The sequence below is a fragment of the Anomaloglossus baeobatrachus genome, chromosome 4 (assembly GCF_048569485.1).
Source record: "Anomaloglossus baeobatrachus isolate aAnoBae1 chromosome 4, aAnoBae1.hap1, whole genome shotgun sequence".
NCBI classification, from domain to species: domain Eukaryota; kingdom Metazoa; phylum Chordata; class Amphibia; order Anura; family Aromobatidae; genus Anomaloglossus; species Anomaloglossus baeobatrachus.
The window spans coordinates 681,817,887-681,882,667 of record NC_134356.1 but is presented as its reverse complement, the minus strand read 5'-3'; the positions used below and the strand labels follow the sequence as shown (position 1 = coordinate 681,882,667).

General features: G+C 47.8%; 1 protein-coding gene across 1 annotated transcript; it reads right to left on the bottom strand.

Moving 5' to 3' along the window:
• Positions 1–17,343: 17,343 nt before the first annotated feature.
• LOC142302818 (extracellular calcium-sensing receptor-like) lies at positions 17,344–49,205 on the bottom strand. The gene is made up of 6 exons (XM_075343929.1): positions 48,835–49,205; positions 48,244–48,529; positions 18,904–19,800; positions 18,595–18,822; positions 18,392–18,515; positions 17,344–18,302 (listed from the first exon to the last, which is right to left on the bottom strand). Exons 1-6 carry the CDS (start codon positions 49,203–49,205, stop codon positions 17,344–17,346), a joined length of 2,865 nt encoding a protein of 954 aa, XP_075200044.1.
• Between the last annotated feature and the right edge of the window lie 15,576 nt (positions 49,206–64,781).

Sequence of the window (64,781 nt, the reverse complement as noted above, 5' to 3'; positions counted from 1 at the left end):
CTTATGGTCAGCAGGGTTCTCTCTCTCTCTCCAGTAGAGTGTAAGCTCTTATAGTCAGCAGGGTCCTCTCTCTCTCTCTGTCCTGTAGAGTGTAAGCTCTTATGGTCAGCAGGGTTCTCTCTCTCTCTCTCCAGTAGAGTGTAAGCTCTTATAGTCAGCAGAGTCCTCTCTCTCTCTCCTGTAGAGTGTAAGCTCTTATGGTCAGCAGGGTCCTCTCTCTCTCTCTCTCCAGTAGAGTGTAAGCTCTTATAGTCAGCAGGGTACTCTCTCTCTCTCTCTCCTGTAGAGTTTAAGCTCCTATGGTCAGCAGGGTTCTCTCTCTCTCTCCAGTAGAGTGTAAGCTCTTAAAGTCAGCAGGGTCCTCTCTCTCTCTCTCTCCAGTAGAGTGTAAGCTCTTTTGGTCAGCAGGGTCCTCTCTCTCTCTCCAGTAGAGTGTAAGCTCTTATAGTCAGCAGGGTCCTCTCTCTCTCTCTCTCTCCTGTAGAGTGTAAGCTATTATGGTCAGCAGGGTCCTCTCTCTCTCTCTCCAGTAGAGTGTAAGCTCTTATGGTCAGCAGGGTCCTCTCTCTCTCCAGTAGAGTGTAAGCTCCTATGGTCAGCAGGGTCTTCTCTCTCTCTCTCCAGTAGAGTGTAAGCTGTTATGGTCAGCAGGGTCCTCTTTCTCTCTCTCTCTCTCCAGTAGAGTGTAAGCTCTTATAGTAAGAAGGGTCCTCTCTCTCTCTCCTGTAGAGTGTAAGCTCTTATGGTCAGCAGGGTTCTCTCTCTCTCTCTCTAGTAGAGTGTAAGCTCTTATAGTCAGCAGGGTCCTTTCTCTCTCTCTCTGTCCTGTAGAGTGTAAGCTCTTATGGTCAGCAGGGTTCTCTCTCTCTCTCTCCAGTAGAGTGTAAGCTCTTATAGTCAGCAGGGTCCTCTCTCTCCTGTAGAGTGTAAGCTCTTATAGTCAGCAGGGTCCTCTCTCTCTCTCTCTCTCTCTCCTGTAGAGTGTAAGCTCTTATGGTCAGCAGGGTCCTCTCTCTCTCTCCTGTAGTATGTAAGCTCTTATAGTCAGCAGGGTCCTCTCTCTCTCTCTCTCTCCTGTCGAGTGTAAGCTGTTATAGTCAGATGGGTCCTCTCTCTGTGTCCTGCAGAGTGTAAGCTCTTATAGTCATCAGGGTCCTCTCTCTCTCTCTTTCTCCAGTAGAGTGTAAGCTCTTATGGTCAGCAGGGTCCTCTCTCTCTCTCCAGTAGAGTGTAAGCTCTTATGGTCAGAAGGGTCCTCTCTCTCTCTCTTTCTCTCTCTCTCTCTCCTGTAGCGTGTAAGCTCTTATGGTCAGCAGTGTTCTGTCTCTCTCTCTTCAGTAGAGTGTAAGCTCTTATAGTCAGCAGGGTCCTCTCTTTCTCTCTCTCTCTCCTGTAGAGCGTAAGCTTTTATGGTCAGCAGGGTTCTCTCTCTCTCCAGTAGAGTGTAAGCTCTTATAGTCAGCAGGGTCCTCTCTCTCTCTCTCTCCTGTAGAGTGCAAGCTCTTATGGTCAGCAGGGTTCTCTCTCTCTCTCTCCAGTAGAGTGTAAGCTCTTATAGTCAGCAGGGTCCTCTCTCTCTCTCTCTCTCTCCTGTAGAGTGTAATCTCTTATGGTCAGCAGGGTCCTCTCTCTCTCTCTCTCTCCTGTAGAGTGTAAGCTCTTATGGTCAGCAGGGTTCTCTCTCTCTCTCCAGTAGAGTTTAAGCTCTTATAGTCAGCAGGGTCCTCTCTCTCTCTCTCTCCTGTAGAGTGTAAGCTATTATGGTCAGCAGGGTTCTCTCTCTCTCTCCAGTAGAGTGTAAGCTCTTATAGTCAGCAGGGTCCTCTCTCTCTCTCTCTCTCTCTCTCTCTCTCCTGTAGAGTGTAAGCTCTTATGGTCAGCAGGGTTCTCTCTCTCTCCAGTAAAGTGTAAGCTGCAGGGTCCTCTCTCTCTCTCTCTCCTGTTGAGTGTAAGCTCTTATGGTCAGCAGGGTTCTCTCTCTCTCCAGTAGAGTGTAAGCTCTTATAGTCAGCAGGGTCCCCTCTCTCTCTCCAGAAGAGTGTAAGCTCTTATGGTCAGCAGGGTCCTCTCTCTCTCTCTCCAGTAGAGTGTAAGCTCTTATAGTCAGCAGGGTCCTCTCTCTCTCTCTCTCTCCTGTAGAGTGTAAGCTCTTATGGTCAGCAGGGTTCTCTCTCTCTCCAGTAGAGTGTAAGCTCTTATAGTCAGCAGGGTCCTCTCTCTCTCTCTCTCTCTGTGCTGTAGAGTGTAAGCTCTTATGGTCAGCAGGGTTCTCTCTCTCTCAAGTAGAGTGTAAGCTCTTATAGTCAGCAGGGTCCTCTCTCTCCTCTCTCCTGTAGAGTGTAAGCTCTTATGGTCAGCAGGGTTCTCTCTCTCTTCAGTAGAGTGTAAGCTGAAGGGTCCTCTCTCTCTCCTGTAGAGTGTAAGCTCTTATGGTCAGCAGGGTTCTCTCTCTCTCTCTCCAGTAGAGTGTAAGCTCTTATAGTCAGCAGGGTCCTCTCTCTCTCTCTCCAGTAGAGTGTAAGCTCTTTTGGTCAGCAGGGTCCTCTCTCTCTCTCTCCAGTAGAGTGTAAGCTCTTATGGTCAGCAGGGTTCTCTCTCTCTCTCTCCAGTAGAGTGTAAGCTCTTATGGTCAGCAGGGTCCTCTCTCTCTCTCTCTCTCTCCAGTAGAGTGCAAGCTCTTATGGTCAGCAGGGTTCTCTCTCTCTCTCTCTCTCTCTCCAGTAGAGTGTAAGCTCTTATAGTCAGCAGGGTCCTCTCTCTCTCTCTCTCTCTATCTCTCTCTCTCTCCAGTAGAGTATAAGCTCTTATGGTCAGCAGGGTCCTCTCTCTCTCTCTCCAGTAGAGTGTAAGCTCTTATAGTCAGCAGGGTACTCTCTCTCTCCAGTAGAGTGTAAGCTCTTATAGTCAGCAGGGTCCTCTCTCTCTCTCTCCAGTAGAGTGTAAGCTCTTATGGTCAGCAGGGTTCTCTCTCTCTCTCCAGTAGAGTGTAAGCTCTTATAGTCAGCAGGGTCCTCTGTCTCTCTCTCTCTCTCTCTCCTGTAGAGTGTAAGCTCTTATGGTCAGCAGGGTCCTCTCTCTCTCTCTCTCCTGTAGAGTGTAAGCTCTTATGGTCAGCATGGTTCTCTCTCTCTCTTCAGTAGAGTGTAATCTGCAGTGTCCTCTCTCTCTCTCTCTCCTGTTGATTGTAAGCTCTCTTGGTCAGCAGGGTTCTCTCTCTCTCTCCAGTAGAGTGTACGCTCTTATAGTCAGCAGGGTCCTCTCTCCCTCTCTCTCTCTCTCCAGTAGAGTGTAAGCTCTTATGGTCAGCAGGGTCCTCTCTCTCTCTCCAGTAGAGTGTAAGCTCTTATAGTCAGCAGGGTCCTCCCTCTCTCTCTCTCTCCTGTAGAGTGTAAGCTCTTTTGGTCAGCAGGGTTCTCTCTCTCTTCAGTAGAGTGTAAGCTCTTATGGTCAGCAGGGTTCTCTCTCTCTCTCTCCAGTAGAGTGTAAGCTCTTATAGTCAGCAGGGTCCTCTCTCTCTCTCCAGTAGAGTGTAAGCTCTTTTGGTCAGCAGGGTCCTCTCTCTCTCTCTCCAGTAGATTGTAAGCTCTTATGGTCAGCAGGGTTCTCTCTCTTTCTCTCTCTCTCTCTCCAGTAGAGTGTAAGCTCTTATAGTCAGCAGGGTCCTCTCTCTCTCTCTCTCTCTCCAGTAGAGTGTAAGCTCTTATGGTCAGCAGGGTCCTCTCTCTCTCTCTCTCCAGTAGAGTGTAAGCTCTTATAGTCAGCAGGGTACTCTCTCTCTCTCTCTCCTGTAGAGTGTAAGCTCGTATGGTCAGCAGGGTTCTCTCTCTCTCTCTCTCTCTCCAGTAGAGTGTAAGCTCTTATAGTCAGCAGGGTCCTCTCTCTCTCCAGTAGAGTGTAAGCTCTTATAGTCAGCAGGGTCCTCTCTCTCGCTCCAGTAGAGTGTAAGCTGAAGGGTCCTCTCTCTCTCTCCTGTAGAGTGTAAGCTCTTATGGTCAGCAGGGTTCTCTCTCTCTCTCCAGTAGCGTTTAAGCTCTTATAGTCAGCAGGGTCCTTTCTCTCTCCAGTAGAGTGTAAGCTCTTATGGTCAGCAGGGTCCTCTCTCTCTCTCTTTCTCCAGTAGAGTGTAAGCTCTTATGGTCAGCAGGGTTCTCTCTCTCTCCAGTAGAGTGTTAGCTCTTATAGTCAGCAGGGTCCTCTCTCTCTCTCTGTCCTGTAGAGTGTTAGCTCTTATGGTCAGCAGGGTTCTCTCTCTCTCTCTCTCTCCAGTAGAGTGTAAGCTCTTATAGTCAGCAGGGTCCTCTCTCTCTCTCTCTCCAGTAGAGTGTAAGCTGAAGGGTCCTCTCTTTCTCTGTCCTGTAGAGTGTAAGCTCTTATGGTCAGCAGGGTTCTCTCTCTCTCTCTCTCTCCAGTAGAGTGTAAGCTCTTATAGTCAGCAGGGTCCTCTCTCTCTCTCCTGTAGAGTGTAAGCTCTTATGGTCAGCAGGGTTCTCTCTCTCTCCAGTAGAGTGTAATTTGAAGGGTCCTCTCTCTCTCCAGTAGAGTGTAAGCTCTTATAGTCATCAGGGTCCTCTCTCTCTCTCCTGTAGAGTGTAAGCTCTTATGGTCAGCAGGGTTCTCTCTCTCTCCAGTAGAGTGTAATTTGAAGAGTCCTCTCTCTCTCCTGTAGAGTGTAAGCTATTATGGTCAGCAGGGTTCTCTCTCTCTCTCTCTCTCTCTCTCTCTCCAGTAGAGTGTAAGCTCTTTTGGTCAGCAGGATCCTCTCTCTCTCTCCAGTAGAGTGTAAGCTCTTATGTTCAGCAGGGTTCTCTCTCTCTCTCTCTCTCTCCAGTAGAGTGTAAGCTCTTATAGTCAGCAGGGTCCTCTCTCTCTCTCTCTCTCTCTCTCTCCAGTAGAGTGTAAGCTCTTTTGGTCAGCAGGGTCCTCTCTCTCTCTCCAGTAGAGTGTAAGCTCTTATGTTCAGCAGGGTTCTCTCTCTCTCTCTCTCTCTGTAGTAGAGTGTAAGCTCTTATAGTCAGCAGGGTCCTCTCTCTCTCTCGCTCTCTCCAGTAGAGTGTAAGCTCTTATAGTCAGCAGGCATGAATTTTAATAGGAGCGCACCAACATTCTAGAATAAGTAAGGGGTAATGGCAGGAAGGGTGCTACCTGGTGCGGTAGAATGGGTAGACACAACAAAAATAGGGGAAAGCAACCGCACATGTATCAGATGCACACCAGAATATAGAATAAAAATATGCCTTTATTGTATACCAATCTTAAAAACATTTAAAAATGTCCACTACACATGGACTGGGACTCCAGAGAGGCCTCTTGGCAGGCCCGCTCAGCCAGCATTTTTTCTCATGGGGTCATCCCTCCGGTCTCTGATGAATTCTCCTTGTTGTCCTCTGATCTCACATCGGCCCACAAGACGGGCATACGCCTGTGGTGGAACATTTGCAGCCTTGAGGAATACCTCAGGGCTGGGATTGTTCCACGGGGTCTTCGAGTTAATATTTTTCCAGCCTGGGAACCCTCTCTGGCCTTTAAGGACACTTGGGAGCAGGGGCTCCTCAAGTGCTCCAATATAATCATAAATATGCTTTTGGAGCATGATAGGACTTTGCTCTCCACCACAAAAACAAACATCAAAGACCTAGAGACAAAACTTGATAGGCTGGAGGACCAGACACAGGTTGGCACATTTCAAACAAAACTGAAAGAACAGTTGGATCGATACGAAAAGGATATAATTGAGAAAAAGTGCGGCAAATTTCACAGAGATAAGACCGACTTTGATAGTCGATCAGCCTTTAAATGGCGCCATAGGGGCAATCAGAGAGGGGTTAGATCCAACAGGGCCCCAAACATCTCTCAAGCTGGCTCCATTATGACACCTGGAAATAGTTCCAGTGATTTTTTATCCAGCAGCGACCCAGACGGAGAACCAGACGAGGGGGGTCACAAGAATAAATCCGGCCAGAAAGGCTAAGCATGGGAGTCGCAAACCTCCGTTCAGGGACGCCAAGTACCGCTTCTGACCGATGATAATGTTGCCATGGCTACACCTGACGCCACCCAGGTAGGTGATTCTCTACAGATCATCAACCTCTCCCAATATGAGCTTTCACCTCAAGAAATATCCGTTCTGGAGAGGGGCCTCACCTTCTCTCCGACCCGACAACTTGACCATTTCTCTCTGGTTAAGGATTTATATCTTTTTTGTCGTAACATCACTTTCCAGGTGATCTACAATAAACCTCAGATCATCGACAGACTTGAACCAGATGACCGTCAAGTATTTCAGGATCTGTTGGACCTTTTGGATGAGAATACAGAGGCACAAGGTAAGAAGCGATTTCCATATCGCAACAAATCGATTGCTACACCTTCCTTCTCCTTGGTCCCAGCCATAAAAATTTTCTTTGAACTGGTCAAATCTGATATCACCAAGCTTCCATCTAAGACGTCTGAGGCCCTTAACATCACTGTGGCGGAGGGTCGAGCTATACACAAATTGAAAAACAATAACAACTTCCTTATTAAGGAAGCCGATAAAGGAGGGAATGTTGTACTATGGCCTACATCCATGTATTTGGATGAGGCCTTCAGGCAACTACACAACTCCTCCTTTTATGTTAAACTACCATCAGATCCCACCACTACTTTTTTGTCCAAACTACACCATTTGTTGCACTCGGCTTGTCATCTGGGCATCATCTCTGAAAAGGAAAAGGAATTCATGTGGGTCTCTGATCCAGTAGTTCCTACTTTTTATATGCTACCCAAAGTGCACAAATCCATTGAGAAACCTCCTGGCCGCCCCATTGTGGCGAGCATTGGTAGTTTGTGTGAGAAGGTTTGTATATATGTAGATTTTTTCCTCCAGCCTTTGGTATCCAGTCTACCCTCGTTTATACAGGACACATCCCACTGTGTGCGTGCATGCAGGGATGTTATCTTGAAACCCCATGCCCTCCTAGTTACTTGTGACGTAGAATCCCTCTACAAAAACATCCGGCATAGTGAGGGTATGAGGGCTGTCCTGTATTTCTTGGACCAACAATGTGGCTCTGATTGGATGCACGACTCCTTCTTGGCCGATCTTTTAGATTTCATCCTCAAACATAATTATTTTTTGTTTGACCGGACTTTCTACAAACAGGTATCTGGAGTCGCCATGGGTGCGCGGTGCGCACCTTCTTTCGCTAACTTGTTCTTAGGGTGGTGGGAGGCGACTGTTGTATTTCCATCTCAAGTCTTCCAAGAGCGGGTATCACATTGGTACCGCTACATTGATGATGTTCTTTTTGTGTGGGAGGGTACGGAGGAAGAATGTTTATCATTCATCACGGATCTGAATAATAACAATTTGAACATCTTTCTCTCCCACACCATTTCGTCGGTAGCAGTTACCTTTCTGGACCTGATTATATCCATTAAAGATCAAGGTTTGTCAACAAGCTTATACAGGAAGACGACAGCAACCAACAGTCTCCTCCATTACTCGAGCTTCCACCCACATCACATCAAGACAGGTATTCCTACGGGACAATTTTTACGTGTCAGACGCAACTGTAGTGAGATAGAAGATTTTAATCAGTAAGCTTATGGGCTTACTCGCAGGTTCATGGACCGCGGCTATCCACGCAAGACCATCGCACGGGCACATCAAAGAGCGAAAATGGAGACCCAGACCTCCCTGATCCGGCCCAAAACCAAGACGCAGGAGAAGTTTACCAGATTCATCACTACTTATAACAGTAGTTGGCACAAGGTGAGAGGAATCTTACAGAAACATTGGCCCATTCTCACCTCTGACATACAGACGTCGATGGTGGTGGCTCCACACCCTCTTCTGACAGCTCGCCGAGCACCTAATTTGAGAGATGTCTTGACTCGTAGTCATTTTACCAGACCCTCCACTAGGTTGCAGCGGGGCATCACCTTAAGGGGCTCCTTTCCCTGTGGGGAATGTAGCATATGTGAGTTCATGCACGCAACACGCGATACATTCCAAAATCCACAGGATGCTACCAGTCACCATCTTAGGGCCTATATTAATTGCAAAACCAGGAATGTAATTTATTGTATCATTTGTCCCTGCGAGAAGATTTATGTAGGACAAACTTCACAGGAGCTCCGAAAACGTATTCAGAAGCATTTTTCAACAATCAATTTGGCGGCATCTGATGTACGAAAAGGTAAATCTCTTACCTCCGTGGCTTCACACTTTCTGGCCAATCATCACGGCAATCCACGTGGGGCCAGAGTCATTGGTCTACAGAAATATTTTGGTAATGCTAGAGGTGGCTCTTGCTCCAGATGGCTTCTTCAAAATGAGTCCCGTTGGATTTATAATTTACACTCGGTGACACCCACAGGGCTCAATGAGGAACTGTTATTCACAGGGTTTCTGGGCTAACCTTATGTTCATTTATTCCTGTTTTGCAGCTTTTGTGCGACCCTGGCATTACATGACGGCATCATCTTATCTGTTTCACACTTTTGGCTTTGGAGGACATATTCACGAATATTGAGAACCATGTTGGCTGATCGGCTCCTTTATCTTGCGCTCATCTTGACGGATCCTCTTTATTTGGACTTTTTCTACTTATGCGCTTCAACAATAGAGGCTTATTGGGCAGCCTTATCATCGTTCTCTGAATATCTGTTCTCTGCTCCAGTGTAACCCCGTGCCACTATATAATGTGTATACATTGGGCTCTGCTTCAGTGTAACTCCGTGCCACTATATAATGTGTACACATTGGGCTCTGCTTCAGTGTCACCCCGTGCCACTATATAATGTGTACACATTGGGCTCTGCTTCAGTGTCACCCCGTGCCACTATATAATGTGTATACATTGGGCTCTGCTTCAGTGTCACCCCGTGCCACTATATAATGTGTACACATTGGGCTCTGCTTCAGTGTCACCCCGTGCCACTATATAATGTGTATACATTGGGCTCTGCTTCAGTGTAACTCCGTGCCACTATATAATGTGTACACATTGGGCTCTGCTTCAGTGTCACCCCGTGCCACTATATAATGTGTATACATTGGGCTCTGCTTCAGTGTAACTCCGTGCCACTATATAATGTGTATACATTGGGCTCTGCTTCAGTGTCACCCCGTGCCACTATATAATGCGTATACATTGGGCTCTGCTTCAGTGTCACCCCGTGCCACTATATAATGTGTACACATTGGGCTCTGCTTCAGTGTCACCCCGTGCCACTATATAATGTGTACACATTGGGCTCTGCTTCAGTGTCACCCCGTGCCACTATATAATGTGTATACATTGGGCTCTGCTTCAGTGTAACTCCGTGCCACTATATAATGTGTACACATTGGGCTCTGCTTCAGTGTCACCCCGTGCCACTATATAATGTGTATACATTGGGCTCTGCTTCAGTGTAACTCCGTGCCACTATATAATGTGTATACATTGGGCTCTGCTTCAGTGTCACCCCGTGCCACTATATAATGTGTATACATTGGGCTCTGCTTCAGTGTAACTCCGTGCCACTATATAATGTGTACACATTGGGCTCTACTTCAGTGTCACCCCGTGCCACTATATAATGTGTACACATTGGGCTCTGCTTCAGTGTCACCCCGTGCCACTATATAATGTGTACACATTGGGCTCTGCTTCAGTGTCACCCCGTGCCACTATATAATGTGTACACATTGGGCTCTGCTTCAGTGTCACCCCGTGCCACTATATAATGTGTACACATTGGGCTCTGCTTCAGTGTAACTCCGTGCCACTATATAATGTGTACACATTGGGCTCTGCTTCAGTGTCACCCCGTGCCACTATATAATGTGTATACATTGGGCTCTGCTTCAGTGTCACCCCGTGCCACTATATAATGTGTACACATTGGGCTCTGCTTCAGTGTCACCCCGTGCCACTATATAATGTGTATACATTGGGCTCTGCTTCAGTGTCACCCCGTGCCACTATATAATGTGTACACATTGGGCTCTGCTTCAGTGTCACCCCGTGCCACTATATAATGTGTATACATTGGGCTCTGCTTCAGTGTAACTCCGTGCCACTATATAATGTGTACACATTGGGCTCTGCTTCAGTGTCACCCCGTGCCACTATATAATGTGTATACATTGGGCTCTGCTTCAGTGTAACTCCGTGCCACTATATAATGTGTACACATTGGGCTCTGCTTCAGTGTCACCCCGTGCCACTATATAATGTGTATACATTGGGCTCTGCTTCAGTGTAACTCCGTGCCACTATATAATGTGTATACATTGGGCTCTGCTTCAGTGTCACCCCGTGCCACTATATAATGTGTATACATTGGGCTCTGCTTCAGTGTCACCCCGTGCCACTATATAATGTGTACACATTGGGCTCTGCTTCAGTGTCACCCCGTGCCACTATATAATGTGTACACATTGGGCTCTGCTTCAGTGTAACTCCGTGCCACTATATAATGTGTACACATTGGGCTCTGCTTCAGTGTCACCCCGTGCCACTATATAATGTGTATACATTGGGCTCTGCTTCAGTGTCACCCCGTGCCACTATATAATGTGTACACATTGGGCTCTGCTTCAGTGTCACCCCGTGCCACTATATAATGTGTATACATTGGGCTCTGCTTCAGTGTCACCCCGTGCCACTATATAATGTGTACACATTGGGCTCTGCTTCAGTGTCACCCCGTGCCACTATATAATGTGTATACATTGGGCTCTGCTTCAGTGTAACTCCGTGCCACTATATAATGTGTACACATTGGGCTCTGCTCTAGTGCAACCCTGTACTACTACATAATGTGTATACATTGGGCTCTGCTTCAGTGTAACTCCGTGCCACTATATAATGTGTACACATTGGGCTCTGCTTCAGTGTAACTCCGTGCCACTATATAATGTGTACACATTGGGCTCTGCTTCAGTGTCACCCCGTGCCACTATATAATGTGTACACATTGGGCTCTGCTTCAGTGTCACCCCGTGCCACTATATAATGTGTATACATTGGGCTCTGCTTCAGTGTAACTCCGTGCCACTATATAATGTGTACACATTGGGCTCTGCTCTAGTGCAACCCTGTACTACTACATAATGGGAACACATTGGGCTCTGTTCCAGTGTAACCCCGTGCCACTATATAATGCTTAATGACTGTATACATTGGGCTTTGCTCCAATGTAACCCCGTGCCATTATATATTATGGCACGGTGCGTGACGAGTTAACACACATCTTTTTGCAGGTTTATCTGTTGTCAGGGTTCCATGTGTCAGGTTCATCATAGCCCTTATTTACTACATATATTTGTTTGTTGGCCGCTCAGAGTGCATTTGGTCTTAATGATCAGACCATACATGCATTTGCGTGCACGGGTGCACACGTGCATGCGGATGCATGATCTTTGCCCTATATATATATATTATTATATATACATTTTGTGCTACTATTGAGATTTATACATAACACCAGTTTTTTGTTTATTTTGCCATAAGATCCAGATGTATCTATAATACACCATTTAAAACGCATATATTTATGGTTGTTTATCTATTTTATACTGGTGTCCGTTATATCTTACTATTTCCTCTATATATACCATCTTCTCCCATATATGATCGCGATGTATTGCTTGGTTTCTTCTCCTGTGTTGGTTCTATTATGTTTGGCTACCGTTGCTATGGATGCCAGCCTCCTGCTATAGCGTCCTGCTGCTCCAACATCATTGACCCCTCTGTCCCACCGTAGTGCTTCACTGCGCATGCGCCAACATGGCGCCGTTCAGTCACACACCTTCCGAGCCTCGGACCTCACAGGTTTGTGCACTCCCCCTAAATGATCATGTCTATTTAATATGCCGGCCTTCTGTATACCGCTGCACTTGCCCTGAGGAAGCCGCTTAGGCGGCGACACACGTCGGCCTGCCTGCCCTGGGCATTTTCTTGTGCCATCTCAGTGCTCATCCTGTATAACCATTATCTATCAATGAGGATATTGTATTTTCCAACCACAATTCTGTGCAGATTTTTGTCAGTACTAACCCCATGGTAATTACATGGGTTACATGTACTGCACTCTCTCATACAGGTTTAGGGAGTGAAATTAGGTCACTTGGTATAGTATTTCTATTTTTGAGATCTTCCATTCTGTTTTACCCTTGTTGCGTTTTCATGATCTATACTATGGATTATTGTATCCTTTCATCATTTGCGTAACTCATGCATTTGTGACCCTGCCTCTGAACTATTATATTTATTGCTCTCACAGAATATTGCACACAATTGTCTGATTCATGTTACTTCCATTACCCCTGGTTGTCTAGATCTAACACTGTTGGGCATTCAGCATTATATATTGGCACTTTCCTTCACAGCATTTTTGTGATTGTTTTACTTATGCATGTGATTATCATTGTTATGCTGTTGTGACTTCTTTTGCCCAGGGCATTCTTGCCCCCACCTCTGGTGGCTTGTATGTTTGCACCTCTTTTTTTAAATGTTTTTAAGATTGGTATACAATAAAGGCATTTTTTTATTCTATATTCTGGTGTGCATCTGATACATGTGCGGTTGCTTTCCCCTCTTTTTGTTGTGCTTATAGTCAGCAGGGTCCTCTCTCTCTCTCTCCAGTAGAGTGTAAGCTCTTATAGTCAGCAGGGTCCTCTCTCTCTCCAGTAGAGTGTAAGCTCTTATAGTCTGCAGGGTCCTCTCTCTCTCTCTCCAGTAGAGTGTAAGCTCTTATAGTCAGCAGGGTCCTCTCTCTCTCCAGTAGAGTGTAAGCTCTTATAGTCAGCAGGGTCCTCTCTCTCTCCAGTAGAGTGTAAGCTCTTATAGTCAGCAGGGTCCTCTCTCTCTCTCCAGTAGAGTGTAAGCTCTTATGGTCAGCAGGGTCCTCTCTCTCTCCAGTAGAGTGTAAGCTCTTATAGTCTGCAGGGTCCTCTCTCTCTCTCCAGTAGAGTGTAAGCTCTTATGGTCAGCAGGGTCCTCTCTCTCTCCAGTAGAGTGTAAGCTCTTATGGTCAGCAGGGTCCTCTCTCTCTCTCCAGTAGAGTGTAAGCTCTTATAGTCTGCAGGGTCCTCTCTCTCTCTCTATCTCTCTCTCTCTCCAGTAGAGTGTAAGCTCTTATAGTCAGCAGGGTCCTCTCTCTCTCTCTCTCTCTCCAGTAGAGTGTAAGCTCTTATAGTCAGCAGGGTCCTCTCTCTCTCCGGTAGAGTGTAAGCTCTTATGGTCAGCAGGGTCCTCTCTCTCTCCAGTAGAGTGTAAGCTCTTATAGTCTGCAGGGTCCTCTCTCTCTCTCTCCAGTAGAGTGTAAGCTCTTATAGTCAGCAGGGTCCTCTCTCTCTCTCTCTCCAGTAGAGTGTAAGCTCTTATGGTCAGCAGGGTCCTCTCTCTCTCCAGTAGAGTGTAAGCTCTTATAGTCTGCAGGGTCCTCTCTCTCTCTCTCTCTCCAGTAGAGTGTAAGCTCTTATAGTCAGCAGGGTCCTCTCTCTCTCCAGTAGAGTGTAAGCTCTTATAGTCTGCAGGGTCCTCTCTCTCTCTCCAGTAGAGTGTAAGCTCTTATAGTCAGCAGGGTCCTCTCTCTCTCTCTCTCTCCAGTAGAGTGTAAGCTCTTATAGTCAGCAGGGTCCTCTCTCTCTCTCCAGTAGAGTGTAAGCTCTTATAGTCTGCAGGGTCCTCTCTCTCTCTCTCTCTCCAGTAGAGTGTAAGCTCTTATAGTCAGCAGGGTCCTCTCTCTCTTTCCAGTAGAGTGTAAGCTCTTATAGTCAGCAGGGTCCTCTCTCTCTCTCTCCAGTAGAGTGTAAGCTCTTATAGTCAGCAGGGTCCTCTCTCTCTCTCTCCAGTAGAGTGTAAGCTCTTATGGTCAGCAGGGTCCTCTCTCTCTCCAGTAGAGTGTAAGCTCTTATAGTCTGCAGGGTCCTCTCTCTCTCTCTCCAGTAGAGTGTAAGCTCTTATAGTCAGCAGGGTCCTCTCTCTCTCTCTCTCTCCAGTAGAGTGTAAGCTCTTATGGTCAGCAGGGTCCTCTCTCTCTCCAGTAGAGTGTAAGCTCTTATAGTCTGCAGGGTCCTCTCTCTCTCTCTCCAGTAGAGTGTAAGCTCTTATAGTCAGCAGGGTCCTCTCTCTCTCCAGTAGAGTGTAAGCTCTTATAGTCTGCAGGGTCCTCTCTCTCTCTCCAGTAGAGTGTAAGCTCTTATAGTCATCAGGGTCCTCTCTCTCTCTCTCTCTCCAGTAGAGTGTAAGCTCTTATAGTCAGCAGGGTCCTCTCTCTCTCTCCAGTAGAGTGTAAGCTCTTATAGTCTGCAGGGTCCTCTCTCTCTCTCTCTCCAGTAGAGTGTAAGCTCTTATAGTCAGCAGGGTCCTCTCTCTCTCTCCAGTAGAGTGTAAGCTCTTATAGTCAGCAGGGTCCTCTCTCTCTCTCTCCAGTAGAGTGTAAGCTCTTATAGTCAGCAGGGTCCTCTCTCTCTCTCTCCAGTAGAGTGTAAGCTCTTATGGTCAGCAGGGTCCTCTCTCTCTCCAGTAGAGTGTAAGCTCTTATAGTCTGCAGGGTCCTCTCTTTCTCTCCATCTATTTTATCCCTCAGATCTATTTTTCTAGCAATTACTAGCTTTCCAGATTTATGCAAATGTATTCTTCGTGAATCAAATTTGATTTTAAATTGGCAAAGTCGTGAAATTTGAATATCTACCCAGCAATCATTAACACAGAGGAAGATAATGTAATGTTACACAGGGATTTATATAAGCTGGAGGCTTCGGCTGAGAGATGTAAGGTCATGAGTGTAGATGCTCATGAGAAGTTCCTCTCTGCAAGTCACTATTGCGGCCATACTTACATACTGGGCACAACTTTGGTCTCCGGTGTGTAAGAAGGACAGATCTGAACTAGAGAAGGTGCAGAGAAGAGCGGTCAAGGCTATTAAGAAATGGATTGCAGAAGACAGGTTATTCAGATTGGAAAAACAAAGGCTTAGAGACGATTTTATTACAATGTACGTGACAGTACTGGGATTTGTATAACGAGCTTTTTACAGTATACCAAGGCCTACAATAATGACAAGGGTGCATCCTCTTCGTCTAGAGGAAAGGTTTACTCATCATCACAAATAATGATTCTTTACTGTAAGAGCAGGAAGACTTTGGATTCTTTACTGTAAGAGCAGTGAGTCTAGAACACTCTAAGGGGCACTTTGCACACTACGACATCGTAGGTGCAATGTCGGAGGGGTCATGTCGAAAGTGACGCACATCCGGCGTCGCACTCGACATCGTAGTGTGTAAATCCTAGATGATACGATGAACGAGCGCAAAATCGTCGTAATCGTATCATCGATGCAGCGTCTGGGAATTCCATAATTATGCGAATGCGACTGGTCCGATGTTGTACCTCGTTCCTGCGGCAGCATACATCGCTGTGTATGAAGCCGCAGGAGCGAGGAACATCTACTACCTGCGTCCTGCGGCTCACACCGGCTATGCGGAAGGACAGAGGTGGGCGGGATCTTTATGTCCCGCTCATCTCCGCACCTCCGCTTCTATTGGTCGCCTGCCGTGTGACGTCGCTATGACGCCGCACGACCCGCCCCCTTATTAAGGAGGCAGGTCGCCGGCCAGATCGACGTCGCAGGGCAGGTGAGTCCATGTGAAGCTGCCGTAGCGATAATGTTCGCTACGGCTGCTATCACAAGATTTCGCTGCTGCGACGGGGGCGGGGACTATCGCGCTCGGCATCGCAAGCATCGGCTTGCGATGTCGTTGTGTGCAAAGTGCCCCTAACACTTGATGTTTTCATGGTTGATTCACTAAACAAATGCAAGGACGCCTGGAAGCATTACTTGACAATATAATATTCCAGGTTATGGGCACGAGGTTCTATGATAGGACGCTGATCCAGGGAACTAGTGCGATTGCCGTATGCAGAGTCGGAAAGGAAATTTTTACCCCAATTGCATCTGCCTCATGGGATTTTTGCCTTCCTTTGGATTAGCAGAATAGATTATACAGTGGGATTTGATGTTCCTTTTACCTGTTGTCCTGATGAAGGGAGCTGTGACTCCTGAAACGCGTCGACCTGTGCATGTTATTAAATAAGCATTAATCTCCTTCTGAATCCATCGAGTCCTTGGCGCGGATGCAAGACCCTTCCTCTATTACTCTCTGTTATCTGCCATCTCTTGGGGCTGCTGCCTGGACCCGGATTCCTATATGCCTGCATAGTGGTTGTGACTGTCACAACCATTATAGGTGAGCGTGATTCATTATTTCACCCCTTTCCCCACTGGGATAAGACCCTATTGCGCTTTTTCTTCCACAGTTCGTATTCATCATGTGAGGCCATGACAGCTGGAAGAATAAGAAATGAAGTCCGTCCATCTATTGAAAAGCTAAGAGGTGACATCCAAGATATCAGCGTCAAGAAGTCGGCTCATCACAAGGTCTATGAGTTCTGGTGAAACCCGGCAGTGAAGGCGGCTCGTCTGTTTCATAATAGTGAGATCACAGACGTCCATGCCAGCACCGAGCGACGCACGTTACACAAGTCTGGAATGGTGGCTCGAAAAAAGGTGAAGAAGCCTCAACTTCAATATAAAGTTTCAAAAAAGTATGAAAGATTAGAGATGGGTGACTTGGCCCGATGAGATGAAAGTCAATAGACAGCTCTGATGTGGGCAAATGGGTCTGATAGAAAGAAAGGAAAAATCGGCTAACAGATCGAGACATTGAAGGAACTGTAAAGTTCCAAAGGCGTTGGATACTTGACCAGGATGGATGATGGTCTCAGTGCTGAGTGTCCTACAAGACAAGTTACTTCATACACTCGAGTACTATGAGAATGAAAAGGACGACATAGTGTTCCAGCAGGACAACGACCTGAAGCATACAGTGAGAATGGAGAAGAAATGGGTCAATGACAATGAAGTAGAGGAGCTGGATTGTCCCCACAGTCCCCAGACCTCAACTCAATCGAACACTTGTGGGTAGAGAAAAAGCCGTATACATCCCCAAGAGATCTGACCAATATACACCAATTCTAGGAACATGTAGAAGAGACCCGGGATCAGATTTCGGTGGAGACATGCTTGAATCTCATCAAGAGCCTAGAAGGATTCAGGAGGGGTGAAAGCCAAAGTTGGATTTTCAAAATACTAACAAAACAATAAAAATGACAATTAAGATTTTTAGAAGCAAAACAGTAACAATGAAAGTGACATGAGAAGAATCTGCATAATTAATCATATGCTAAATAGCTGTAAGTCACATTTATGTATGAGATAGCCAAGGTGATTGTCTATAATAATAGAGAAGCATACCTCCATGTATGACCAAGCTTTATAGATAAGGTCCCTCTCCAGTTATTACTAGTGAGCTCCAGGATATCTTCTTCCATATGGTGGCTGACCACTTTGATTGATGGTGGTTTGCATTCTCTGCTGACCAGAAACCATTGCTCGGGTGTTAAATTGGGGTCTAACGAGGATTATGTAAACTTTGGGTGTGAAGATGCAGAAGAGTAGGCCAGCGCTGGAGGATAAAATTGCAAAAATCTCTGTTGCCACTTCCAACTTTCCTTGAGTACTTAGATAGGTTGGGACAAAACTGATCCAAACAGTGAGGAATACCAACATGCTAAACGTTATATGAGTAGCCTCGTTAAAAGCCCCGGGTAGCTTTCTGGCTAAAAATGCAACCATGAAACAGATGGCAGATAGAAGTCCAAGGTAACCTAGCATGAACCAAAAACCAAGACCGTAGTTACATCGAATAACAATTTTTCCCAACAGGGTTCTAGCATCATGTTCTGGAAATGGTGGGTCCACTGAAAACCAAGAACAGCAGAGGATAAACTGGATAGAAGTACAAAACATGGCAAAGACAATGGGCCACCATGGTCCCATAGGAACTCTAAGGCAACCACCAGGATGGTTGGCGCGGAAGGCTAGTACAACAATAATAGTCTTTGCTAATAGGCAGGAAATACAGAGGGTGAATACGACACCAAAGGCAGCTTGTCGAATCAGGCAGATCTGTTTTCCAGGTGGAGCAAGAAGAAGAAGGGGGCAAAGAAAAGAAAACGTGAGGGCACCAAGAAGGATGAAACTAAGAGTGCAATTATTAGCTCGGACCAAAGGAGTCTCTCTGTTCTTGATGAAAAGAAAAAGAACAAGGGCGGGCAAAAAGGAGCCCAAGATGGATGTGCCGCCTAGGGACACTCCTAGAGGCTCCGACAAGGACAGTAATTCCACCTCACGGGGAAGACATTGGTCACGGTAAGAATTTGGCCATTCTTCTTCAGGACAGGGGAAGCAATCTATAGTGTCTGCAAGCAAAACATTAGGGTAAGAATGGTTCTCCATCATGAAAAATGAGATACATCTCTGTAAGATATCATTTATGGCTTGTACTTACTGGTTTGGTTAGAAATTTCTCCAACGGCACATGGAATGCAATCAAAGCAGCAATGGGGTTGGCCAAGATGGGGCGCCTTCCAAAATCCAGGAGGACAATTCTTAGAACACACGGAAATGGGTATCTAAATGTTGGAATGCACATTTTTAGAAAAAGTTTGATCTTCTTTCAGGATTAAATAGTGCTATTAGTGCATCTCTTACCTGGTTGAACTGTCCTCCCCATTGAATGGTACTTAGGTTGATGAACAGGTCTTGTCCAAACTGGGCACCACTTTCATAGCTTCCTACACTTACCCAGTTGGCACCTCCCGACAGTCCTTCTTGCCAGTTTATAATGTCATAAATGGCTGGTGCATTTCCAAGAGAGTCAAAATATAAGTCATCTTTAATGTTTCCTTTCAGCCTCACTCTACGAAGGTAGAAGAAAAGCTGTGGGAACATGACAATGGGTCATACACAAGTAGCTAGATTTAGATTTTTCACTAATTTATATGATCGGCCTACACTTACCTGCCAAGGTGTAAAATTGTTCATCTCTACACAATGACTTCCAGCCATGGACCTTTCGATTTGTCTACAAGCAGCCATATCTTTTAGAGTTTTGGCTACCATAATCACCGCCTTATAAACATTGTAAGTAACTCGTAGGTCTCCAATGTCTGAAAATATCTGCAGAGTAGCAGGGTCTTCTAGTCCTGTACACAAAACCTTTGATGAAGATGGTGATGGTGAAGGAGTAAGTGGTAATGTTGAGGAAGATACAGGGACTGTAGAGTCAGCTCTAGTCTGAGACAATGACCCATTATTCATTTTGATCATCCATTGACAACTGAATGCTTCCTCCCAAAATTCCATAAAAAATGAATGATTATGATAGTGACTTGGATGTAATCCAAAAACAAACTCTTTGAATCCGGGGGCTGCACCATTACGAAGAACAAGTCCCAGGGTCCCTCTCAAGAATTTGGAGAGCTGATAAGATACTAATCTTGGAGACGTAGACCATGCATCAGAGGTCAACCATATTATATCTCTAGTATCTCCATCAAAGGCAAATTCCAACAAAACAGGGTTTAGATAGGCTTCATGAGAGAAGACGACCACCACATTGGCTGTTGACTGTCTGATAACGTCTGATATCCTTGTCACATCTTTTGGCGAGTATTCTGAAGGAATATACTCCCAGAATGCTAAGCAAACTCTTACAGTCTCCAACTCTTTAAGAAAAGTTTGACCCAGTGAAGAGGAACTGGTTTCTTGGGACAAGACACCAACCCAAGACCAGCCAAACTGTTGAAGCAGTCTAGCAATACCTTTTGCCTGTGAAGACAATGTAGGTGCAACACTGAGAGATGAAGGGTAGAAGAACTTATTACTGAGTTCGGCCGGAGGTGTGAAATAACTTATCTGCAAAAAGACAAGGGGAAAAAATGCTCAGTCACGATTAGAAGGGTCACAACCATCTTGATCAAATTTTTCGAGATATTTGGAACATGAATATGTACACGATTCAAAGTTTAAGACATTGTAGTCTTTCAGCTATTGGTGACAGACCTTGAGACTCAACATTTACATACTACGAGACTCCAAAGGTACAATTTTTTTTCTCCAATCCATTGGATGTCCCAAGCATAGGCCAGCTTATTGGTTTTTCACCATTCGGTGGATCAAAATAGTACTGACTACTGAAGTTTGGATCATTGGTCATTCGTATTGATGTCTCAAGATTTATACTGGTAGAATCTCAGAATAAATGAATTTGTGAGCAGATGTCCATGTTGACTCTTCAAAAGACATTAGCCTGACCACTAATATTATTTTTGTGATGGTGAGGAGGAACGTTTTCATGACTTATGGATAAGTATAAACATTGTAATACTGTAAGATGCAGGATTTTAACCAGTTAGCAGTGCACATTGTATGACATTGGATGGTCAGTAGCTTGTGACTCCCTGACCACCCATACTAGTCCATAAAGTCAAGTTCTTACCTGTGGGAAATTGTAGAGTCCTAAAATGCTTGCTACACTTACAGCTGCTTCTCCACCTGCATCTCCCAGCACTGCGCCCAGTCTTGATGGATGACATAGGCAACGATAACTGAAGGGCCCTCCAGGACCACCAGAAAGGAGCCATGATGCTCCTCCAAGGGCTCCTTTTGCCACGCTACATGAGTCCATAACCGCGGCCCCCAATGTCAAATTCTGCAACACCCCAGGAGTTCTATTGACTTCCTCCACCGCAAAGAGAAAGGCGAGAGTCCAGCGGAAGGAACGAAAGCTGAACCTGATGTAGAATAAAGAAGATCCAAATATATAGATGTGTACAACAGATATACAAGACAGGGGACATTTGGGGTACATGACAGTGAAGCACCTAGACATAGGTTTAAGGGGTTACCCTCACCGTTGGCAAAGATGGGATGACGGTGGTTTGGTGAAGGTCTCTGGTTGTGTCCCTGGGCTTAGATGAAGAGGAAATATTGCTCCGAGGAGAACATCTCCCTTCTGAATGTACCCGTCTACTGCCTGTTGGTGGAGGACACACTCTGATTTTAAGGACACAGGTCGGGAGAGAACCAGACACAGAATTACAGCAGAGATCCTCATGGTCCTGATATATATTACGAGACTGGTTGGTCAACTGCGCCTGTGAGAGGTGAGGCTGCCAGTAATGAACGACGATCAGTAATCTGTAGAGCTGAGATGTACCATGCTGAGTCCAGGCTCATGTGCTGCAAAGATGCAAATTATGAACCTATATATATATATATATATATATATATATATATATATATATATATATATCATAGATTTACTGATCTCAGATGATCAACCCCGGAGGATTATGGGTACTTCAGGGACCACATGTTGATTTACAACTAAGTATGTAGAGATACAATTATCTCAGCACTCTCATCTCTCTTAAAGGAAAAGTAACACATACAAGTACTACTCATACAAGTATTACTCAGAACTGGAAACAGCTCCCTAATGATTGTCTTTTGAACCTCAATAAAGTCAAAATGCTGCACTAAATTACTTCTTAACAACCCTTGAAGGATCAGGGCTCAAATTTTCCAATACTGAACTTTAGTGATGAGCAGGCATTACCACGCTTGGGTGCTTGGTACTGGTAACTAGTGATGAGCGAGTACTACCATGCTCGGGTACTCTTAACTAGTGATGAGCGAGCACTACTGTGGCGCCCCTGCGGCTGCAGTCGACACAGGGTACTGCACCTCACTTAAGGTGCAGTATTCATCTCGGGTAAGGAGGGGGGTAATCACTGGTGTTTACACATTTCACTTTACATACAGTTTAGGTTCCTTCTCACTGGGGATCTGGACTAGTTTAGACTGAGAGGTGGCCATCACAAGGCATGGGACTTTCTTAGTCACTAGGACAACCATCTGGGGGGCGGGCACCACTTGGTGTGAAAGTAGGAACCACCTGGACACTAAGCCAGTCAAGTCGGACTCGGGACTACAGTTCTGGCGACACGACACCACTTTCTTTTCTTCTTTCACGGGGCCTGAGTCTTGGAGAGGAAAGCTCAGCCCGGGTTCCTCACTCCTGGAGGGGCATCCCTTGGAAAGGACACTTTCAAATACCGGTAGGTACCTCTAACTTATTCGGGATTGGCTGGGGCCCATCATGGCGGTGACCGGTACCTCACGGGCAATCTAAAAACAGTGAGTAAAAGACCTGGAACCGCAGTAGCTGACTCAGCCTTTTGATTGCCGTCGCCGTCGCTGCACCTGTTGGGAGCAGAACCATCCTTGCTGCTACAACCATCCGCCTTGGAGGACAGAGACAGCAATGGCGGCTAATCCCTGGCCGCATACCGTAGGTGGCATCACGAGACAATCATCCTCATCCACTACTGCTCCCATCATCCCATTTATCCCCTTTTATTGTACACCTCAGGGCCACGAAGCCGGACAGGGCCACCTGTGACATCCCAGACCTGACATCACTAGTCCGGCGACGAGTTGAGCACCCCATGGGGCTTGGGGGGATACTCGTTGCCGGGCCGGTGAAGGGTCAGAGGGATGTCACGGGTGGCCTGCCCGGTTTCGTGACCCCGAGGTGTCCAGGGAAAGGGGGATGGATGGGATGATTTCGTGACATCACCTGCGGTACGCGGCCAGGGATTAGCCGCCGCTGCTGTCGCTGTCCTCTGGGGCGGATGGTCTGTAGCAGCAAAGATAGATTCGCTTGGCACAGGTGGAGCGGGCCCAGGGGAGGATGATAAGGGGAGTTTAAGTCAATGGCCGCTGGTGCCGAAGCGTGGTGCGATGGCGCCGGTAATAACAGGCTGACACAGTCTCTGGGGGTCCAGGTGTCTTTACTCACTTTTACAGTGCTGTCCCAGAGTGACGGTCACCAGCCGTGATGGGCCTTGGTCGATCCCAGATCCGGTTGGAGGTCGAACCCGGTGCAGTGGTTGGTGGGCCCTTCCTGCTTGCACCTGTGTTGTTGGATCCCCGTGGTCTGAAGATACTTGGGGACCCCGGTTCTTGACTTGTTGTCTTCCGTCCCGTACGCAGGTGCTGTAGGTCTGCTGTGGGGCCGGACTGGTATCTCGACTCTGGAGCCCCAATGTAGCACTGTGCTTCATGAACATGAACTTTGGTGGCCAGAGGGACGTGCAATCCCCCTATCCTGCAGCTTCTGGTGATGCGACTTGAAGTACGTTTCACCCTAGGATTCTGCACCCTGGTCTGCGCCGGTCCTAAGAGAGCAATTAAGCTCTCCCCTCGGCCACCGTTTTGACTCCTGCGTCCCACCAGAGCCAGTGGTAATACCCGACTCCTCACTTCCTCTGCTACTGGAAAACTCTCTAACTGTTGTGTTGGCTCCTAACTCCCCCTGGTGGCTGCTACTCACCCGGGTGCCTGTCACTAGTGGGTGTCTGCCCCCCATGTTTGGTGACTGCCTTAAGACCTGACGCTAGCCGGTCCCCAGTGGGGAGGGCAACCTGATTGTGAATATGGTTTGTGTATGTGGTGAAAATGGTACCGACTTTCTCTGGATCCAGGATAAGTACCGCACCTTAGGTGAGGTGCAGTACCCTGTGGTGACTGAGGCCTCAGGGGCGCCACAAGTGCATTTAACCTCTGCCCCGTGGGTGCTACGCTACCATGCTCGGGTGCTCAGTATTTGTAATTAGTGATGAATGAGCATTTCCATGCTCGGGTGCTCAGTACTCGTAACTAGTGATGAATGAGCACTACAATGCTTGGGTGCTCTGTACTCGAAACGAGCAGGTTAGATGGTTGGACAGGCTCGTCTCGATTATAAATAATAAAAGATATAAAAGAAAATAAAGTATAAAAGAAGTCAATGGGAAACTAGAGCATTCTTTCGGAAGATCTTCCGGAAAAATGCTTGAGTTTCCCAGTAGCTTCCATTGTACTCGGTACTCAGGTTGAGCACCTTCGAATTTTGACCTGCTCATTTCAAGTATTGTGCACCCGAAAATGGTAGTGCTCACTCATCACTAATTACGAGTACTGTGCACCAGAGCATGGTAGTGCCCGATTACCAATAGTTACAAGTACCGAGCTCACGAGCATGGTAGTGCTTATTCATCACTAGTTACGAGTACTGAGCACCTGAGCATGGTAGTGCCCGCTCATCACTAGTTACCAGTACTGAGCATGGTAGTGCTTATTCATCACTAGTTACGAGTACTGAGCACCTGAGCATGGTAGTGCCCGCTCATCACTAGTTACGAGTACTGAGCACCTGAGCATGGTAGTGCCCGCTCATCACTAGTTATGAGTACTGAGCACCTGAGCATGGTAGTGCCCGCTCATCACTAGTTACGAGTACTGAGCACCTGAGCATGGCAGTGCCGCTCATCACTAGTTACGAGTACTGAGCACCTGAGCATGGTAGTGCCCGCTCATCACTAGTTACCAGTACTGAGCACCTGAGCATGGTAGTGCCTGCTCATCACTAATTATGAGTACTGAGCACCCGAGCATGGTAGTGCCCGCTCATCACTAGTTACGAGTACTGAGCACCTGAGCATGGTAGTGCCCGCTCATCACTAATTATGAGTACTGAGCACCTGAGCATGGTAGGGCTCACTCCTCACTAGTTAAGAGTACAGAGCACCTGAGCATGGTAGTGCCCACTCATGACTAGTTATGAGTACCAAGACCTGAGCATGTTAGTGCCCGCTCATCACTATTTATGAGTACCCGAGCATGGTAGTACTCGCTCAGTGCAGTGAATAAATTAAATTAAATTCTCATCGGCTCTGGGTTATCGGGACGGCCAGGACTTAAAACTCGTCAACCACTGAGCCACTGTATTGAAAAGCATAGGAAGATTTGGTCATCTTGACCTCTGTATTGCAGGTGAGAAACCAGAAGCAGATTATTCAGCTACAAAGATGGATGGATGGATACATGAATGGATTGATAGATAGATAGAGAAATAGATACATGATAGATAGACATACAGATGGATAGATATATGATAGATATATAATAGATACGTGATAGATATATAATAGATAGATAGACAGAGGGCTAAATATATAATAGATAGATAGATAGATAGATACTGCATCTCTTTGTAGGTGAAGGAAAGAGTCAAATTCATTTGTTCCCATAAAACTACTATAAAGAAATGAGGAAAAAAAAATACAAATATATAATTTTTTTTTTTTATTTTCACCACCTTGAATTCAAACCAGCAAGTTTTAAACATTTGTCCAGCAGCCCTCCTAGCTCTTCTGGCTGTTGAGCCACTAAGGATGATGATGGCATAGGGAGGATTTTATATAGGTTAATCTCAATGCAGCCTCTGATTACTCAGCAGATTACACAGGACACAGAGCTCCATTTTACAGAGCAGCATCTCTGTGTCCTGTATTCTAGAGGGAGAGGAAAAGCGGTTTCCTTTTCTTGTAATAAAATTACTAAAAATTATAAATATAATAGAATAATGTAATTTTATTTCAGTTTTTTTCTATAAAATAATAAACATCACAAATCAGCAAATAACATTGCCATATTTTGTGTCCCTGTAATTGTAATATCTAGAGTTGAGCGGTAAGGCAATTATCCGGGGCTGGCGGGTCGTTAACAGACTTAAAAATAAGTCCGATCTGCTCCGGAATCCGGTGCTCATATAAGTCAATGGGGACCGGAATCCGGAGGGTTAAAACGTTTGTGGAGGGGCTAGGAACGAGCACGGCATACTCACCGAGGCGCTGTCATGGCAACACACTCCTTCTGGGTCACGCTGCTACCTTCCGGAGCCGACAATTCAATATTCATAGTTTTCCCCGCCCACCGGCGTGTGTTGGTTGCAGATAGACACGCCCCTATCCTGAGTGTCAGCGTGTCAGCTAACTGCAACCAATCACAGGCGCCAGGACGGTCGGTGGGCGGGGAAAGCAGTGCACTGTCGGTCACGGTGGTAAACACACTCGGCAGCAGTTATAGCGCTCGGCTGCAGCCCCAGCCGTCGCGCAGTATCTGTGCTGTTTATCCAGTGCCCGGAGTCACACGTGCGAGGCTGCAGGGTGCTGCCAGAGCCCCTCGCACCTGTGATTCCGGTGAAAGTAAAAAAAACAAAACAAAAAAAAAAACCGACGTGCGGTCCCCCTAATCTTCACATCCAGCCAAGATAACGCCCGCAGCCGTCTGGTATGTCGCATCTGTTAGATACCGGCTCTTCCCGCTGGCGTGATGCGGTGCCAGTCGGGGTAATAGCAGGGGTTAGCAGCGGCACATAGCTGCTGAAAAACCCTAGGTTTGTGTGATGGCACAGGCGTCTATCAGATACCTGCATCACACAAGCCTGTAAGTGACAGTAAATAAACACAGAAACACAGAAAAATCCTTTATTTGAAATAAAATACAAAACACACCCTGCTTCACCACTTTATTAACCCCCAAACACTCTGCAGTTCCGACGTAATCCACAGGAGAAGTCCCACGCCGCTTCAGCTCTGCTACATGTTAGAGCGAGCAGCCATGGAGCACGACCGCCCGCTCGGAGTGCAGCGTAGTACTGACCACGATAAGCGATGACTGCACGGCAGACACTATCACAGGCTGGGGGGCGGGTCAGCCAGGAACCAATCACAGCTGAGAGGACGGCCGGTGGGCGGGGAAAACACGGAAAGCTGTGTGACAGCACAGGAAGTGAAAGCGCGACCCGGAAGCAAGTGTGCCGCCATGACAGAGTCTGGTAAGTATGAAACTCTATTTATTTATTGTTTTTTTTTTCATTTTTTATTAAATGCCGGTTCTGGATTGTGCAGCCGGAATCCCGGGCCCGGGAATAGTGCTGAAACCGCGCGGATCCGGACATTTACAGCCCGGGTCCGCTCAGCCCTAGTAATAACTCAAACAACACAGTGATCAGATTATTGATGGGGATCGGTAAATGGCGTTAAATTGTGCCTTTTTTTTTTTTATTACTTTTCTTTATTAAAGCCCATAAAAAATGTAATATATATGTATCGCTGAGGCCGCGTTCACACACAGCATAAATGCTGTGTTTTTTTTGCAGGTGTCCGCACCACGAGCGCAATAACAATCTTCTCTGATTATTGCGTGTTTGCGGTATTTTTTATGCATTGTCCCCGTTATTTGATACATGTTTGTTGCTGATGTGAATCCTGAATCTTATAAAGAAAAAACACCAAATCCGCACAGTTCAGCGGCGACTTCAGACCGAGGACGGAGATTTCATGACGTCTCATCCACTTTGCTTCGACATTTAGTCCGTGTTCACATGTAGTGTAAATAATGCATTTTTTTTCTTTTGTTTTTTGCACATTTATTCTGCTGTGTTTAATTATCCAAGTAAAGTGGATGTGATTCCATGAAAAGACGCCGCTGAACTCTGCGGTTTCAGTGCTTTTTTTTTTCTCTAGGAGGTTTTTATATGGAGCTTAAAAAATGCAGGAAAAAGCTTCTCTGTACAATAAAACACTTAAAAACGCAGATTCACATCTGACCCAAAAACACATTAAATAATGGAAAAAAAGGCAGAAAAAATTCAGCAAAAATGGATTGTGTAGTTTGGTGCAGACAGCGGCATAAACAATAGGAAACAGAATTTATGCAACATGTGAACACGGCCTTATAGGCACAAATAAGCAACATAAGAAAACTGGCTGCTATTACTATGAACGAACAGTCCAGGGCATCTGCTGAATGAACCTTACTGCCAAATGGGTGTGGCTAGGGGTGTGGTCAAAATTTGCCACGGCGTGCTCTGCGCGCCGCACACTTTGGACCTCTTTCCTTTCTTCAAAAGTTGGGTGGTATATTAAGAGTACCCGAGCATGGTAGTGCCTGATTATCAATAGGTATGAGTACCAAGTGTACCGCCCCAGCACCAGCAGCTGGGCTGCTGCTCGGATCCGGATCCGCAGTGGCTTGAGGGGTCTCTGGACCCTGTTATTACAGAGGTGTTTGTGGTTAGAGTTCGTGACGCCACCCACGGTGTGTGGTAAGGTGGAGTACCACCGCTGCTGTTGGGAGCACCCGGTGGCGATGGAATGGCAGCCAGGTGTTTAACCCCTCCATGGGTATGGGGAAGATGCCCCAGGGTTTGGCGATGCTGAGAGGGGAGCACCATTGGGGAGGAAGGGTCACTGCATACTCAGTCAGTCCAATAACGCTGACACCGACAACTTGAAAACCAGAGTTCTTAGCCCCTCTGTAGCAGGGAGGGAGCACGCTGGGATCCCGTGCCCAATGGTGTTGCCTGTTACCTTGACACCTCGTTCTGTAGTTGGTCCCTTTCAGCTTCAAACTGAATGGGTCCCGCTCACTCGTATGGCTAATGGTTTGAGCTTGCTCTCAGGGTTCACACTTGGGATTTTCTGGACTATATATTGGGAAAGTCCTATCCCCCTCGTTACGCTAGTACCCCGATTTTGGAGCGGGTGGAGGATGAATCGTGAAGTCTTCGTCCTCGTCGGGTAAATTACCAGGAACGCATGAAGCTACTTCTCGGCCTAGGGTCCACGTACCCCTTGCCCCTGCGCAGAGATGGCTCAAGGCCGCCGGCTTCCCTGCTCGGCAGTTTCGTGCCCCTTGACACGATCCCCTGCGACCGGGCTTCTAGCTCCTACCAGGCCCAGACCAACGTCTGCCACCTAATAACTGAGGAGACCAGCTCCTGACCTCTCCACACGAGAGTCACTCCTCACTGTCTCTTAACACTCCTGACCTCCCCTTACCAACCCCCCAAGTATCCAGCCCTATTCCCTTCAGGCCGTCCACTGGTGTGTCTGGTGGGTGTGGTGCAGAGTGTTCCTAGGGTTTTGATTAACTTCTTCTTAGCAACACCACAGACTAGGGATCGGTAACCAAGGAGGATTGGATATCATGCAGAAGGGCAGATTGCACAATGTCCTGTGACGACCTGATAGGCCAGGGCTTCACACAAGCACCTGAGCATGGTAGTGTTCATCCATCACTAGTTACGAGAAACGAGTAGCCAGGCATGGTAGTGCTCGCTCATCACTAGTGAACTCCAGATCCTCTGTATAAACACAGGCACAGATTCATCAGTTATTGAGGAGAAGGTGTGTTGGAGTCAGATGCACCACGTCAGAATTCTTACTCCAGTCCCTGGTGTAAGATATCTGGCTAAGAAATAAGACAACTCATCATGAATTAGACAAGCAGGGGAGCAGTGTGCAGGGGAGCAGTGTGCAGGGGAGCAGTGTGCAGGGAAATTGTTTGCAGAGGGAGCAATGTGCAGGGAAATTGTTTACATTTGCGCCACAAATGTACAAAGGAGCAGTGTACAGAGGAGTAGTGTGCATTGGAGCCTGTGTATAGCAGAGCAGAGTGCAGGGGAGCAATGTGCATAGGAGCAGGGGAGCAGTGTGCATTGGAGCAGTGTGCATTGGAGCAGTGTGCATTGGAGCAGTGTGCATTGGAGCAGTGTGCATTGGAGCAGTGTGCATTGGAGCAGTATGCAGAGGAGCATTGTGCAGAGAAGCAGTGTGCAGAGAAGCAGTGTGCATAGAAGCAGTGTGCAGAGGAGTAGTGTGCAGAGGAGCAGTGTGCAGAGGAGCAGTGTGCAGGGGAGCAGTGTGCAGGGGAGCAGTGTGCAGAGGAGCAGTGTGCAGGGGAGCAGTGTGCAGAGAAGCAATGTGCAGAGAAGCAGTGTGCAGAGAAGCAGTGTGCATAGAAGCAGTGTGCAGGGGAGCAGTGTGCAGAGGAGCAGTGTGCAGGGGAGCAGTGTGCAGAGGAGCAGTGTGCAGAGGAGCAGTGTGCAGGGGAGCAGTGTGCAGAGGAGCAGTGTGCAGAGGAGCAGTGTGCAGGGGAGCAGTGTGCAGGGGAGCAGTGTGCAGAGGAGCAGTGTGCAGAGGAGCAGTGTGCAGGGGAGCAGTGTGCAGAGAAGCAGTGTGCAGGGGAGCAGTGTGCAGAGGAACAGTGTGCAGGGGAGCAGTGTGCAGGGGAGCAGTGTGCAGGGGAGTAGTGTGCAGAGGAGCAGTGTGCAGGGGAGCAGTGTGCAGAGGAGCAGTGTGCAGGGGAGCAGTGTGCAGAGGAGCAGTGTGCAGGGGAGCAGTGTGCAGAGAAGCAGTGTGCAGAGAAGCAGTGTGCAGAGGAGCAGTGTGCAGGGGAGCAGTATGCAGGGGAGCAGTGTGCAGGGGAGCAGTGTGCAGAGGAGCAGTGTGCAGGGGAGCAGTGTGCAGAGGAGCAGTGTGCAGAGGAGCAGTGTGCAGGCGAGCAGTGTGCAGAGGAGCAGTGTGCAGAGGAGCATTGTGCATTGGAGCAGTCTGCAGAGAAGCAATGTGCAGAGAAGCAATGTGCAGAGAAGCAGTGTGCAGAGAAGCAGTGTGCAGAGGAGTAGTGTGCAGAGGAGCAGTGTGCAGAGGAGCAGTGTGCAGGGGAGCAGTATGCAGAGGAGCAGTGTGCAGGGGAGCAGTGTGCAGAGGAGCAGTGTGCAGGGGAGCAGTGTGCAGGGGAGCAGTGTGCAGAGGAGCAGTGTGCAGAGGAGCAGTGTGCAGAGAAGCAGTGTGCATAGAAGCAGTGTGCAGGGGAGCAGTGTGCAGAGGAGCAGTGTGCAGGGGAGCAGTGTGCAGAGGAGCAGTGTGCAGAGGAGCAGTGTGCAGGGGAGCAGTGTGCAGAGGAGCAGTGTGCAGAGGAGCAGTGTGCAGGGGAGCAGTGTGCAGGGGAGCAGTGTGCAGAGGAGCAGTGTGCAGAGGAGCAGTGTGCAGGGGAGCAGTGTGCAGAGAAGCAGTGTGCAGGGGAGCAGTGTGCAGAGGAACAGTGTGCAGGGGAGCAGTGTGCAGGGGAGCAGTGTGCAGAGGAGCAGTGTGCAGGGGAGCAGTGTGCAGAGGAGCAGTGTGCAGGGGAGCAGTGTGCAGAGGAGCAGTGTGCAGGGGAGCAGTGTGCAGAGAAGCAGTGTGCAGAGAAGCAGTGTGCAGAGGAGCAGTGTGCAGGGGAGCAGTATGCAGGGGAGCAGTGTGCAGGGGAGCAGTGTGCAGAGGAGCAGTGTGCAGGGGAGCAGTGTGCAGAGGAGCAGTGTGCAGGGGAGCAGTGTGCAGAGGAGCAGTGTGCAGGCGAGCAGTGTGCAGAGGAGCAGTGTGCAGAGGAGCATTGTGCATTGGAGCAGTCTGCAGAGAAGCAATGTGCAGAGAAGCAATGTGCAGAGAAGCAGTGTGCAGAGAAGCAGCGTGCAGAGGAGTAGTGTGCAGAGGAGCAGTGTGCAGAGGAGCAGTGTGCAGGGGAGCAGTATGCAGAGGAGCAGTGTGCAGGGGAGCAGTGTGCAGAGGAGCAGTGTGCAGGGGAGCAGTGTGCAGGGGAGCAGTGTGCAGAGGAGCAGTGTGCAGGGGAGCAGTGTGCAGAGGAGCAGTGTGCAGGGGAGCAGTGTGCAGGGGAGCAGTGTGCAGAGAAGCAGTGTGCAGGGGAGCAGTGTGCAGAGGAACAGTGTGCAGGGGAGCAGTGTGCAGAGGAGCAGTGTGCAGAGGAGCAGTGTGCAGAGGAGTAGTGTGCAGAGGAGCAGTGTGCAGAGGAGCAGTGTGCAGGGGAGCAGTGTGCAGAGAAGCAGTGTGCAGAGGAGCAGTGTGCAGAGGAGCAGTGTGCAGAGGAGCAGTGTGCAGGGGAGCAGTGTGCAGAGGAGCAGTGTGCAGGGGAGCAGTGTGCAGGGGAGCAGTGTGCAGGGGAGCAGTGTGCAGAGAAGCAGTGTGCAGAGGAGTAGTGTGCAGAGGAGCAGTGTGCAGAGGAGCAGTGTGCAGGGGAGCAGTGTGCAGAGAAGCAGTGTGCAGAGGAGCAGTGTGCAGAGGAGCAGTGTGCAGAGGAGCAGTGTGCAGGGGAGCAGTGTGCAGAGGAGCAGTGTGCAGGGGAGCAGTGTGCAGGGGAGCAGTGTGCAGAGAAGCAGTGTGCAGAGAAGCAGTGTGCAGGGGAGCAGTGTGCAGAGAAGCAGTGTGCAGAGAAGCAGTGTGCAGGGGAGCAGTGTGCAGAGAAGCAGTGTGCAGGGGAGCAGTGTGCAGAGAAGCAGTGTGCAGGGGAGCAGTGTGCAGGGGAGCAGTGTGCAGAGAAGCAGTGTGCAGAGGAGCAGTGTGCAGGAAATCAGTGTGCAGGGGAGCAGTGTGCAGGAAATCAGTATTTAGAGGAGCAATGTGCATTGGAGCAGTGTACAGGGGAGCAGTGTTCAGGGGAAGAGTGTGCAGAGGAACAGTGTGCAAATGAGTAGTGTTCAGAGCTGCAGCATGCAGACAAGCAGTTTTCAGGCGAGCAGTGTGCAGGGCAACAATGTACAAAGTAGCAGTGTACAGAGGAGTAGTGTGCATTGGAGCCTGTGTATAGCAGAGCAGAGTGCAGAGGAGCAGTGTGCAGAGGAGTTTGGAGCAAGAGTAAAAATGTGCTGGGGAGCAGTGTGCAGAGGAGCAACTCATCTGCTCTTGAGTTTCACAAAAAAATCAGTTACCACTAATGTGAATGCTACCCATGCCGCCTTTCCCTTGCCCTCGAACAAACAGAGAAACTCCTCATCTTGAAGCAGCATATGAGTTTGTTTGAGGTCCAGTAAAGACTGTTTGCTTTAGGCTATGACCGCACTTTGCGTTTTCCTACTTGCAGTTCTAAACGCACGTTTTGGGCTTAATTATTTTGACCAAAGTTGCCTTTTTCAAAAATTTAGTGCTGAAAACGCATGCGTATTTACCTCGTTTTAGATGCGTTTTCAGCGCTTTTTGCATGCTTTTCCACCTGCGTTTTGACAGATGCGTTTTGAACATCAAGACAAGCTAAAAAAGTTTAAACAGTCAAACACAATGAAAAAAGAGGAAAGGAAAGGTACACATATAGAATTTTAGAAATAATAAAGAAAATAGAAATATTGAATAAAATTATAGCGGTAATATACTATTTATTGTAAAAATAGCAATAAATTATTATTAATTTTAAATTTAATTGTCGAGTGTGTGTGTGTGCAAAGGGACATATGAAATCATTATTTTAATGTCCAAAAAGCAGGCGTTTTGGTAGTCCAAAACGCTTGTTTTCTGCACCTAAAAAGCAGGTAAAATGCAGGAATTTGAAGGATTCTTGTTTTTTGCCATTTCTCATTGACTTCAATGTTAGCAAAACGCAGCCAAAATGGCAAAAACAACTGACATGCTGCTTCTTTGAACGCATGTTTTTTGCCACAAAATATGCAAATTAAACGCAGCGTTTAGAAACGCAAAGTGCGGTCGGAAAAATCACTTTTCCCATTGATTTGGATGAAAAATGGAAACGCATGCATTTTGGCATGAAAAAGGTGCATCTCAAAACGCACCAAAAAAGCACCTGAAACGCAGGTGGAAACGCAAAGTGTGGTCTTAGCCTAATTCTTGCTTCACTCAACCTAGGAAATGTATGATCAACATACTGGAATGATTTTGCATTTTTATCCATTGTCTTCATTAAGCCCAACTTAATATGCAACGAGAAGCAATTTTTTCCAGAAGGCTATGTGCCCACGTTGCGTTCTGTCCCTGCAGAAATTTCTGCAGCGATTTGAGCAGCACACGTGTGCTTCAAATCGCTGCAGAAACAGTGCGTACTGAAAAGCCGATTTCATGCGCTCTGGATGCAGACCCTCCCATAGACAGAGCGGGGGCTGCATGCAGAGTGCACGAAAGAAGTGACATGTCACTTCTTAGAACGCAGCGCTTCGGCAGCAGCCGAAGCGCTGCGTTGTAATTCGCCACGTGGGCATGAATTATGCACAATCTTCATAGATTGTGCTGGGGACGCAGGATGCATGCAGTTACGCTGTGGTGCAGAACGCAGCGTAACTGCATGAAAATACGCTACGTGGGCACATAACCTAAGCCTGCTTGAAAGCTGTCATACGTAATTACAACCTCCTCTAGATCTTAAAAATTAGAGCCAATCAGCAAATTTAAGCCTTATATTTGTTTTCAGCACCAACAAAAATAGTTCAGTTCAACAGTTTTTGTCTCTGAACCAATTTGACCTTAGAACAGTGTTATCAAAAAAAATCAGACATTATTTTTTATGGACACATAACCTCTGCTTCAATGAGAGATGGAGGAAAAAAGGCCAGTTGGTATGTGACCATAAGTATGAAAATCTCATGTGAGGGGTTATTTGATGACCACTGGAATCGGCAACAGAGTTGAGTCCTGATGTGAGTTTATTACACACTGCTTAAATTTGGGTACAGTGCAGTACTATATTCACACAGCCTTGTATCAGGTTATCTGATAAGTTATGGATTGATACGCAGATACAGGACCAGAACCAATAACAGTACATGCATACATTACCAGAAATACCAGCAGTACATGAAAATAGCAATAGAAATACAAGAGTACAGAAATATATCACCAAAACCACCAACAATACATGGCTACATCACTAGAACCCCCAATATTACAGAAATACAGCATCACCACCATGATCAGTACAGAAATACGACATCAACATTCCCATCAGTACATGAATACATAATCCGAACCACCATCAGTTCAGAAATTCGTGCTCCAAACCAACTTCAGTACATGAATACATCACAATTACCATCATCAGTAACAGAAATACATCAACAGGACCATCATTAGTGCGTGAATGCGGCACCAAGCTTAGTACAACAATCAATTGCAATGTCAGGTCAGTCCTAGAGATGAGCTAATCAGACAAAATTAAATTTTATTGTTTGTATGGATTTTCCTGGGAAATTCAATTTGTAGAAAAGTTATTTAAATTCTTCTAGATCCTAGAGTATAATAAATGTAATCTGTTAAAAAAAAACAAAAAAAACCCCCAAACATACTCACCCTCCGCTTTCCTCTCTGGTCCCTACGCTACTCATTGTCACCTGTCCAGTCCTTGCTACATCTTCTGATTCCCTACTGCTCGCATTAGGATCTCTGGTCTGTTCCAAACTGTTATTGTAGCGCCCCTGAAGCTATCAGAGAGCTACAAGGTACTGCATCTGTCGCGGGCGGGGAGGGGACGCTGTGCTCACCACGCTCGGGTCCAGCGCTGCTGCTTCGCTTGCTGCTCGGTGGCTCGAGCGGTGGGCCGGATCCGGGGACTCGAGCGGCGCTCCTCGCCCGTGAGTGAAAAGGGGAATGGTTTTGGGGATTTATTGTTCGTGACGCCACCCACGGTTGTGGTGAGGTTGTGACACCACCGCTGCTCTGTATGGGGATCCCGGGAGCGATGACAGGGAGCAGCTTGGATGTTGTTTTTCCCCTCCGTGGGTAGGGGGGTTGGTTGTCCCGGGGCCCGGTGAGGGAGGAATGGCAGGCGGGTTACGGGGCCTGTTGAGGTGCAGGGTCGCGGGGGCAGTGCGGTGCCGCACGGCACGGTGGTACTCACTCAGCCAATGATGAATGCAAAGTCTCCGGTAAAACAAACGGCTGGATGGACGAGTCCCACAGACGGCTACGGTGGTTCTCCCGGTAGGTTGGCGGTGACTGCCTTTCCCTGCACCTGTGTTATGTTCTCGGTTCTGGTGGCTTCCCACCGGTAACCCGCTCCCCAGCTTGGATGGAGGCTGAGGGAGCCCCTTTTGCCCGCATGCTCTGGCCCTGGGAACTGTAGCCTTGGCGGTGACTGTATTTCCCTTCACAGTTTGAGCGGTTGCCTTCAATCGGGTCTTGACTGCTGGGAAACCCCGGAGGTTCCCTTCGCTAATGGATTTGACCGGTTTTACGGCGACTCCAAGCCTGGTCGGGGTCTGTAGGCCCTGCCGAATGGTGCTGGCTTCTCTTCGCTCTCCGATCCGGTACCGGCGGGCCACTGCCCGTCCCCGTTCCTTACGGTTCACGTCAATCAGCCCCTCCTGCAGACGGTCACCACCGTCTGCCAACCTTGCTGTATGTGCCCGGGCCACGCACCCGGACACCGTCAGTCTGCTCCGCTACCACTTCACTCCTCCACTCCTCCAACTCAACTCTCTACTCCAACCCTTTCCTTTTCCCGCCTCCAGGACTGCGAACTCCCCGGTGGGTGGGGCCAATCGCCTGGCTCCACCCTCTGGTGTGGACATCAGCGCCTGGAGGGAGGCAACAAGGATCCTTGTCTGACCTTGGTGTGCCTAGCCGGGGTGTGGGGTGTGTTGTTGCAGTGCCTGTGACGTCCTGGCTTGTCCAGGGCGCCACACATCCCCACCAGGATGCAGGGCCTACCCCAAGGGACCCAGAAGACCAGTGCCAGTAACAACTAAGCATTCCAATTAATCCCTGTTTTTCCCCAAATTCCCCAAAAGACTGGTGACAGACTAGGGTTGGGCCCAGTGGATGGCCACCCAGGGAGTGGAGCTGATCCAGTCCACTAGACGACAACCAGGTGGGAGGGGACAAAAGCAGTTAGTCAGTGACAGTGAGTGAGAGATGAAGCACTGATAGGCTTGTGATAGTGACCTGAGGGCCCAGGCGATTGGTTGCCGGTGGAGTACGGTGGAGTACTCCCAGAACCATTGCACCAACGGGGTACAGAATCCTAGGTCAGGCAAACGCTCCAGGCAGACCTGATAAAATCTGCACAGTGAGGGGACCATGAAGGACCTCACTGACCTTGAAGTTCGGGATACCGTAGTAACGGGACAACCGAGGAACCGGACCAGAGAAACCGACCCCACAGGGTTCACGTTACCGTCATACGGACTACAGTTGAGAGACTGGAGGGGACCCCCAAGCCATGGGGACCCACCAATCAGAAACAGGTGCAGGGGAAAGAAGCCACCAGGTCACTACATTGGCACTGGGACTAAGGGGACCAGCGGTCAAGACCAGCCTTCCTCGGGTGACCAGTTTCCATCTCACTGTGAGTAAAGGAACCAGTTACACTGAAAGCCCTTGTGTGGCCTACCTTCTTTCTGCACCCATCAACATCACCTATCCTCTGGGGCTCGGCCCTACTTGCGGATGGCCCAACATCCAGGCTGCCACCAACACCAGCCCCAGTAGTGAGAACTGTGCAGCGGCGGCTCCACTAAATAGACGCAACACGCAAGTGGCGTCGTGATATAAACTTTTAATTAATCTCCCCTGTAAATATACTCCTTTTAAAAAGCGTGCCCAGGACACGGAACTGGACAACAGCCAAAAGTGACATCTCCCCAGCAATACACCGCCCAGGACCGAGTACCCCATAGCCCCCGGCGACACATTATCATAGCACTCGGAAGGTTTTTGCGCAACCGTGTGGATGTTAATGGTGTCATGACGTAACGACACGCACCATGACTATCATCCTCACATGCACAGATGTCTCCTAGGTGCTATGACAGCCAAAAGTAGTGTGAGAGTGTGAGAGACCCAACGAGTCCATCGTGAGTGGAGAGGGATCAGAAGATGCTGCAAAGACCGAACAAGTGGTGGTGATAGCGGATGGGCCATGAGGTGTTTTTTTTTTTTATTTTTTAGCCATATGATCGCCCATTATGTTTCAGAAAATTGACAGCCAGTGGCGAATGTGTATTTTTCTAAAATTCGGGGCTGCTCGGATCCGGATCTGCGGTGGCTCCAGGGATCTCCGAACCCGGGGGTCGGGGGTCACACAGCCACTCTGAATAAAAGGAGGATATTTACACGGGGTGTTATGTTTGAAGTTCGTGACGCCACCTGTGGTGTGTGGTAAGGTGGAGTACGACCGCTGCAGTTGGGAGTACCCGGTGGCGATGGTGTGGGCAGCCAGGTGTTTAACCCCTCCATGGGTAGGGGGGATGCCCCGGAACTCGATGGGGGCAACGGGGAGGCGCCATTGGGCCAGTAAGGGTCACCTTTGTACTCACTCAGTCCAATAACGCTGACACCGACAACTGTGGTAAACCAAAGTTCTTGACACCGCTGCTGCTGGGAGGGAGCACGCCTGGATCCCATGCCCGTTGGTGTTGCCTGTTAGTCTGTGACCTTTGCCTTGGCACCTCGTCTACTACTTGGTCCCTTTAGTGTGAAACTAATCGGGTCCCGCTCACTAGTATGGCTAACTGGGTGAGCTTGCTCTCAGGGTTCACGCTTGGGATTTTCTGGACCATGTGAGTGGAAAGTCCTATCCCCCTCGTTGCGCTAGTACCCCGATTTTGGAGCGGGTGGAGAACGGATCTTGAAGGCTCTGTCCTCGTCGGGTAAATTGCCAGGACGCCTGAAGCTTCTTCCTGACCTAGCGTCCACGTACCCCGTCATGCCTTGGCCCCTGCCCAGTGATGGCACAAGGCCGCCGGCTGTCTCGACAGTCCGTGCCCCTTGTCATGATCCCCTGCGACCGGGGACCAGCTCCTACCAGGCCCAGACCAACGTCTGCCACCTAGTAGTTCCAAGGAGCCCAGCTTCTGACCTCCTCTCACTTTCACCTCCAACACTACACTGTTCTGCTCCTGACACTCCTGACCTCCCCTTAACCAACCCCCCGAGTGGGCGACCCTATTCCACTCAGGCCGTCCACTGGTGTGTCTGGTGGGTGTGGTGCAGAGCGTTCCTAGGATTTTGATTAGCTTGTTCTTGGCAACACCAAAGGTCAGGGACCCATAACCAAGGAGGAGGTGGATATTGTACAGAAGGGCAGATGCACAATATTCTGTGACAACCTGATAGGCCAGGGCGTCACATTAGTTCCAACTAAAGTTGTGCATCAGTGATATGTCCGCCCTTGGTCCAGTGCTTCCCTGGCTCAGTCTCGTCTGTTTTACCTCTTGTAATCATTGTTCCTCGTTTTGACCTTGGCTTATGATTTTGTGTACCCGTACAGATCCTGAATTTGTTCTTTACATGACCTCCTGGCTTAGACCCCGCTTGGTGACCATTCCTGACTCTTGCTCGCTACACCGGACTACCCTTCTGAGGGTAGGAAACTAGCAATCCACTGGACCCCATTCCGAATACAGATCCCTGTATAGGGCTAAAGGGTGTCAGGACTTCTCTGGACTCTGCCATATGGAGTGACTTGTATCAAGCCTGTGGCCTCCGACAGACCTTACACAAACTTCCACTTCATTATTTATATTATTTATTTAGTATTTTTTTTAGAATCTTTATATATTTTTTAAATTCTATTTTTACTAAGTGAACATATTATATTTGCTTCATTGACACTATTTAAATGAATTAATTTACCACATTAATTACTATTTGTATTTTATTATAAAATATTATTCGCTCATTATTGAAGTACAATTAATGATACCACCACTAGATGGCGCCAAAACATTTACATATGATAATAAAGTATTTTAGCTTATATTTTTTGTTAACTTCAGTAACATTTTATTTCTAATAGAGGTTTTATGCAAATTTCACTCTAAAGTTATTATATACAATTATGCTCAAAAGTGTCGGCGCCCTTGAAATTTTTCCAGAAAAAGAAGTATTTCTCCCAGAAAATTATTGCAATTACACGTTTTCATTTCTTTGTGTGTATTGGAACAACATAAAAATACAGAGAAAAAAAACAACAAATTGGACATAATTTCACACAAAAATGGGCATGAAAAAATTGTTGGTAAGTTTACAAAATTGTGGGTAAACAGCTTTTTTTAAGCATGTGATGCTACTTCAATCTCCTCTGTGGGAAGTAACAGGTGTGGGCAATATGGAAATCACACCTGCAATCAGATAAAAAGGGGAGAAGTTGACTCAATCTTTGCATTATGTGCCTGTGTGTGCCACAGAAAGAGAAGAGAAAGAGGAGAAGAGAACTGTCTGAGGACTTCAGAACCAAGATTGTTGAAAAATATCAACAATCTCAAGATTACAAGTCCATCTCCAGAGATCTTGATATTTCTTTCTCCATGTGTGCAACATAATCAGGACGTTTACAACCAATGGCACTGTAGCTAATCTCCCTGGACATAGGCAGCAGAGAAAATTGATGAAAGGTTGTAATGCAGGATAGTCTGGATGGTGGACAAGCCCCAGTCAAGTTCAAAGAAATTCCAGCTGTTCTGTAGCTTAGGGGGCATCAGTGTCAGCACGAAATATCCGTCCACATCTGAATGCGATGAAATGCTATGGAGGAGACCCAGGAGGACCCCACTGCTGACACAGACATAAAAAAGCTGGACTGCAGTTTACGTGAGTAAGCCAAATCCTTCTGGGAAAGCATCTTGTGGGCAGAGGAGACCAAGTGTCACATGGTATTTGGCTCAAAATTCACAGAGTGTCATGGCGGTATATGGCGCTGTTCCCTGGGCGACACAGAGTCTGTGGTGTGAAGGGGGTACTCGGTCCCGGGCGGTTACAAATGGGGAATATCACTTCTGGTGGCCGTTGCCCAGTCCTGTGCCCTGGGGACACTTAATAAAAGGGGGTATTTACAGGGGATAATAGAGTTAATGTTCGTGACGCCACCTGCGGGTTGCGGTTAAGAATGGAGAACCGCCGCTGCTCAACGTGGGTACTCCCAGGAATGGTGATAGTGGCAGCTATGGTGTTAGGCCCTCCGTAGGTAGGGCTGTGCCTGGGAGATGTATGGTGTATAATGATGGAGATTACACCAGGTTAACTGTAACAGTCTCTTCTCACATGGACCCTCTGCTTGCTGGTTCCGGTCCCAGGAGTATCAGTGCCAATGTAGTGACCCAGGTTGCTCTATCCCTGGCATTCTCTGTAGATTGGGTCCCTGTAGCGTGGAGCGTTTGGGAACCCCGACTGTCCCTTTTGGGGTACAGTCTCCTTCTCCGTACGGTGGGCAGTGCGGACCCTGCGGGGAGGTAAGTGTACGAACCCCAATCCTAGTTTACTGCTGATGCCCCCGGAATATTTGATTCGATGAAGTCCATGAAGGTGTCCTCACCGTGCAGGTATTTATCAAACCGTTTTAAACTTGACATTTGACCTAGGGCCCTGTGCCCCTTGCATGCTCCAGTCCCAGCGGTATCTTGGTACCCATCCTGGTGACCTCTCTCCTGTGCCCCCGGGGTCACCATTACATAGACCCATCTCAGGCACGTCCGCAAACCTCTCCTGTGTGCTCTCCACTTCTAGACTGACTGACCACTGACTGACTGCTGACCCCTCCCACCAGGCTGGCTATACCCAGGGCCTCGTTCCTATGGTGACCATCCCCTTACATGGTTAAACCTCTATGCCCAGTGTGGAGAGGAGAACTAGGATTTTAGATGTGTGTTGGTGGAATCGGCAGTGCTACTCCAGGTCCCAGGGGGGTAGGTCCTGCATCCCCAAGAGGATGCAGTTCCTTGTAGTGCCCTGAGGCTCTCAGGGGCGCTACACTGGCACTCCACAATATGGGTTCTCTGGGGCTTCTACGTTGTAAAGGCAGGCTTGGGCATTGACCAGTTGGGTGCTCTTTAGTGATCGGGATGGCAGGAGTTAATCTTTCCTAGTCTGTTGGTTACCTCTAGGATCACATGTTATGAGAACCCTATCACAGCTTCTCCCCACCTTTTTAAGATGGTGGAAACTGACTTCCTGTGCCGATTATAGCTTTAAGCAACACTGGCATCATATAAAATCTATAATGTTTTCCACAAATCTCTATTAAAGAAATTTGTGGGTTCGGGAGCGTCTCTTCATTCCCTCCACCTCTGGTCTTAGTTGCTGGATAGCTGGAGTTTCAGGTATTGAGAATTATTGATTCTCGGGTTATTTGACGTTCTTTACAGTATTTGGTTCACTGGCTGGGTTATGGTAATGAAGAGAGGACTTGGGTACCTGCCTCTCATATATCCATGTGGAGTGTCTGGTTAGAGCATTCCATCACTGTCATCTGGCGAAATCTTAACCTAACGGTCCAGAGGCCTCTCATATAGGGAGGGGTACTGTCACACGGTGTTTGGCTTAAGACTCGCTGAGTGTCATGGCGGTATCTAGTGCAGCTCACACCACAGACTCTGACACTCCCTTGTTATGATCCGGAACCATGGAAGACCACCACAAATCATTGGAAAAAGTTGACAAGAGCATTGGCAACTAATCTGGCCGCCATCCCCTTATTAACCATCACAACTAGAAGTAGCCGAGGGGTGAACTAACATCCTGTGCACCGCGAACCCAGCCGGAGAACTAACTATCCTAAAGGTAGGAAAGATGAATAACTCTCTGCCTCAGAAAATAGACAAGAATAGCAAGCCCCCCACATTCAAAGACTGCGGTGATATAGGAAAAACACAATACACAGGTAGATGACAGGATTAGCAAAAGGTGAGGCCCCCGCTGACTAAAATAGGAAAGGACAGGAAAGGGACTGATGGTGGCCAGAGAAAAACCCTGGAAAATACCAACTTCCTGATAGTACAAAAAGGCCCTCAGATCGCTCGATTTGAACTCCGTCCTATACCAGGTGCCCTTGTCATACCAATGAACAGAAAACAAGAATTATAACAAATTCAACAAGCCACAAACACATGGACCCAAAGGAGCTATACTCCACACAGAACTGCAGGGAGTTCCTCAACAATCCACTGAGGGGGAAAATCCCTGGAAGGAAATAAACTGAAACCAACCACAACAAATGACAAACCCAGATAAGCAAAAGAACCAGACAATAAATAAAGAGCAAGCACTCATCTGGAGTAGATGTGGTGTAAAGCAGGATTAAGCAGGCTGGCGATACTTAGAACAACTGACATCCGGCAACAGCCTGCAATCAGACCAGGACTTAAATAAGCAGAGAGTTAGCAAAGGAAACACCCACTGCACAACCCACCTGGTCCAAGTCCAAACCATTCCTGGCCACCAGAGGGAGCCTCCCAGCAGCCAAAACATAACTAACATTCACAACACTCCCTACTGTGGTTTTTCTGAGGTTTCTGAGTTGCACAGGCAGGTCCGGGTGTAGAGTAGACCAGCTGTGTGCTCATTAGTGATCGGGCTAGCAGGGGTTAATCTCTCTTAGCCTGCTGGTTACCTCTAGGATCACATTCTAAGTATAAGTATTGGGCTAAAAACTATATTTATTAATAAAAAATATTAAAACAGAAAAACATTTCCTAGAAAGTATCCATAAATACAAAGCTGCAAGAATATGCCAGGGACAGGGTGGTATTGTAGCACAATAAATTACCGGCAGTCAGAAGTCTGATATAGTATAATCCATTAATAGGCATAAATCCAAATAAGCAGAGTATAAAAGATGAAGGATAAAGAAGGACCCTATATTAACAGTCTATAAGCAAGTGCTTAAAAAGAGCAGGATCTACATGCAAAGTGCCAAGAAAGAGATAAGAATACACTTAGTGGGGAAAAAAGCAGATCATCCACCTGTCCCAGCCACCCCAACGCATGTTTCATCAAAACATCATCACGAGAGGTGTTATGAGAAACCTATCACAGCTTCTCCCCACCTTTTTAAGATGGTGGAAACTGACTTCCTGTGCCAGTTATAGCTTTAAGCGATACTGGTCCATGTGCTGTTCTGATCCAGTTGCTGTTGAACTACTGAGTGCTGTTTGCTGAGTTGTGGGAATTCTCTTGTCGTTTGTTTATTTCCTCCTTGCTTTTTATTTCCTCTTGATCATGTATTGTCTAAGACCTCTGTGTGTAATTGCTGTGAGTTAAAGTTTTGTTTTCCCAGTTTGCCTATATGTGTGGGTTTAACCACCCATATCCTGGCCCTCCCCAGTGGGTCTCTGGTTATCTCCTTATACTTTATGACACCAAGATAGAGCTTTTTGGTAAAGCACATCATTCTACTTTTTACCGAAAACAAAATTAAATCTACAAAGAAAAGAACATAGCACCTACAGTCACACATGGTGGAGGTCAGGGATTTTTTGGAGTTGTTTTGCTGCTTCTTGGCTACTGAAAAACTTGTTCTATCAGTCAGCGTAGGGATAATCAACAATCTATTTACAATTTGCCATTGGCAACTAAAGCCCTAAACTAAAGACTGACCTATCTAATATATAACTTTTATTTCATTAATTAAGATCTAGGGACATACTAGTTAAAAATGCTGAGCACTGTGGTCTGTCTCTTAATGACATAGACAATCATTCCTTATGGAGACATTTCTGATTCAGACTGATGTCTGTAGGTAGTCTCTATGTCATTCCAGCCATAAATGACCACTAATGTTCGCTATTTAAAAGACAAAAGGCAGTAGCCTCCCCAACATGTTTCACCACACTGGCGTCATCAGGGGCTGAGGCTAATACTGACTTACTCTGTATTGAAGGACCTTTTATAGTTCAAACCAGACACTGACAGCAGTATTGGCCAATAGTAAGCAGTGTTATTCAGTGTGAGGAGGCCGAAAAGCCTGTCACATCAAGGGGGATGTATCCTCCCTCCAGATGTCTCAAGCTGATTCGTTAATTAGGCTGTCTATTATATCCCTGTCTGCACATTGGGCAGATACATCTGAATATATATTCTCACTAAAATATCAAAAAATAGTCCAATCACAGTATTCTATTCACATCCAAGAGATAACTCCTACTGCAGCGTTAAAAATCATGCCCGGACTTCCACTATTAATGTAAATACATACACGTGGAGTCAGCCCTATCGCGCATGCGTCCAAAACTTATCGCGCATGCGTCCCCTCTCAGACGCAGATGAGAAAGTTTTACCTCATGTCCATACTTAGAAGCACAGGGAATGATTCTCTCTATAGCGCCTGCGTCTGGACTTAGGGTCTGAAGGAGTGATTATCCAGGATATATATCCATACGCACATAGGCGGGCTTAGCATGTTGCGACATCGCAAGCCGATGCTGCGATGTCGCACGCGATAGTCCCCGCCCCCGTTGCAGGTACGATATCTTGTGATAGCTGGCGTAGCAAAAATTATCGCTACGCCAGCTTCACATGCACTCACCTGCCCTGCGACCGTCGCTCTGGCCGGCGACCTGCCTCCTTCCTAAGGGGGCGGGTCGTGTGGCGTCATAGCGATGTCACACGGCAGGCGGCCAATAGCGGCGGAGAGGGGCGGAGATGAGCAGGATGTAAATATCCCGCCCACCTTCTTCCTTCCATATAGCCGGTGGAGGCAGGTAGGTGATGTTCCTCGCTCCTGCGGCGTAACACACAGCAATGTGTGCTGGCGCAGGAACGAGGAACAACATTGTACCTGTCGCGGCAGCGTAATTATGGAAAAGTCGGAGCCTGCACCGATGATACGATAACAACGGTTTTGTGCTCGTTAATCGTATCATCTAGAATTTACACACAACGATGTTGAAAGTGACGCCGGATGTGCGTCACTTTCGATTTGACCCCACCGACATCGCACGTGCGATGTTGCAACGTGCAAAGCCGCCCTTAGACTCAAAGGGAGTCATTCCAAGCTGCATGTGCATCCCTATTTGGATTAGCAGAAAGACACATTATATGCAGTATGTACTGTATATCCACACTTCAGGTAGTTTTACCACATATATATCCATGCATTGGACTAAACAGGAGTGAAATTATATGTTGGAAAACAAAGTTTTCTCATAATATATTCACATTTCCATCTTCAATAGACAATGATCAACAATAAAAAAACTTTGTTTTCCGACATATAATTTCACTCCTGTTTAGACTCTAAGGGGCACTTTGCACGCTGCGACATCGCAAGCCGATGCTGCGATGCCGAGCGCGATAGTCCCCACCCCCGTCGCAGCTGCGATATCGTTGTGATAGCTGCCGTAGCGAACATTATCGCTACGGCAGCTTCACATGGACTCACCTGTCCTGGGACGTCGCTTTTGGCCGGCGACCCGCCTCCTTATTAAGGGGGCGGGTCGTACGGCGTCACTGCGATGTCACATGGCAGGCGGCCAATAGGAGCGGAGGGGCGGAGATGAGCAGGATGTAAACATCCCGCCCACCTCCTTCCTTCCACATATCCTACGGAAGCCGCAGTGACGCCGGTAGGAGATGTTCCTCGCTCCTGCGGCTTCACACACAGAGATGTGTGCTGCCGCAGTAGCGAGGAAGAACATCGGACCGTCGCGTCAGCGTAATCATGGATTACGCCGACGCTGCACCGATGATACGATTACGACGCTTTTGCGCTCGTTAATCGTATCATCTAGGCTTTACACACTGCGATGTCGCATGCGATGCCGGAAGTCCGTCATTTTCAATTTGACCCCACCGACATCGCACCTGCGATGTCGTAGTGTGCAAAGCCCGCCTTAGTATAGACGCAGGCGCGGTGGAAGTTTTCCTCTCTGCCCAATGTGCAGACAGGGATATAATAGACAGCCTAATTAACGAATCAGCTTGAGACATCTGGAGGGAGGATACATCCCCCTTGATGTGACAGGCTTTTCGGCCTCCTCACACTGAATAACACTGCTTACTATTGGCCAATACTGCTGTCAGTGTCTGGTTTGAACTATAAAAGGTCCTTCAATACAGAGTAAGTCAGTATTAGCCTCAGCCCCTGATGACGCCAGTGTGGCGAAACATGTTGGGGAGGCTACTGCCTTTTGTCTTTTAAATAGCGAACATTAGTGGTCATTTATGACTAGAATGACATAGAGACTACCTACAGACATCAGTCTGAATCAGAAATGTCTCCATAAGGAATGATTGTCTATGTCATTAAGAGACAGACCACAGTGCTCAGCGTTTTTAACTAGTATGTCCCTAGATCTTAATTAATGAAATAACAGTTATATATTAGATAGGTCAGTCTTTAGTTTAGGGCTTTAGTTGCCAATGGCGTTTTGCTGCTTCTGTCACTAGCTGTTTTGACTGTGTGACATTATGAAATCTGAAGATTACCAAAAGGTTTTGGGTGGCAATGTAGAGTCCAGTGTCAGAAAGCTGGGTATAGTCCTAGGTCAGGGGTCTCTCAGTAGGACAATGTCCCCAAACACTTCAAAAAGACCCAGAAATGGATTATTTCAATACACATACAAAGGAAATAAACATTAATAAACGTGTAATAAAAACATGTAATTGCAATAATTTTCTGGGTGAAATACTTTGTTTCCTGGAACAATTTCAAAATCGGCAACACTTTTGGCCATGACTGTATACCTAATCTTTCCACTAACTCTTTCTCATGCCCACTTGGCATTTAGGTTGTGCGCAAGTCGGCCATGATGTCACTCCCTCTCCGTCTGGCATTTTCCGTGACCCGTAGCGTTCTCATTTTTCAGGATCTATGTCTCAGTATTGGCTTTTCTTTTCATCTCGAGCTGACATTTTTAACGGTACTATTTTTGGCTTGATGATACATTTTGATCGCCTGTTGTTGCATTTTGCGCAAAATTAGTAGTGACCAAAAAATGTAATTTTGGCGTTTGGATTTTTTTTGCCGCTATACCGTTAACCAATCAGATTAATTGATTTTAAATTTTGATAGATCGGGTATTTCTTAACGCGGCGATACCAAATATGTGTAAATTTTTTAATTTTTAACCCTTTAATTTTCAAAGGGGCGAAAGGGGGGGTGATTTGAACTTTTAGTTTTTTTTTTTTAATTTTTCAAAACTTTTTTTATTACTTTTATTTTTTTTTTTAATAGTCCCCCTATGGGGCTTTAAGAGTCCATAGTCTGATTGATCATTCTTTTCTCCCGTTCAGACCAGCACCGCTCAGATCGGGAGAAAACCTCATCTTTTGTAACAGGCAGTACTCGGCTGCTGGTTACAGGACCGGAGTCATGTGAGCTACAGGAGTCATCAAATGACCCTGTGCTACCATGATAACCATCGGATCCATGTGATCACGTCACGTGACTTCCGGTGGCGGTGAGTGAGTAAAGCTTTAGTGTCACCGCTATTATAATGGCAATTTTGAAAGCGCCATTTAAGGGGTTAACAGGGACGGGAAGATGGCGGATCTACTCGTGCCTGCTAAGCACACATGTTAGCTGTGCAAATCAGCTCACATGTGCGCGGATCGCTGCAGGCTGCTTGCATCAGCCGGCGGGAATTGAGACTATGACTGCTGGAACATAATATTACTGCCCGCAGTCGTTAAGGGGTTAAGGGAGCTTTTAAGGTTCCTGAAGTTCCCATCAGCCACCAAATACTCAAAGTACACACATAGCCTAATCCAGTAATCTAGCATTGAGTTCAATAAATTCACCTGAGGTGAGTTCACTGAGTTCAATAAATAAGTTCAGTGAGTTCATCTGAGGTCACAACTGGGGTATCTTGGGAACTGCCAGGTGACCTCAGATGAACTTACTGATGTCACCTCTCTCACAGATGTGGCTCCATCAGGGTGTTCCACAGGCCACAGTGATTGGTCGCATTTTGTAATGTTATACGCACTGCAACCTTAGGATGTAGCAGAGTGGACATTGTGGTGTGGATTATGCCGGACCTGCAGGGGTGTTTTGGGGGTTAATGAACTGGAGAAAAAGTTTTTTTTAAATGTTTTTTCTCTGTTTTGTGTTTATTACTATGATATTAATAATGGGGGGTCTCATAGACCTACCCATTTCAAGGAATGTTAAAAGCCGTCTTTTATTCGTAACCTGACAGGATCCGGACCAGATTGGACGCTCCCTGGAGATCGAGCTTTGAGTAGATCTTGGAACCTCAAAGACAGTCAAACAGTTCAGGAATAGAAGAAGGTAGTCAACACAATGCTGCAGAGACCTGTCCTTTTTCTTGACAAAGAAGAAGCCCACTCTGGCGGGAGAAGAAGACTTTTTGATTTTTTGGATGAAGCCTCGGACCAGGTTCTCTTTTACATATTCGGACATAGCTTGGATCTCTGCCTGTGACACGGGGTAGATTCGCCCATGAGGAGGAGTCGACCTGGGGAGAAGGTCAATGGGACAGACATAGAGCCTATGTAGTGGCAACATCTCAGCCTCTCTCTTATCACTGACGTCGGCGTAGGCCAGTAGGTGGAAGGCAGACCCAGAAAATTAGCTGGCACGGCTGGCGGGTGAGAGGGATGCACCGGGATCAGACACTTATCATGGCAGTGCACTGTCAGATTGTTCAACTGAAGCCATGGTAACCCCAGCAGTAGGGTATGAGCCATCTCTGTGATGTGGTCCACCTCCATGAGCTCGTACAGGCTGGTGGTTCAGGTGGGGTGAGGCAACATGGGTCACCTAAAGGTGGCTGCCAGACGCGAGGTTCTCCTCTCTTGGGTGACTTCCCTGGTATGCTCCAGGAGGCGTAAATCAATACGGGTTGCCAAGGAGATCAGGTCTTCCAGGGAAGAAGGTATATCCCGACCAGCCAGTTCTTCCTTAATTCTTCCGGACAATCCTTCCCAGAAGGTAGCTACCAATGCCTCGTTGTTCCATCCAAGCTTAGATGACAGGGTGCGGAACTTGATGGCGTACTGCCCCACCATGAGATTCCCCTGGCGGATTCTCATGAGTGACGAGGCAGTAGAGGCGAGGCGTCTCGGCTCTTCGAATATCTTGTGGAAGGTAGCTAGGAAGGTGGACAGGTGTTGGATGATTGAATTATTCATCTCGTAAAGGGGATTCATCTATGCCAGGGTCAGGCCAGTCAGATGCAATATGATGAATGCTACTTTGGAGCAGTCAGTCGCCAGTTGCAGTGGTGACAGCTCGAAATGTTGGGAGCACTGTTTCAAAAACTCACGGCACAATCTTTGGTCATACATTGATGGGGAGGCCAGGATAGATCTAGAAAGGCATGTCGGTGACTCCACAGGCTCTGGAGTAGCTGAGGAAGCCAGGTTCTGCAGAGTGTATAGACGGGAGTCCACGGACGCCAGGTATTCGGACATGCGTCTCTGTGCTTCATGCTGACGGGAAAGTTCTCTCTGCATCTCGACAAGCTGGGTGGTGTCCTAGGATCTGGAGGCTTGCATGGACGCCAGATGGGATTCAATGAACTTCAGATATGCCACTAGCTTTGCCTGGGTCTCTCGTTAGCGAATGAGTTCTTGCTGAATGTTTGCCAGGTGGGTAGAGTTGATCCCAATGGAGTCCATGGCCTGAACAGACTGTTACGGTCTCCGTGGGGCAGAGACTGTCCAGGAGTGGACCTACTGGGCCTTACACCGGACTCTCCTGAAGGAGCGAACCCTAATATTGGTATTGTCTGGCGCAGCAACACGGGGCCTAAATGCATGACTGCCAGAAACCAGGGGTGAATGGCTATTATGAACTGGTAAAGTTTCTTAATGTCCGGTGCTGGCGGGCTCGGACGTGACAGCACAGAGATGGTAATTCGGACTTGGCAGCATAGACGTGGTGGCTCAGATGTGGCAGCGCGGAGGTAGTGGTGGACATGGCAGCATGGAGGTGGTGGTAAAGAGCAGGCTCTTGGACCAGACACAAGTTAGGAACACGAGACTGGTATTAGGACACAATAGCAGATCTAGACACAGTAGCCTAATGGGACCTGAGAACTACCAATGCACTAACTTGTAGGCAATGTTTCTTGGGCACTTCCTGTAAGGGGAGGCAGTCTTAAATCCCTTAAGGCAACAGGTGAACTCTGGGAGAACCTCTGGCCAATGGGACGCCGGGCCCCAAGAAAAGGGGCCCGGCTGCACGCACACCCCCACGGGCACTCACAGAAGAGCTGTGCATGGCCTGGAAGCAGGAGAAGGCCACGGCAGCCCACAAAGCAGGAGAAGTGCTGAGCACAAGAATGGGAAGGCGCCCCCGCCAGAGCCTGGGAATGGGAGTATGTGGCGATACCATGCTGGGACTGGGTAGGTGAGAGAGAGGACGCCCCCACCAGAGCCTGGGAGCGAGGGTGTGTGGAGATGCCGCTCTGGGACCGGGACCAGGCGCTACAGGTGGCAAGGGATAACAGTGTATCGGGGCTCCAAAACTGGCCCTCAGACTAGGGGGGCAATTGCTGTCCCTGATCCCAGAGATACATCTGAAGTTGACAATGTCTGGGCCGCATTCCTTCCACTACTCCTGACCAGCCCTGACCTAGTATTTCTTCCCTACCCTGGTTCGGTCAAACAGGGAAAATCAAAACTCTACCACACTTCAGCTCTCACAGAGCAATCAGACAACAAGTGATAAGGAAGAAAACTAAAGCAGGGAGGAAATACCCAGACGACAGATTGGCTAAATTTTCATTCAGGGGGCACAATGTGAAAATTTATTTTCTAGAAGTACAGTGGCTTCATTTTATAGCACAGAGACTATATTTATATTTGTGTGTGTGTGTGTGTGTGTGTGTGTGTGTGTGTGGGGGGGGGGGTGGGCACAGTGGTTATAAGAGCTGCCTGGCACTTTGATGTGGCTGAATTATCCATATTTGATACCTATCTAAGTCATGTATTATCATGGGCAATTTACAGTTTATTTTGTAAAGGTAAATTCAAAGTTTTAGCTTTTTGCTAAGCTTTTTGCTAAATGTATTGCCTCTTTTAGAAAAAAAAACCCATATCTGTCTAGAGCTGTAAGGCTACAGTCTCACTATGAGTATTTCATTAATGTAATATCAATTTAATATCTCTCTATCTTGTTATTTGCATACATTGCACAATGTGACATCACTAATGTGACATATTGCATCGTACATACAAATAGATATAAACTGCATTGATAAAAATAATAATACAAACTCCTCTAATAATATATATAATACACCTCTAATCCTTCCTGCTGAATATCTCTGTACAGAAATAATATGTATTATCCTACCATGTAAAATAATATATATGAATGCAGCTCATTTGTGAATAATATAAATATTTATTATCCTTTATTCTCTAATAATTATAGTAATATATCTAATTTTTCATCCTCATATAAACTCTGTACAGGAATAATACATGCAGTAATTACATGTTTCTATACGATGGCTCTATATTCACATAATAACCATGAAAATAGCAATTTTCCTGTGAAAAATAATAATCTGCTCGTGTGCTCCAGGTGGGACCCTCGGGGGCCGATTTAATTGAAAATAATGACGGTGTATTTGATGTCGATGAGCCTCGTCCTGGGATTTTCTGTAAAAGCTCCTTATCTATGGGGAGCTCCTCTCCGGGGGGGATACACACCAGTCTTTTCACCACCACAGAGCTATTATCCGGGGTCCCACCAGTGAGGCCGCGCCGTGTGGCTGGGGAGGAGGCGTAATTATCCGTCATTAAAGCTTCTGCTAGACATCTGCCTCCTTTGATGGTTCCTCCTGGGAGAGCGAGGAGCTAAACACTGAGAACTGTCTAAACACTGAAATCTCACACACAATTACCTCCGAGCCGTACTGTATCTCCAGCTGATGCCAATATGGCAGAGCTGACCTCAAAATTGTACTCTTTCAGGATGTTGTGATAACTTTGGAGCTATTCAGGACTAAGATATTGATGACCTCTCCTTAGGATCAGATTTGTTGGACTGTGACTTCTAGCACTCCTACATTCAACTGTTACCAGGTCACAAAAAGTACTGAGCTGGAACATTACATGTCATGTGTGGTCCATTCTTAGTATTGCAGCCCAGCTCGTGATAGAAGCTAAAGTATCTGGGAATGGCCACTAAAAAGTGTACAAAGCTGTACTGTTCAGTTTACTCAGTAACCTGTGTACCAGTTGATCATCTTGTTGGACTCCACCGATCTTTTAGTCTTTTACATAGTTACATAGTTACTAAGGTTGAAAAAAGACCTAGGTCCATCTAGTTCAACCTTCCTGCACCAGTTCTACATTTGGTCACTAAGTCATTTATAACCAACAATGTTGTGTACTGAGGAAATTATCCAGCCCTTTTTTGAAAGCTGTTATAGTATCTGCCATTACTACCTCTTGTGGTCGGCATTCCACAGTCTGACTGCTCTAGCTGTAAAGAACCCTTTCCTATTTAGCTGCCGGAATCGCTTTTCTTCCACTCACAGTGAATGCCCCCTGGTCCTTAGTATTGTCTTCGGAAGAAATAAGTCATGTGCCAGTCCTTTATATTGACCACACATGTATTTATACATATAAATGAGATCTCCTCTGAGACGTCTTTTTTCTAAGCTAAACATATCTAACTTTTTCAACCTGCCATCATACGGGCGGCCTCCATTCCTTGTAGTAGTCTAGTTGCCCACCTTTGAACTGACTCTAACTTCTGAATGTCCTTTTTAAAATGTGGAGTCCAAAACTGAATCCCATATTCCAGATGTGGCCTTACAAGTGATTTATAGAGGGGTAACAATACGTTGGGATCGCGGGATCTAATCTCTCTTTTTATACACCCTAGAATCTTGTTTGCTTTAGCAGCTGCTGCCTGACATTGAGTGCTGCTGCTCAGCTTATTTGTAATGAGAATACCCAAGTCCTTCTCCTGTTCTGTAGTCCCGAGTTTACTTCCATTTAATGTATACGCAGTTATAGGATTACTCCGTCCTAGGTGCATTACTTTACATTTATCAACATTAAATCTCATTTGCCAAGTATTTGCCCATTCTGACATCTTATCCAGATCTTTTTGTAATATTATACTATCAAGGTCAGTTTTTAATATCCTACATAGTTTGGTGTCATCAGCAAAGACTGACACTTTACTATCAATCCCATCCACAAGGTCATTAATAAAGAGATTAAAAAGAATTGGTCCTAGCACAGATCCCTGCGGCCCCCACTGCTGACTATAGCCCATTTAGAGAATGTTCCATTTATGACTACTCTTTGTTTCCTATCTTTTAGCCAATTCCTTACCCAGTTGCATATTGTGTCCCCTAGTCCTTGCTTCTGGAGCTTTAGTATAAGCCTATTATGTGGTACAGTATCAAATGCCTTTGCAAAGTCCAAATAAATCACATCAGCTGCATTACCAATATCCAGGTTTGCACTTACCCCCTCATAGAACCCCAACAGGTTGGTTAGACACGACTTATCTTTCATGAATCCATGCTGTTTGTCAGTTATTATATTATTTTCTGCAACATATTTTTGCATGTCATCCCTTAAAATGCCCTCAAAAACTTTGCATACTACTGATGTCAGGCTTACTGGACGGTAGTTGCCTGGATCTACCCTCTTACCTTTCTTAAATATCGGTACCACATCAGCAATCCTCCAATCCTGAGGCACCAACCCTGTTACAAGCGAGTCTAAAAAGATGAGGTACAGCGGTCTGTCAATTACGGAGCTCAATTCCCTCAATATTCGTGGATGAATGCCATCTGGCCCTGGGGATTTGTCAATGTTTAATTTACTCAGACGTAGGCTTACTTCTTCTTGTGTTAAATTAATTATATCGGGTGGTGGACTTTGATTTTTCACTTGTTGAATGATGCCTGGTACAGTCAGTTCCTTGGTGAACACAGATGAGAAATGCCTATTTAATATCTCAGTCTTTTGTTTGTCTTCTATAACTAACTTGTTATTATATTTTAAGGGGCCAATACTATCCTTTGTTTTCCTTTTGGCATTAATGTATTTATAAAAGATTTTGGGATTTATTTTAATGTCATTGGCGTTTTTTGTTTCAGTAGCTAGTTTTGCTTGTTTGATTTCTTTTTTGCATTGCCTATTGATATCTTTATACTCCTGCAATGCTATTTCTGTATTCTCAGCCTTCAAGATTTTAAACGCCCTTTGTTTTCGTTTTATTATACTTTGTACAGTCTTATTTATCCATAGTGGTTTCTTTTTATTCCGGGACGTTTTATTACCAGAGGGTATACATTTTTTACAGGACTCTAGCAGTATATCCTTAAACCTACCCCATTTATGTTCAGTATCCCCAGTTACCATGACTTTGTCCCAATCTACACATTTAAGCTCTTCCCTTAATTTGTTGAAATCAGCTTTCCTAAAATTCCAGGTTTTAGCATTCCCCCTTTGAAATGTTCTATTGAATATTACGTTGAAGCTTACCATATTATGATCGCTGGTGCCCAAGTGCTCCCGGACCTGTAGATCTGAAATTGTATCCGGCCTATTTGACAGGACCAAATCTAGCAGATTATCTCCCCTGGTCGGTTCATCTACCATCTGAGAGAGGAAATGGTCTTGAATGGTAGATAAGAATTTACAGCTTTTAGCACAACCAGAAGATTCTATGTCCCACTGAATGTCTGGATAGTTGAAATCCCCCATAATAAGAACCCGATTATTATTATTAGCTGCCTTTTCAATTTGTTCCAGCATTTCCCCCTCTATTTGTTCAAGTATGTTAGGAGGCTTATAGCAAACTCCAATTAGCATTTTTCCATTATTACCCTTCCCATGTACATTTACCCATACTGACTCTACATTGTTGCAGTTCCCCCCAATGTCATCATTCAACACAGGTTTTAGGTTAGATTTGATAAATATACACACCCCACCACCTTTTTGGCCTTTCCTGTCCTTCCTAAATGTAGTATAACCCTGTATGTTTGTCACCCAGTCATGGCTTTCATCCAGCCAGGTTTCCGTAATGCCCACCACATCATAATCCATGGTTGACATAAGAGTCTCCAATTCATTCATTTTGTTTGCAAGACTTCTTGCATTTGCTAGTAGACATTTAATCCTATTAACACCTTTATTACTCCTAGCCTCCCTACGTTCCTTGCATGTCCCATCCCCCCCTAATCCTTCATTGACCCCTACCATCTCACTGCCTCTATCTGCTCTATCTATCCCCTTTTTTGCTCCACTACCCTCCCTCCCCCCAGATCCTAGTTTAAAAGCTCCTCCATCCGTCTGACCATTTTCTCCCCCAGCACAGCTGCACCTTCCCCATTGAGGTGCAGCCCGTCCCTACCGTAGAGCCTGTAGCCGACTGAGAAGTCAGCCCAGTTCTCCATGAACCCGAACCCTTCCTTCCTGCACCAATTTCTAAGCCACATATTTATCTCCCTAAGCTCCCGCTGTCTTTCTAGTGACGCTCGTGGCACCGGTAGTATTTCTGAAAACACCACCTTGGAGGTCCTGGACTTCAGCTTCTCTCCTAGTTCCCTGTAATCATTTTTAAGGACCTTCCACTTGCCTCTAACTTTGTCATTAGTACCAATGTGCACCATGACCGCTGGGTTTTCCCCAGCCCCACCCAGCAATCTGTCTATCCGATCCACAATATGCCGAACCCGAGCACCCGGCAGACAACACACTGTTCGGCATTCACGGTCTCGGCGACAGATGACCCTGTCTGTCCGCCTAATTATAGAGTCCCCGACCACCAACATCTGTCTGGGCTTTGCTGCACTCCTATTTCCCTCCTTCCTACAGCAGTCATTCTCCTGGTTGCTAAGAGCAACATCCTGCTGTAGTGACCCTAGTCCTGGCCCTTCATTCCTGATATCAGCCAAACAGGCATATTTTGTAGGTTGTGCCAGGTCAGGACTAGGCTCCCTGACACTTTTTCCCCTACCTCTTCTTCTAACTGTTACCCAACTACCTACCTCTGGGTCCTGATCTTCTCCACCTCCACCCTCCTCCATATCACTGGCCCCAGCCAAAGAAAGCTCAGTGAGCTCTAAAGTCTTGGATAACCAAATGTAAAAAAATGCAAAAAAACTTCCATAAATGTGGTACAAGTAGAAATAGAAATCCATCTTGATTGGTCTGATGAGATCCAAGCCTCATCTTGGTGTTTCTATTAAGGCCCAGGCATTACTAAAATCTGTCTCGTGAGGCCCAAGAATAATCATAGTCCGTCCAGTGAGGCTCAGGCATCATATTCTATCTGATCAGGCTCATAAACTATCTTTGATCTGTCTGGTGAGGCCCAAATATATTTCTGATAGGTGTAAGGATCACGAATCATCTTGGTTTGTTAGGTGAGCCAGATTTCATCATGGTCTATCTGGTGAAGTCAAAAGATTATCTTAGTCTCTCTGGTGAGACCTATGTATCATCTTTGTCAGTCTCATGAGGCTGAGACATCATATTTGGTGAGTTCCACGCATAAACGTAATGTGTGCGGTGAGGCTGAGACACCATCTTGATCTCTTTAGTGGGGCCTGTACACCATCTTTGTCTGGTGAGGCCCTGGCATTATATCAGTCTGTTTGGACAGATCCATACATCATATACTGTATAACTGCCTGATGATGCCCAGATCTCATCTCCAACTGTTTTTTGGATCCATACATTATCCTGGTATATTTGAAGAGGTTGATCTGTCTGGTAATGTCCGAGCATAATCTTGATTGGTTTAGTGACACCCAGACATGTATCTGTCTGGTATAACCTTGGCCATATCTCTTGGTCTGTTGATGATGCTTAGACAGATCTTGACCTGCCGGGTGAGACCTAAGCATCATTTAAGTCTGCCTTGTGAGGCCCAGGCAATATCTTATTCAATCTGGTCAGGCTCATTAATCTTATTGGATTGTCTTGTGACACTCGGGCATCATCTTGGTTTCATGTTGGTCTATCTGGTGAGGTCCATGTGTACCGCCCCGCGCTCGGCCACAGCCGAGCCGCTCGGATCCGGGCTCATTGGTGGGTGGTTCGAGCGCCTTCGGACCCGGGGTCACTTCGCTCTGCAAGGATGCTGGCGCTACGCAGGGGGTTAGGTGTACGGCCGGGGCCGTGTTTTTTAGTTAAGTTTGTGATGCCACCCCACGGGCTGTGGTGAATGTGGACACCACCGCTGCTGTTTACTAGGCACCCGGGGGAGATGTTGCGCAGCAAAGGTGTTAACCCCTCCGTGGGTAGGGGTGATGGCCCCGGGACTCGATTGGGATGATATGTCGGTGCTTGGCGGTGCAGGGCGGTGCGCGGCCCGAGGGCACAGTTGTACTCACTATGATTGACGCACAAGAGTCTCTGGTAAACCAAGATGATGGTGGTTGGTGCCTGCAGCCAGATGCCTTTGGTTCCCCCTACTCTGGTTGGTGGTCTTTGCCTTTCTCCTGCACCATACAATGTGTATGTCAACTGCCTTCGCTTCAGTGACGGGAGTCCGCTCCCCGGCGGTATTTGTGTCGGGAAAGTCTGCTTGCCCGCAGACGCTGGCCCGTGGGATCTCTCTGCCTGTGCGGGAGCTTTCTATCCCCCTCGGTGGGCTGTTGTCTTCAGTCGGGACTTGGGTGGGAAAGGACCTAAAGTCCAGACCGCAATCAGTTGATTAACTCAGTCCAGTGGCTTCTGGACCTCGTTTCAGGGTCTGAGTACCCTCTGTGTGCTCCGGTTTCCAGTCGGTTCCCCAATTCGGTACCGGCGGGCCACTACCCTGTCCCGGACCCTTACGGTTTCACCTGGCCGTCTTCCCGACTCCTGCAGGCTAAGGCCACCGTATGCCTCCTAGCCAAGGCACCAGGGCTACGACCCTGGCACCTGTCAGTTCCCGCTGCAGACCTGTCACCACAGGCCTGCTGCACTCCACTCCTCAACTCAACTGCACTACACTCTGCTCCACTGTACTACACACCGAACTGTGTTTCCTGCCTCAGGCCCGCTGAACTCCTTGGTGGGCGTGGCCAACCGCCTGGCTCCACCCCCTGCTGTGTCCATTAAGTTCTGAGGGAGGTGACTAGAGTTTTGAGGGTGGCTGGTGACACCTTTTTAGGGGACGGGTGTTATGCAAGGGCCTACCTGTGACTACCTGGCTAGTCCAGGACGTCACACATGCATCATTTTGATCTGGATCCAGACATCATCTTTGTCTGTATAGTGATGTGGGACCCTAGCATTATGTTACATCTGGTGAGGACCAGTCAATCATAGATGGTCTTATAAGGCATGGACATTATCTTGTTTTTTTTTCTGGTGATGATCAGGCATTATCTTTATTTATCTGGTGAGGCCCAGGCATGTTACGGTCTGTCCCATGAGGTGCAAGCAAAATTTTGTTGGTCTGATGAGGCAAAGACATAATCTTGGTCTGTCTGAAGAGGCCAAGACATAATTTTTGTCTGTCCAGTGAGGACCCGTCATCTTCTCAGTCTATTTGTGTATGCCCAATCATCACCTTCATCTGTATGGCAAAACACAGGCATAATCTTGATCTATCTGGTGAGACCCAGACATTTTAGTTTTGTGGGTGAGGCCCAAGCATTATCTATTTGGTTAGGCCTCTGAATTATCTTGATCTCTCAGGTGAGGCCCAGACATGTCAGTCTTTAGAGTGAATCTTTGACCATGCATCTGTAGCACCCCTAAGGGGTACTTTGCACACTACGACATCGCAGCTGTGATGTCGGTAGGGTCAAATCGAAAGTGACGCACATCCGGCGACGCTGTCGACATCGGAGTATGTGAATCCTTTTTACTACGATTAACGAGCGCAAAAGCGTCCAAATCGTATGATCGGTGTAGTGTCGGTCATTTCCATAATTTAGGAAGGATCGATGTTACTGTGACGCCCTAGCAAAACCAGGGTGTCACAGACCTGCAGAAATCCAGCAAAGAGCAGGTCATTCTCCTCCTTGGTAACCTGATCCCTCACTAGTGCAGCAGGACAGACACACCCCTCCCCCAGTGTAATGCTGGGGTCACACTAAACGACAGCGACGTCGCTGTTACGTCACCATTTTCTGTGACGTAGCAGCCACCTTGTAAGTCGCTGTTATGATCGCTGCTTAGCTGTCAAACACAGCAGCCGAAGCAGCGATCATAACGACACGCGTCGCTGTGCTGCAACATGTGCAGAGAGCAGGGAGCCGCGCACACTGAGCGCTGGCTCCTTGCTCTCCTAGCTACAGTACACATCGGGTTAATTACACGATGTGTACTGCAGCTACATGTGCAGAGAGCTGGGAGCCGGCGCTGGCAGCGTGAGAGCGGCGGAGGCTGGTAACGAAGGTAAATATCGGGTAACCACCTTGGTTACCCGATGTTTACCTTGGTTACAGCTTACCGCAGCTGCCAGATGCCGGCTCCTGCTCCCTGCTCGCTTCATTTCGTCGCTCTCTCGCTGTCACACACAGCGATCTGTGCGTCACAGCGGGAGAGCGACGACCAAAAAATGAAGCTGGACATTCAGCAACGAGCGGCGACCTCACAGCAGGGGCCAGCTCGTTGCCGGATGTCACACACAGCGACAGCGACGGGACGTCGCTGCAACGTCACAGAACATAGTGACGTAGCAGCGACGTCGTTGTCGTTGTCGCTGTGTGTGACACCACCTTAAGAGCTAAACAGAGCAGGAGGGGAGGGGCTGGAGCAGAGTGAGTTTGGAGTGTGAAGAGAGCAGACCAGGGGAGGAGAGCTCCTGGCTGCTATAAGGAAGGGAAGTGTGAGGAAGGGGCCCGAGGTGGCCGGGGCAGGGTAGTGGCCCGCCGGCATCAAGGGGTGACCCGGATCACTGCAGTGGGAGTGGGCTCCCCGTTCCCGACTGAGGAAGGAGAAAGAAGCGTCTGGCTGCAAAACAAGAACAAGATCCTGCTGTACTGCGTGTGGGACCCCAAACACCCTCCGCACCGAAGGCTGCAGAAACCGGCAATTTCTGGTTAATTCCTGACTCTGTGTGAATTTGCTTGCAAAGCGAACTCTGAGTAACAACATCCCCCGGTCCAACCGGGCGCACAGCTCTCAGACGGTCTCCATTTCCTCCCTGCACCACCTCAGCGGGGTCCCGGGACACCAACACCCTACCCGTGGAGGGAAATCACCACCTTGCTGCCCACCACCATCTCCGGGATCCATTTACTGGCAGCGGCGGTGCTCCGTTACCTCACCGCACACCACGGATGGCGTCACGGACAATCTCCCTTACCTAATCCCCTTCTTACTGTGGAGCCTGGGATCACAGACTCCCACAGAAGTGACCCAGTGGCCCGGATCTGAGTACCCCTTATCCCTGGGCGACACATTACGATGTTGTTCCTCGTTCCTGCGGCAGCACACATCGCTGTGTGTGAAGCCACAGGAGCGAGGAACATCGCCTTACCTGCATCCCGGCTGCAATGAGGAAGGAAGGAAGGAGGTGGGCAGGATGTTTACGTCCCGCTCATCTCCGCCCCCCTGCTTCTATTGGCCGTATGACGCCACACGACTCGCCCCCTTAGGAAGGAGGCGGTTCGCTGGCCAGAGCGACGTCGCAGGGCAGGTAAGTGCATGTGAAGCTGCTGTAGCGATAATGTTCGCTACGGCAGCTATCACAAGATATCGCAGCTGCGACGGTGGCGGGGACTATTGCGCTCGGCATCGCTACCATCGGCTTGCGATGTCGTAGTGTGCAAAGTACCCCTAAGACTGGTCACTACAGGGTATTGTATTTTATTTATTTTACAATGCCTGTCCATCCTGGGCAGGAGGAGGTTAAGGTCTGGTAAGTTTCGTTTTGCATCACACAGCCTTGCAAGTGTGCCGCCCCGTGCTCGGCGGCAGCCGAGCCGCTCGGGTCCGGACCTTCAGTGGGTGGCTCGAGGGTCTCCGGACCCGGGGGCCCCACAGTCACTCCGATCTAAAAGGGGTTGGCAGTTTGGGGACGTAGGTATACGGCCGGAGCCGTGTTTAAGTTCGTGACGCCACCCACGGGTGGTGGTGAAGGTGGACACCACTGCTGCAGTTATGGGGTACCCGGGAAAGATGTTGCGCAGCAAGTTGTTAACCCCTCCGTGGGTAGGGATGGTGGCCCCGGGACCCGTTGGGGGAGTAGTTGGGCGGTGCAGGGAGATGGGCGGCTGGAGGGCACTGATGTACTCACTATTAGTAAACACACACGAGTCTCTGATAAACCAAGGTGATGGTGGTCGGTGCCCACAGCTGGCTGCAGTCTGGTCCCCCCCCCGGTTGGTGGTCTCTACCTTTCTCCTGCACCTGTTTGTGTGATGGTGGACTACCTGCGCTTGCAACTACAGGAGTCCGCTCCTTGGCTTGTGGTCGCCTAAAAAGCCCTTTGCCCGCAGACGCTGGCCCATGGGATCTCTCTGCCGTGGCGGTGGCTTTCTATCCCCCTCGTTGGGCTGTTGTCTTCAGTCGGGACTTTGGGTGGGACAGAACCTATAGTCCTGTAGCCCCCAGTAGCTTCTGGACCTAGCTTCAGGGTCTGAGTACCCCTCTTTGTGCTCCAGTTTCCGAGTTGGTTCCCCGGGTCGGTACCGGCGAGCCACTACCCTGTCCCGGTCCACCGCGGTTCCACCGAGCCGTCTTCTCGGCTCCTGCAGGCAGAGGCCTCCATCTGCCTCCTAGCTAAAGGTACCCGGGCTCCTACCCTGGCACCTGTCAGTCTGCTACAGGCCTGTCACATAGGCCTGACCTCCTCCACTGAACTCTCAAGCTGATCTACCGTCTTTTCCCGCCTCAGGCCATCCGAACGTCTCGGTGGGCGTGTCCAACCACCTGGCTCCGCCCCCTGGTGTGTCCATCAAGCACTGAGGGGGGTGACTAGGGTTTAATGTTTGGCTGCTGTCACCTTGTTAGGGTACTGGTGTAGTGCGGGGCCCAATCTGTGACTACCTGGCCTGGCCAGGGTGTCACACAAGCACAAACAGCACAGAGACAAAGGGAATTTCCTTTGAAATATAAAAGAGGAATGTGCACCGCACTGCTTACCTATACTGGAGGTAGTGTAGTATTTCCATACCAAACACGATTCAGTGTGAAGTTTCCTTGGTAATATCCTTTGGCTTGTCAGATGTCACAGTAAGCCTTTTGTCTGATCTTGATGGATCCAACACAGCCCCTTACCGAGGTGCTATTGCCCAAATTTTAACAAGTATGTCCATAGAACAAAGGGAGACAGGGCAGCACTCACCGATAATCTGGGACTATTTTATTTTTCAATGCTGACAGGTGAAATGGACATGAGGGAATGCAGGGAGGGGAGCACGTGCTCCCCTCCCTGCATTCCCTCATGTCCGTTTCACCTGTCAGCATTGAAAAATAAAATAGTCCCAGATTATCGGTGAGTGCTGCCCTGTCTCCCTTTGTTCTACAAAGGGAATTTCCGGTGACCATAACAGCGGGCTGAAACATTCCTCAGGTGGGGGCATGAGCAGCAGTGGATTACAAAGCAGACAGTTTAGTTTCATTTTACCACAGAACGGCTTGAAGAACCAGAAAGAGTGGATGCACAGTGTGCAGCTCCCTATGGGAGCTCCCTTAGGGGAGGCAGAGTAGCAGAACAACAAGGTCCAGACCGGTGCATACACCCTTCCCTCACCTAGGACCAGGCTGGTGGATGGCTGAGGACCCTAAGCCGAGAGAGCGGATCCAGGTGGGTACTGGATGCTGCCAGTTAGGAGGTTCCCGGTCCATTAGCCGGCAGAGACCTACAATGGGAGGGGACAACCACATGAGAGCACAAAAGGAGGGAGCCCACTAACTGCCCTACCAGACTTTGACCTCTGTCCTGCCTGGGATCGACCGGAGCTCATTACAGTAAGAACCAGCATCCTGGGTGCGACACAAGGACCAGTGAGTAAAAGATCTGAAACCCGCAACCCAGTGACTCTGACTATGTTTATCATCGCCTTGAGCTCCGGCGATTCCCAGTTCCCCGTTCTCCCTCCCGGGGGCCGCTCCGCCTGTAGGGAGCGATATCATCCCGGCTGCACCCCAACATCTTCCCCGGCGAGGTAACCCTGCAGCGGCAGCCTTATCCCTGGCCGCACACCACAGGTCGCATGGTCGACATCATCCGTTCCACTCCTGGTGGAGGATAGGTCGGAGGAAGGGTCCGCGGCGGAGGAAGCCGGGACCCCAGTCACCACCATAACCGGAGACAGCTTCTCCAGGAACAATCCTTGCTTGCCCCTTTTACTATGCACCACGGAGCCACGGAACCGGGTCAGGCCACAACTTCTACAAACCACTGGCCTGGCGACGGGTATACCAGGTTAGGATTGAAGCTCCTATCTTGGGCTCCATGGGGTGTCACACATCATCTTGATTGGTCTGGTGAGTCCTATGCACCATCTTGGTCTGTCTGGTGAGGCCCAAGCATTGTTTTGGTTTGTCTGGTATGACAGACATATCATGTTTGAGACCCAAACATACATGTGCTGGCTGGGTGCCTTGCTCCACAGAAGGTAATGCTGCCATTCCTGTTATGCTCTGTTTAACCAATGTTGTAATTTTTGTATTGTCTTGTGAGCTTATACCTATTTAATTACTTTATGGGCCCGTGAGAGGTATATTTCTTTTTTTCACAGCATGTGTATTGACATGTTAAATAATATATATATTATGTTGTCTTATTATATTATACCATGCTGTATATGTTAATTGACAATCTTTATATTGGATATATTCCTCTGTAAGGGTTAGAATTTGCTCATAGCCAGGGTTGATTTATATTTATAAATTGAATACTATGTGTTGATTGCAGCATTCCTTTGTTGTGGGGTTCGGCACCACCTGTTGAGCATCACCGGTGTCCCACATTCATACTTTACATAAAGCTTAGGAGCCTTATCACACGGGGGGATTGCTCAGGGTAGATAGGGGGGTGGCCATCACGAGGCATGGGACTTCCCCGGTCACTGAAGCCAACCACCTGGGTGGCGGGTTCCACTTGGGGTAGAAGTACTATAGGAGCAACACACACAATCTTCAGTCAGTTGACCCGGGACACCAGTTCTGGGACACGACACCATCACCACTTTCTTCTCTTCTCTTCACGGGGCCTGTGGCTTGGAGCGGAGCGCTCAGCCCAGGTTCCTCACAGCTAGAAGGGCAACTCTGAAAAAGTACTTTCTGCTTTCAGACACCGGTGACTGCTTCTGACTTATCCGAGGTCAACGGGGCACATCACAGCGGGTGACTAGTACTATCTGGGTGAGCGGCACAGCACAAAAAGTGAGTAAAGACACCTGGAACTGCAGCATCTGAGTCAGACTCTTATTACCAATGCCGCTGCCACGCACCTCGACGCCAAAGGCCTTCGCCATTACTACTCCCCTCATCATCCTCCCCGGGGTCCGTTCCACCCGTGGGGAGCGACACCATCTCTGCTGCTATTACCATCCACCCCGGAAGACAGCGACAGCTAATCTCTGGTCATATACCACAGGTGGCGTAACGACAATCATACTATTACAACCCCCATCATCCTCCCTCCTTATTGGTGTACACCACGGGGCACGAAGTCGGGCAGGCTACTGCGACACCCCAGACCACCACACCGGCCTGGTGACGAGTAAGATACGGTTGATGGTGTGTTTTTGTATGCTTAAACAATTATATATAGTCATAAATGAGTAGAACATCTGCGAACTGCTACTTTATTGAAGTCAT

Coding starts and splice junctions, on each gene's coding strand:
- LOC142302818 (XM_075343929.1), bottom strand. CDS start 49,205: ATGAATAATTCAATCATCCAACACCTGTCCACCTTCCTAGCTACCTTC. Junction 48,530..48,834: donor CGTCTGGCAGCCACCTTTAG/GTGACCCATGTT, acceptor CCTTCTCCCCAG/GTCGACTCCTCCTCATGGGC. Junction 18,303..18,391: donor AGAAATTTCTAACCAAACCA/GTAAGTACAAGC, acceptor TTTTGCTTGCAG/ACACTATAGATTGCTTCCCC.